Source organism: Nymphaea colorata, chromosome 10 (genome assembly GCF_008831285.2).
Source record: "Nymphaea colorata isolate Beijing-Zhang1983 chromosome 10, ASM883128v2, whole genome shotgun sequence".
Classification (NCBI taxonomy): domain Eukaryota; kingdom Viridiplantae; phylum Streptophyta; class Magnoliopsida; order Nymphaeales; family Nymphaeaceae; genus Nymphaea; species Nymphaea colorata.
In genome coordinates this window covers 8,562,173-8,634,261 of record NC_045147.1, presented here as the reverse complement: position 1 = coordinate 8,634,261, position 72,089 = coordinate 8,562,173, and the positions used below count along the sequence as shown (strand labels likewise).

The following is a 72,089-nucleotide window of genomic DNA, read 5'->3' as shown; positions in this document are numbered from 1 at the left end:
CTCAATAAAACTAGAGTATAGACCCGCTTCTACTCCTTTGGATGTTGGACACAAGCTCAATATTAGAGATGGAAAACCTCTCTGTGAAGAGGCCAAGGGAAGGTATCAACGTCTAATTGGAAAGTTGATCTATCTTACTCTCACTAGGTCTGGTATTACCTTTGCTGTGAATGTGATGAGTCAATTCATGCATACTCCAACGGATGCTCACTTGAAGGCTATTAACAGGATCTTGTGTTACTTGAAGCGGAATCCTGGCAAGGGACTCCTACATGGGAAACAAGGATTGTTCGAGATTGAGGTTATTTTGATGCAGACTGGGTAGGCTGTGTTGATACTAGAGGATCAACCGCAGGGTACTGTGTTTACCTGGGGAGAAATCTCATTGTATGGAGAAGCAAGAGACAAGATATTTGTTCCCGATCTAGTGCTGAGGTTGAATACAGAGCTATTGTTGTGGGAGTGTCAGAGTTACTGTGGCTGAAAGTATTGTTGATTGATATTGGAATAGAGATTGAAGGGCCAATGAAAATGTATTGTGATAACAAGTCAGTGGTCAACTTGGCAAACAACCCTGTGTTACATGACAGAACAAAGCATGTTGAGATTGACTGTCATTTCATCCGAGAGAGGATTAATGCTAAAGAATTAATTCTACCATACATGAAGTCTGAAGACCAAACTGCTGATGTTCTGACTAAAGCCTTACTTCTACTTTGTTTGAGAAAAATGTATCCAAGTTGGGCATGTTTGATATGTATGCCCAGCTTGAGGGGGAGTGTTGAAGTGTATTAGTGGATGGGTCTTCTGTCCGGGTTTGGGTCCAGACCCGGTCCAATATGTTATCCTGTTAAGTCTCTACTTAAGCCTATGTAATCCCTAATTTTGGTGTGTGAATGAATTCTTGAATGAGAGAGAACGTCTGGCTGCTAGTGGGAACCAGATTTCTCCTCCGTGGTTTTTTCCTCGTGTTGAGGGCTTCTGTAGAAACGAGCAACGGAGGAGGAAACAAAGATGCAACACAAGATATACGTGGAAAACCTCAGAAAGAGGTGAAAAACCACGGAGAAGCTCTAACCTAGGTGCAAAACCGCAACCCTAGGAGAGAGAAGATTATTTCACTTAATCACCAAAATTAAAATAAGTGGAGATTATAAGAGGGAGAGGTAGAGAACCCCGCCTAGGGTACCGAGCCAACCTCGGTATCCATGCCCATGGGACCGGGTCCATATCTGGACCCGCTTCCCTAATACAATATATTCTAACACTCCCCCTCAAGCTTAGCATACATGTCGAACATGGCAAGCTTGCTAACATTCTTTTCAAATTGAGATGTACATAAGGCTTTAGTTAAAACATCTGCAACTTGATCTTGAGACTTCATATAAGGCAGGATCAATTCCTTTGAATCTATGTGTTCCCGTATGAAATGGCGATCTACCTCCACATGTTTAGTTCTGTCATGAAGGACTAGATTATTGGCTAGGTTAATCGCAGACTTGTTGTCACAATACATCTTCATCTTCTCTTTCATTTTAACCCCAATATCTACTAGAAGAATCTTCAGCCATAACATCTCTGTAACCCCCATAGCAACTGCCCTGTATTCAGCCTCAGCACTGGATCTAGAACAGCCTCATCAATTTAAATCATAGGCTTTAGTGCTCGTGTTGTGCAAATGATATGCCCTTCATTTATCCTCAATACCATACAAACATCAGGATTCATTTGGCATTAATGTTGTTGAATCTTTGGAAGGGATGTCTTTAAAGTTCCAAAATATGAACATAAAGGAATCGTCCTCGACGTCTTAGAAATCAAAAAATATGAGCAAATATTGACCTAATAATTGATTACCCGACCTAGCTGCTACAAGTGTTCCATCGCTGTTCCCTGGTTCTTCGTCCATCTCAGTTGTATCACCTGCTGCTCCTGAACCTCGATGGGTTGAATCCTCATTTCTTTGCATGCTAGTACTTGTAGAGCATCCTGTCAAGGAAAAGATTTAGCAAACTGTGGACGATATTGAAGTATTTTAGCACCTTCAGGCACACATTCATAGATTTTAGGTGCTCGATCAAAACTAAAAGAACTAAAAGACAGGAATTGAATAACCAATTTTTTTGGAAGTGCTCAACTAAGTGCAACTGATCAGTGTGATTATCCACATTACGTTAAGTTGATTGGTTGGTTTAGTGTTGCATGACTGATTTTGCTCCTTAAGCCAAATCGCAGATCCCATGTGCAAATAATAGTCAGATGATCAATATATTTGCAGTCAACATTGTAGTATACGACCTTTCTGTCCAGTACCTTTAGAACGGACTGTGCCCCAGGTTCATTGAGATTAAGCAAACCATCAGCAACGGCAGCCAAGATCACAGCACAAAGCTTCGCAGAAGTGGCTAAAAGTTGCTCCAGTGCCATTTGTTTAAGTAATAATGTATAGATATGCACCCTTTGCAATTGTGTTTTGTCATCCCTGCCTCTGTAAGAAGGAAAAACGTTCATTAACAACCCAAATAATTGCAGCAACAAACTGAGAAAGAGAAACCATTCAACGAACTGAGAAAGACGTTGTACCTCATACAATTCACTGTGGGCAGCATGGGCCTTGCAACCATTCAGCAAGAAAATGACTTCAACGAAGCTGTTGTAACTTGTAAGCCAAAAGTGGTGCCTTACCTGCAAACATGCACAATCCCAAATTCATAATATATTAGCTTCCGCGATCATCAAAAAGCTTCTGCAGATTTATGTAATGATTGGAAGGAGCCAATGTAATGATGATCAGGAAGAACCCACTCTTTAGGAAGCTGCTGAAGAGGAAATCAGCTAGTGTTCGGATCTTCTCTGACTCATCAACCAGAGCGAAAAGAAATCGGTGAAAGAGAGCACCTCTCCATTTAACATAATCCCTCTGCATGGCGTTGTCAACCATGTCAGCAGAAAAGGATTTTAACATTTTAAAGCAACAATGACAGGGTCAGGACTTGAGAGAGCCTTTAGTCTTAGAAGACACTATCAACAAAAGAAATTGGGACATCTTTGCGTACCTACTAAGTTATTCCCTACACGCCTGTTTCTTGACGCACTGAGAAAGACGTTGTCCCTGGTGCAATTCACTGTGGGCAGCATGGGCCTTGCAACCATTCAGCAAGAAAATGACTTCAACGAAGCTGTTGTAACTTGTAAGCCAAAAGTGGTGCCTTAGCTGCAAACATGCACAATCCCAAATTCAGAATATATTAGCTTCCTCGATCATCAAAAGCTTCTGCAGATTTAAGTAATGATTGGAAGGAGCCAATGTAATGATGATCAGGAAGAACCCACTCTTTAGGAAGCTGCTGAAGAGGAAATCAGCTAGTGTTTGGATCTTCTCTGACTCATCAACCAGAGCGAGAAGAAATTGGTGAAAGAGGGCACCTCTCCGTTTAACATGATCCCTCTACATGGTGTTGTCAACAACGTCAGCAGAAAAGGATTTTAACATTTAAAAGCAACAATGACAGGGTCAGGACTTGAGAGAGCCTTTTGTCTTAGAAGACACTATCAAGAAAAGAAATTGAGACATCTTTGCATACCTACTAAGTTATTGCCTACATGCCTGTTTCTTGACGCACTGAGAAAGACGTTGTCCCTGGTGCAATTCACTGTGGGCAGCATGGGCCTTGCAACCATTCAGCAAGAAAATGACTTCAACGAAGCTGTTGTAAGCCAAAAGTGGTGCCTTAACTGCAAACATGCACAATCCCAAATTCAGAATATATTAGCTTCCGCGAACATCAAAAGCTTCTGCAGATTTATGTAATGATTGGAAGGAGCCAATGTAATGATGATCAGGAAGAACCCACTCAACCTTGATTTTACAGTAGAAAACAAGATCGAACACCATGCAATAGAGGAAAGTATAGCTTTTTGAAACATGAACAATTTTTTTTTCTTTGATGAAGTATATGAATGAAAACAACATGTTTCTCAAAGCAATTTTTTGTCCTTTTTCAATAAAAACAATAATCATAAATCAAAATTCTCCACAACAATAAAAAAATATAAAGATTTAAGCTAAATATGCTATGTATGATGTGTGAAACCAAAAAGCATGATCAGCAATAGTGGATGTTGGGAGTCTTCAAAGAAGTCTCAAGGGGTGGGGGGGGGGGATGGTCCCCGTATTATGAGACAGGGGAGATGAAAAAGATATAAATCATCACAATGTATTGCGTTTGAAAATGAGTGGATATGTTTGAGAGGCTTCATCCATTATGTGAACGGACTACCAGTTTGGTAATGAAAATGACAACATCCTTGAAGAACAAAAAGGGGTTGGGAGATCACCTAAGAAGCCGGAAAACATAACAAGAGATGTCAAGTTTTTTACTTTGAAATAGCTTATAAATCATCAATTTAAATCATAGGCTTTAGTGCTCGTGTTGTGCAAATGATATGCCCATCATTTATCCTCAATACCATACAAGCATCAGGATTCATTTGGCATTAATGTTGTTGAATCTCTGGAAGGGATGTCTTTAAAGTTCCAAAATATGAACATAAAGGAATCATCTTCGACGTCTTAGAAATAAAAAAATATGAGTAGATATTGACCTAATAATTGCACATCCACAAAAGATTGTCACGTTTAATTCCTATGAGTTCAGCATTCATGCTATTCATCTCTTGGCAGGCACCTCTTTTTTCTTTTTACTTTTTTGTAGCGGCTTTTTGCCTTTTTTTCATGCTTTTGATTTTTTTTTTTTTAGGTCGACCTTCACCTCTGAGGGAATACCCCACCACCCCAGAGAATACTACAGAGCTCCACCACTTTGGTGGTTATGTGTAGCTTTGTCATGTATCCAACCCGTTTCACCTTGCGGGTTTTCAATATGCCAAAAGTTCATAAGTCATCATCTTCGCAGCATAGACATAAATCATCTTTATGCCTACCCGGTACTCTCGATTACTGACCCAGAGGAACGACTACACAAGCCCCGAGCCCATCTCTCAACTCTCATTTTGCTACTGCTAAATCCTTGTATACGCTTGATCAGTAGAGTCAATAACCTTTCCTAGTTTTGACTTTCTCAGCTTTATAGAATTTTTTTCCTCACTGTTCATATCTAGGATTTTTCTAGACTTGCTCTTCTAGTGATTGACAACAAAAATTTGAAACATTTTCCTTTTACTTAGAGAGGAAATAAGAATAAAATAAAGAAATATCATTTGTGTGAGAAGACACTTTTAAAATTCTTTTAATCAAAATTAAAAATTTCATCTTTCAAAAAAAGTCCTTGACATCAAATGGTATGTTACCGAGAAGTAGGAACTCTCCTCTATCTAAAGAGGAGTATTTATCAAACTAGATGGGCCTGTTAGGTAGAGCAACGAACTTCATTAGCTCTCTAGTCAAAGTATGGTCTTCTAGACAAAAGGTTGGTTGATGGGTAATGAGTTCCCATAAATGTCATGTCACCAACTGGCTTCAAAAGGTGTGCAGTCAGCAAAATCAGCACGGTATAAGTCTCCATGCAAGGGCAGCAGCAACCATTCCTCAAGGCTTCAGTAATTTCACTAAATAGTTGGTGAACACCGTATTTATGAACCAACAAAAAGGTTGTTCTCACAATCAGCAAATAAAAGCCCAAACCAGAGCTCTGATACCATGAAAATGTAATTGATGACAGTCACATATATATAGTGAAACTCCATTAAAAGCACCAAGGCCATGTGATCAAAAAAATAGAGAATGAAAAATATTATTAAGTCCTACTAAAAGCTGTAGAAAACGACTTCCTCACAATGGCAAAAACAACAGCAGTATATACACAACGAAGAACTAAGGAATAAAAAAAAGAAAAAATAGAAGATAGAAGAGAACTAGCAGTTGGACTAGGTCTGATTGCTCCAAAAGGAGTCGTTGGGGCTAGCCAACTGAGCTGGAAAAATACAAAAATTAAAGTAAAAAAAGAATATAAAAATACATACTATCCCTATACACTAAATACATATTCATAAAACATCGCTATTGTGGTCGTTATAGGTGATTCATGAATAACATCCAAAAATAACTCCCAAAGTATCATCAAGGACTAAATTCGATCAAACAACGAAAATATCAAAAGAAACAAAAAACAATTCTGAAGTACGAACGGCAACAAAACGAACACAAATGCCATAAAGGAAAATAAGTATCTATTGGCAAGAACAGAACAGAAGACAGACAGAGAAAGAGAAAAAGATTAATGAAGAGAACGTTCACCATCTAACGGAGACAGACAAAAAATAAAACCCCTCCCGAAAGATCCCCGATGGTCAGTCAAATCACACTGTAACCCCACATAGAAAACAAGAAAAAATCCATCTTCACTAACATCAAAACCAGGAAAATATTATTTTCAAAAACCCAATCACAATACATAAGTTTCCGACTCAAATTCAATGACATCCCTAAACCGAACTCCATCCCCATAAGAAAGTCTGTTAAGACAAGTCTACTTCGAAGCACCACTCAATCGATTCCAAAAAATCCCCGTCAGGAGAAACGATAAAATTTTCAAAACAACAAGAACAAGGATGACGAGGAGGAGGAGGAGAGGATCTAGCAGTCTAGGATTACGAGCTGGTTACCTCCATTAACGAGACACTTGATTTCTATGTGGGGTTACAGTGTGATTTAACCAACGAGGATCTTTAATGTGGCGAGGGTGGATGAGGCTTCACTATCTGAATCAAAAGCCTGTCTTCTCCTCAAGGACTCCAACCCACTGGAGTTTCTTCCAGAGACTGCCTTGACCTTCCTTATGCTCATCGAATCCAGGCATGGGGTGGGCACCCCATTGCTGACATCCTTAAGTACGGTATTAGCAGATTGGCAGCTACATCAGCCACTGCAGATACCACCCTGCAAGCATCACCACTTCTCAAATGTCCACCAGCACTCCCAGATACAGCTGCAGCTGCAGCAGATTGGCGAGTGAGTGATCTTGGACCACTGCACATTACCCCTGAAACTGCCGACTTAGCCGTGGCTTCTTCATCCTTTTGAAATCGCATTCTGGACCAGGTTCTTCTTTGCTACCTCACTGATTACCCGACCTAGCTGCTACAAATGTTCCATCGCTGTTCCCTGGTTCTTCGTCCATCTCAGTTGTATCACCTGCTGCTCCTGAACCTCGATGGGTTGAATCCTCATTTCTTTGCATGCTAGTACTTGTAGAGCATCCTGTCAAGGAAAAGATTTAGCAAACTGTAGACGATATTGAAGTATTTTAGCACCTTCAGGCACACATTCATAGATTTTAGGTACTCGATCAAAACTGAAAGAACTAACAGACAGGAAGTGAATAACCAATTTTTTTGGAAGTGCTCAACTAAGTGCAACGGATCAGTGTGATCATCCACATTACGTTAAGTTGATTGGTTGGTTTCGTGTTGCATGACTGATTTTGCTCCTTAAGCCTAATCGCAGATCCCATGTGCAAATAATAGTCAGATGATCAATATATTTGCAGTCAACATTGTAGTATACGACCTTTCTGTCCAGTACCTTTAGAACGGACTGTGCCCCAGGTTCATTGAGATTAAGCAAACCATCAGCAACGGCAGCCAAGATCTCAGCACAAAGCTTCGCAGAAGTGGCTAAAAGTTCCTCCAGTGCCATTTGTTTAAGTAATAATGTATAGATATGCACCCTTTGCAATTGTGTTTTGTCATCCCTGCCTCTGTAAGAAGGAAAAACGTTCATTAACAACCCAAATAACTGCAGCAACGAACTGAGAAAGAGAAACCATTCAACGAACTGAGAAAGACGTTGTACCTCATGCAATTCACTGTGGGCAGCATGGGCCTTGCAACCATTCAGCAAGAAAATGACTTCAACGAAGCTGTTGTAACTTGTAAGCCAAAAGTGGTGCCTTAGCTGCAAACATGCACAATCCCAAATTCATAATATATTAGCTTCAGCGATCATCAAAAAGCTTCTGCAGATTTATGTAATGATTGGAAGGAGCCAATGTAATGATGATCAGGAAGAACCCACTCTTTAGGAAGCTGCTGAAGAGGAAATCAGCTAGTGTTCGGATCTTCTCTGACTCATCAACCAGAGCGAAAAGAAATCGGTGAAAGAGAGCACCTCTCCATTTAACATAATCCCTCTGCATGGCGTTGTCAACCATGTCAGCAGAAAAGGATTTTAACATTTTAAAGCAACAATGACAGGGTCAGGACTTGAGAGAGCCTTTAGTCTTAGAAGACACTATCAACAAAAGAAATTGGGACATCTTTGCGTACCTACTAAGTTATTCCCTACATGCCTGTTTCTTGACGCACTGAGAAAGACGTTGTCCCTGGTGCAATTCACTGTGGGCAGCATGGGCCTTGCAACCATTCAGTAAGAAAATGACTTCAACGAAGCTGTTGTAAGCCAAAAGTGGTGCCTTAGCTGCAAACATGCACAATCCCAAATTCATAATATATTAGCTTCAGCGATCATCAAAAAGCTTCTGCAGATTTATGTAATGATTGGAAGGAGCCAATGTAATGATGATCAGGAAGAACCCACTCTTTAGGAAGCTGCTGAAGAGGAAATCAGCTAGTGTTCGGATCTTCTCTGACTCATCAACCAGAGCGAAAAGAAATCGGTGAAAGAGAGCACCTCTCCATTTAACATAATCCCTCTGCATGGCGTTGTCAACCATGTCAGCAGAAAAGGATTTTAACATTTTAAAGCAACAATGACAGGGTCAGGACTTGAGAGAGCCTTTAGTCTTAGAAGACACTATCAACAAAAGAAATTGGGACATCTTTGCGTACCTACTAAGTTATTCCCTACATGCCTGTTTCTTGACGCACTGAGAAAGACGTTGTCCCTGGTGCAATTCACTGTGGGCAGCATGGGCCTTGCAACCATTCAGTAAGAAAATGACTTCAACGAAGCTGTTGTAAGCCAAAAGTGGTGCCTTAGCTGCAAACATGCACAATCCCAAATTCATAATATATTAGCTTCAGCGATCATCAAAAAGCTTCTGCAGATTTATGTAATGATTGGAAGGAGCCAATGTAATGATGATCAGGAAGAACCCACTCTTTAGGAAGCTGCTGAAGAGGAAATCAGCTAGTGTTCGGATCTTCTCTGACTCATCAACCAGAGCGAGAAGAAATCGGTGAAAGAGAGCACCTCTCCATTTAACATAATCCCTCTGCATGGCGTTGTCAACCATGTCAGCAGAAAAGGATTTTAACATTTTAAAGCAACAATGACAGGGTCAGGACTTGATTGAGCCTTTAGTCTTAGAAGACACTATCAACAAAAGAAATTGGGACATCTTTGCGTACCTACTAAGTTATTCCCTACATGCCTGTTTCTTGACGCACTGAGAAAGACGTTGTCCCTGGTGCAATTCACTGTGGGCAGCATGGGCCTTGCAACCATTCAGTAAGAAAATGACTTCAACGAAGCTGTTGTAAGCCAAAAGTGGTGCCTTAGCTGCAAACATGCACAATCCCAAATTCAGAATATATTAGCTTCCGCGATCATCAAAAGCTTCTGCAGATTTATGTAATGATTGGAAGGAGCCAATGTAATGATGATCAGGAAGAACCCACTCTTTAGGAAGCTGCTGAAGAGGAAATCAGCTAGTGTTCGGATCTTCTGTGACTCATCAACCAGAGCGAGAAGAAATCGGTGAAAGAGGGCAGCTCTCCATTTAACATGATCCCTCTGCATGGCGTTGTCAACCACGTCAGCAGAAAAGGATTTTAACATCTTAAAGCAACAATGACACGGTCAGGACTTGAGAGAGCCTTTTGTCTTAGAAGACACTATCAACAAAAGAAATTGAGACATCTTTGCATACCTACTAAGTTATTCCTTACATGCCTGTTTCTTGACGCACTGAGAAAGACGTTGTCCCTGGTGCACTTCTTTGTGGGCAGCATGGGTCTTGCAACCATTCAGCAAGAAAATGACTTCAACAAAGCTGTTGTAACTTGTAAGCCAAAAGTGGTGCCTTAGCTGCAAACATGCACAATCCCAAATTCAGAATATATTAGCTTCTGCGATCATCAAAAGCTTCTGCATATTTATGTAATGATTGGAAGGAGCCAATGTATTGATGATCAGGAAGAACCCACTCTTTAGGAAGCTGCTAAAGAGGAAATCAGCTAGTGTTCGGATCTTCTCTGACTCATCAACCAGAGCGAGAAGAAATCGGTGAAAGAGGGCACCTCTCCATTTAACATAATCCCTCTGCTTGGCATTGTCAACCATGTCAGCAGAAAAGGATGTTAACATTTTAAAGCAACAATGACTGGGTCAGGACTTGAGAGAGCCTTTAGTCTTTGAAGACACTATCAACAAAAGAAATTGAGACATCTTTGCGTACCTACTAAGTTATTCCATACACGCCTGTTTCTTGACCCACTGAGAAAGACGTTGTCCCTGGTGCAATTCACTGTGGGCAGCATGGGCCTTGCAACCATTCAGCAAGAAAATGACTTCAACGAAGCTGTTGTAACTTGTAAGCCAAAAGTGGTGCCTTAGCTGCAAACATGCACAATCCCAAATTCAGAATATATTAGCTTCCGCGATCATCAAAAGCTTCTGCAGATTTATGTAATGATTGGAAGGAGCCAATGTAATGATGATCAGGAAGAGCCCACTCTTTAGGAAGCTGCTGAAGAGGAAATCAGCTAGTGTTCGGATCTTCTCTGACTCATCAACCAGAGCGAGAAGAAATTGGTGAAAGAGGGCACCTCTCCGTTTAACATGATCCCTCTACATGGTGTTGTCAACAACGTCAGCAGAAAAGGATTTTAACCTTTAAAAGCAACAATGACAGGGTCAGGACTTGAGAGAGCCTTTTGTCTTAGAAGACACTATCAAGAAAAGAAATTGAGACATCTTTGCATACCTACTAAGTTATTCCTTACATGCCTGTTTCTTGACGCACTGAGAAAGACGTTGTCCCTGGTGCAATTCACTGTGGGCAGCATGGGTCTTGCAACCATTCAGCAAGAAAATGACTTCAATGAAGCTGTTGTAACTTGTACGCCAAAAGTGGTGCCTTAGTTGCAAACATGCACAATCCCAAATTCAGAATATATTAGCTTCCGCGATCATGAAAAGCTTCTGCAGATTTATGTAATGATTGGAAGGAGCCAATGTAATGATGATCAGGAAGAACCCACTCTTTAGGAAGCTGCTGAAGAGGAAATCAGCTAGTGTTCGGATCTTCTCTGACTCATCAACCAGAGCAAGAAGAAATTGGTGAAAGAGGGCACCTCTCCGTTTAACATGATCCCTCTCCATGGTGTTGTCAACAACGTCAGCAGAAAAGGATTTTAACATTTAAAAGCAACAATGACAGGGTCAGGACTTGAGAGAGCCTTTTGTCTTAGAAGACACTATCAGGAAAAGAAATTGAGACATCTTTGCATACCTACTAAGTTATTCCTTACATGCCTGTTTCTTGACGCACTGAGAAAGACGTTGTCCCTGGTGCAATTCACTGTGGGCAGCATGGGTCTTGCAACCATTCAGCAAGAAAATGACTTCAATGAAGCTGTTGTAACTTGTACGCCAAAAGTGGTGCCTTAGTTGCAAACATGCACAATCCCAAATTCAGAATATATTAGCTTCCGCGATCATCAAAAGCTTCTGCATATTTATGTAATGATTGGAAGGAGCAAATGTAATGATGATCAGGAAGAACCCACTCTTTAGGAAGCTGCTGAAGAGGAAATCAGCTAGTGTTCGGATCTTCTCTGACTCATCAACCAGAGCGAGAAGAAATCGGTGAAAGAGGGCACCTCTCCATTTAACATAATCCCTCTGCATGGCGTTGTCAACCATGTCAGCAGAAAAGGATGTTGACATTTTAAAGCAACAATGACAGGGTCAGGACTCGAGAGAGCCTTTAGTCTAAGAATACACTATCAACAAAAGAAATTGAGACATCTTTGCGTACCTACTAAGTTATTCCTTACATGCCTGTTTCTTGACGCACTGAGAAAGACGTTGTCCCTGGCGCAATTCACTGTGGGCAGCATGGGCCTTGCAACCATTCAGCAAGAAAATGACTTCAACGAAGCTGTTGTAAGCCAAAAGTGGTGCCTTAGCTGCAAACGTGCACAACCCAAATTCAGAATATATTAGCTTCCGTGATCATCAAAAGCTTCTGCAGATTTATGTAATGATTGGAAGGAGCCAATGTAATGATGATCAGGAAGAACCCACTCAACCTTGATTTTACAGTAGAAAACAAGATCAAACGCCATGCAATAGAGGAAAGTATAGCTTTTTGAAACATGAAGAACAATTTTTTTTTCTTTGATGGAGAATATGATTGAAAACAGTATGTTTCTCAAAGCAATTTTTTTTGTCCTTTTTCAAAAAAAAACAACAATCGTAAGTTGAAATTCTCCACAACTATCAAAAAATATAAAGATTTAAGCTAAATATGCTATGCATGATGTGTGAAACCATAAAGCTTGATCAGCAATAATGGATGTTTGGAGTTTTCAAAGAAGTCTCAAAGGGAGGGAATGGTCCCCGTATTATGAGACAGGGGAGATGAAAAAGATATAAATCATCACAATATATTGCGTTTGAAAATGAGTTGGATATGTTTGAGAGGCTTCATCCATTATGTGAACGGACTACCAGTTTGGTAACGAAAATGACAACATCCTTCAAGAACAAAAAGGGGTTGGGAGATCGCCTAAGAAGCCGGAAAACATAACAAGAGATGTCAAGTTTTTTACTTTGAAATAGCTTATAAATCATCAATTTAAATCATAGGCTTTAGTGCTCGTGTTGTGCAAATGATATGCCCTTCATTTATCCTCAATACCATACAAGCATCAGGATTCATTTGGCATTAATGTTGTTGAATCTCTAGAAGGGATGTCTTTAAAGTTCCAAAATATGAACAAAAAGGAATCATCCTCGACGTCTTATGATAAGATTAGAAAGAATAATCTTTGATTAACCTTGAAATCTGCCCTAACTCCTCTTTATATAGACTAGAGGAGAGAGAGAAGTTACAAGAGAAACATCTAAAGGAAAAGTTATTACAAAAGTACCCTCTTAAACCTAAAACTGAATATAAACACATCTTAACACTCCCCCTCAAGTTGGAGCGTATATGTCAAATAGGCTCAACTTGGAACAGCAGCTTTGGAATGGTCCCCTTGCAAGAGCCTTAGTAAAGATATCAGCCGTTTGCCCTGTAGTTGAAATGTGTGAGGTACTTACAAGCTCCTTTTGAATCATGTCTCTAGTATAGTGACAATCTACTTCAACATGCTTGGTTCTTTCATGAAAAGCCGGATTATTAGCAATAAACAGTGCAGCTTTGTTATCACATAACAGTTGCATAGGAAGAGGCACTTCGACAGTAAGATCCAACATCAGGGATCTAACCCACATAACTTCAGCAGTACCCTGAACCATAGCTCTATACTCAGATTCTGCACTTGATCTAGCAACCACAGTTTGCTTCTTACTCTTCCATGTAACCAAGTTGGATCCAATAAACACACAAAATCCAGTAGTGGATTTTCTGTCCAAGGGGCATCCTGCATAGTCGGCATCAACATACACAGATATAGTGAGTGAGGTACCATTCTAAAAGAAGAGTCCCGTTCCTGGTGAATTCTTTAGATACCTAAGAATCATCATAGCAGCATCCCAATGAACTTTCTTGGGCTTATCCATAAATTGACTCACTCTGCTAACAGCATAGGCAATGTCAGGTCGAGTAACAGTGATGTATAGGAGCTTCCCAACAATCCCTCTATACTATCTCGCATCAACATCTTCAGTATCATCATCATACAAGCGGGTATTGATATCCATAGGCGTGGATGCAGGCCGACACCCCAGCATCCCTGTCTCTTGCAAAACATCAGTAACGTATTTCCTCTGGCACATGATAAGGCCCTTTTGATTTCTGGCAAACTCAATACCAAGGAAATAACGTAGTTCACCAAGGTCCTTGGTGACAAAGTGTTGTCCAAGGACATCCTTGATGTTGGAAATCCCCTGATCATCATCCCCTGTAACAATGATATCATCAACATAGACAAGAACTATCACCGTACCTGTAGAAGTCTTCTTGACAAAGAGGGAATGGTCGGCCGAAGAACGTCTGAAGCCCTCATTCTCAATATTCTCTGACAATTTCTGAAACCAAGCTCGAGGACTCTGTTTCAGACCATAAATCGCCTTTCTCAATCTGCACACTTTCTGACACTCCCCCTCAGCAACAAACCCTGATGGTTGCTGCATATACACTTCTTCATGTAAGTCACCATAGAGAAAGGCATTTTTGACATCAAGCTGTGAGAGAGACCAATTCTTGCTGACAGCCACAGCAAGGAGAATCCGTAAAGAAGCATGTCGTGCCACAGGAGAGAAGGTATCATAATAATCAACCCCATAAGTTTGGGTATAGCCTTTTGCAACCAGACGAGCCTTATATCTGTCAATACTGCCATCTGCTCTGTATTTGATAGTAAAGACCCATCTGCAACCAACAATGGCTGCATCAGCTGAAGGAGTAACAAGTGTCCAGGTGCCTCTAGACTGAAGAGCATCCATCTCTTCTTGCATAGCTGCTGCCCATTTGGGATCAGAGAGAGCATCCATGGGATTCTGTGGAAGAGCAATAGCCGACAGCCCCTTGACAAACTGTCGGTACATAGGGGTGAGTCTATCCATGGATAAATGACCAGAGATAGGATGCAAAGTGCAACTGCGTTTGCCTTTCCTTTGAGCAATGGGCATATCAAGTTCATTAGGAGCAGGAACATGCTCGTGACATACTCCTATGTCATCATTACATAAAACATTGTCAGTTGAGTTTGTGTCAGGAATTACCTTGGGCGTGCTGGGTGAAGGCACAGGTGCACATTGAACAGGCGCAGCAGGCTTAGTACGACGTTGGTAGACAGCCCCAAAACGTGGATCAACTGGGTTTGGACAACTCATGAGAGGTAGAGGAAATTGGACTTCATCATTTAATTCAGGCGCCCTTAATTGAGTTCCATTTGGGGAGAAGAAAGAGGTTGATTCAAAAAATGTAACATCAGCACTCACATAATACCGACGAGTAGAAGGATCATAACATCGATATCCCTTTTGAGTGCGGGAATAACCAACAAAGATCGTTTTGATGGCCCGAGGAGACAACTTATCTCGCCCAGGACCAAGCAACTGAACAAAGGCAACACATCCAAAAACACGAGGTGGAACAGAAAACAAGTCTTTGTCAGGAAAGAGGACAGAGATAGGAATAAGGTCTCCCAACACAGATGACGGCATACGATTAATAAGATAGCATGCTGTGAGAACAGCATCGCCCCAGTAAGAATGGGGAACATGGCTATGTATGATAATGGTTCTGGCAACATCAAGAATATGACGGTGTTTCCGTTCAGCAACCCCATTTTGTTGGGAGGTATAGGCACAAGAAGTTTGGTGGATGATACCCTTATCCCTGAAAAATTGTTCCAAAGAGGAAGCACAGAACTCAAGAGCATTGTCAGAGCGCACAATTTTGACACAAGTATCAAACTGAGTCAGAATTTCATTGATAAAATTTTTGATTACATGACCCACTTCAGATTTATGCTTCATAAGAAAAACCCAACTAACACGACTATAGTCATCGACAGCAACAAGATAATATCGATGACCTTGAAGAGCAGGTGTACGACTCGGACCCCAAACATCAAAATGAAGTAACTCAAACACAGAATGGCTACTTCGACTGGGCCGTGGAGGAAAGGATGACCGATGGTGTTTGCCCAACTGACAAGACTCGCATTGAAAAGAAGACTTAGGAGACAGCTGAGGAAGAACATGCAGCAGTTTCTGAAACGGTAGATGTCCAAAACGTAAATGCCAAGTATAAGCCGAGGATGAGGACGACCCTGCAGAGGTAGACCCAGCAAAGGGAAAGGGATGCACTAGCCTGTAAAGACCTCCCTGTTCACGGCCACTGCCAATCACCCTGCCCGTCAGTATATCCTGAAACACAAGAGAAGAGGAGTCAAATATCGCACGACAGTTTAAATCTCTGGTAATCTGACTGATAGATAGTAGGCTATGTGGGAATTCTGGTGCATGAAGAACATGTTGCAATGGTAATGATGAAGTAAGTTGGACCTCTCCAAGTCCAACAACGGGAGAATATTTGCCATCTGCTAGAATAACCGAGCGACCAGGTGGAGTAGGGACATAAGAAGTAAACTGTGCCTTGTCTCCACAGAGATGTGTCGATGCACCCGAATCAATGAGCCAATCTGTAGTGTCAGAATACATACCAGATGAAGATGCACTGGCAGCAGTAGTGATAGTAGAGGTGGTCGGATCAGGAGCTTGTTGAGGTCTATCTCCAATCAAGTGTCTCAACTGAGAGATAATATCATCTGCACGTAACTCACTGGAGGAAACAGGATGCTGAGTCTTAGGCTGCTCTGGAGAATCAGTAAAAACAGTCTGATTGGCAACAGCTGGACGACCATGTTTCTGCCAACACTTATCCACAGTGTGACCAATGCGATGACAAAACTGACATACTGGGCGCGAAGGGGTATTGCCACGGCCACGGTATCCTCGTCCTCTGGCAAAGAGGGACCCACCTCTGCCACGAGTAGCAAGCATAGCAGAAGTGGTATCAAGAACAGTCGATGAAGGGATTGGAATTCTGCTTAGCCTACTATAAGCTTCATCAATAGGAGGAATCGAGGGACTAGTGAGCATCTGATTCTTTGCTGATTCATAAACAGAGTCTAATCCAGACAGAAATACTCCGACCATAAGCATATCTCTGTATGCCTTCTGTTGTTCACACTTACATGCAGGAAAGTAGCTGTTTAGTCTCTCAAACATGGACTTGAGACTAGAATAATAAGTATGTAGAGGGCGACCATCTTGGCGCATCTGATGAATATCATGATGAAGCTGCATAATTCTTGTTTCATTCCTTGCTTGTGAATAGGTGGCTGCAAGGGAATCCCACATATCCTTTGCACTTTCCTTATGCAGGACTTCATTGGCAATGTCTTGAGTAAGAGTACCAACAATCCATACCATAACCAACGAATTATCTTTAAACCAAGTAGTATATTTTCCTACCTTCTGTACGGGCTCGGGCTCCAATATAAGATGTTCCTTCTCATGAGCGATCAAGGTTCTTTTTACTTGCATGGCCCACATCTCGTAATTACCCCCATCCATTTTGGTGATAAAGCTGGAAAATGGGGAACTCTTCATCTCTCCCGACGACACAAAGGAAGAGGTATTAGCGCCGCTGCTAATTTCAGACATCGCTCAACACAATGGAGGAAACCGAGCCACGGAATAGGAAGTGCAGGCAAAAAGAAGACAATCACATATCGAAAGACAACATGCTGATCATGAAGCAGTTAACACAGGCAGCAATCCATAAGTCTGATCGGCTGGAAGAGGCAACAACAGAACTGAACGAAGACAGATTACCAGAGGCGACAGCGAAGACGCTGAGAGGAAAATCAGCGTGCAGAGCAGCGGTGGAGCAGAGGAGAGTGGTGGAGACAGCAGAGGCGATGCAGCGTGCAGCGGCGATTCAGCGGCAGCGGAGAAGCAACAGCGACGGACGGCGGCGGCGGGCGGAGGTGACAGCCACGGCGGGCAGCGGCGAAGATGACTGCAACAGCTGACGGAGGCGTCGGGCGGAGAAGACAGCAATGGGCGGAGGCGTCAGGCGGAGAGGTCAGCGACGGGCGGAGGCGTCGGGTGGAGAGGTCAGCGACGGGCGGAGGCGTCGGGCGGAGAGGTCAGGACAGCGACTGGCGGAGGCGTCGGGTGGACACGAGCGGGTGGAGGAAGCGCAGCGATGGGCGCGGTCAGGCGGCGGGCGGCGCCGCTCAATCGGCGCGCCAAGGAGGAGGAGACGGCTGCTGCTCTGATACCATGATAAGATTAGAAAGAATAATCTTTGATTAACCTCGAAATCTGCCCTAACTCCTCTTTATATAGACTAGAGGAGAGAGAGAAGTTACAAGAGAAACATCTAAAGGAAAAGTTATTACAAAAGTACCCTCTTAAACCTAAAACTGAATATAAACACATCTTAACATCTTAGAAATCAAAAAATATGAGCAGATATTGACCTAATAATTGCACATCCACAAAAGATTGTCACGTTTAATTCCTATGAGTTCAGCATTCATGCTATTCATCTCTTGGCAGACACCTTTTTTTCTTTTTATTTTTTTGTAGCAGCTTTTTGCCTTTTTTTCTTGCTTTTGATTTTTTTTTTTAGGCCGACCTTCACCTCTGAGGGAATACCTCACCACTCCAGAGGCTACTACAGAGCTCCACCACTTTGGTGGTTATGTGTAGCTTTGTCACGTATCCAACCCGTTTCACCTTGCGGGTTTTCAATATGCCAAAAGTTCATAAGTCATCATCTTCGCAGCATAGACATAAATCACCTTTATGCCTACCAGGTACTCTCGATTACTAACCCAGAGGAACGACTACACAAGCCCTGAGCCCATCTCTCAACTCTCATTTTGATACCTACCAAGATTTTAAATGACATTATGGCCTCTCTCTTAGGATATTTTCCTGCTAAATCCTTGTAGACGCTTGATCGGTAGAGTCAATAACCTTTCCTAGTTTTGACTTTCTCAGCTTCATAGAATTTTTCCTCACCGTTCATATCTAGGATTTTTCTAGACTTGCTCTTCTAGTGATTGACAACAAAAATTTGAAACATTTTCCTTTTACTCAGAGAGGAAATAAGAATAAAATAAAGAAATATCATTTGTGTGAGAAGACACTTTTAAAATTCTTTTAATCAAAATTAAAAATTTCATCTTTCAAAAAAAGTCCTTGACATCAAATGGTATGTTACCGAGAAGTAGGAACTCTCCTCTATCTAAAGAGGAGTATTTATCAAACTAGATGGGCCTGTTAGGTAGAGCAACGAACTTCATCAGCTCTCTAGTCAAAGTATGGTCTTCTAGACAAAAGGTTGGTTGATGGGTAATGAGTTCCCATAAATGTCATGTCACCAACTGGCTTCAAAAGGTGTGCCAGTCAGCAAAATCAGCACGGTATTAGTCTCCATGCAAGGGCAGCAGCAACCATTCCTCAAGGCTTCAGTAATTTCACTAAGTAGTTGGTGAACACCATATTTATGAACCAACAAAAAGGTTGTACTCACAATCAGCAAATCAAAGCCCAAACCAGAGCTCTGATACCATGAAAATGTGACTGACATCAGTCACATATATACAGTGAAACTCCATGAAAAGCACCGAGGCCATGTGACCAAAAAAATAGAGAATGAAAAATATTATTGAGTCCTACCAAAAGCTGTAGAAAACGACTTCCTCACAATGGCAAAAACAACAGCAGTACATACACAATGAAGAACTAAGGAATAAAAAAAGAAAAAATAGAAGATAGAAGAGAACTAGCAGTTGGACTAGGTCCGATTGCTCCAAAAGGAGTCGTTGGGGCTAGCCAACTGAGCTGGACTAGGTTTTGGATGATGCAGTTGAAGCCTCCTGTTTCGGTGGGGATTTCGAGTTAATGGCAGAAGAAGCCAACTTCTTCTGCTGCACAGCATCTGAATGTGAAGAACGATGTTTAACAGAACCGGATAACTTCTCAACTCTTACACCATCCTTGTTAACATCTGAATCCTTTGCCGACAGCCCCTGACCGAAATAAAGTTCTAAAGAAATTAAACAAGGAAAAATAAATTAAAAAAAAAAAAAATCAAGACAAACATGTGCAAACACAATCATGCACTTACATTCGGTAATGAGTTTGCATCTACTATAAGCAATTTGGAACCAAAAAAGTTGGCAAGTGCCTTTGCCAATGTCTCCGGATATATGTCTGAACCTAAAAGAGAAATGACAGCATATGGTAACAACATTTGTAGATAAAACTAACCTCCACTTAACACCCACAAATTTCCAAGAAGAGTGCCTGAAGGATCCGATAACAAAATTCTTGCACTAACAGTAGGAAGATCTGTGGTAAACTTGGCAAACTCCTTGTGCTTCAAATGTATGTAGATAGGACAAATCAACGCATTTTTTGTGTTTTCACTAAACAAAACAAGGATTTTCAAACTGTAGCTAAAAGTTTTGATAAATCAATACATATAAGCATATAATATTACTGCTTATCATAACAAGCAACTACAAGAAACGCTAAACATGTTTGCAAAATTAAGAAATATGATGCTACTTTCTCGAAAACATGGGCAAGATAATGTTCAATTGTTGCTATCCAGATAGATACGAAGTCTAGTATAGAATTGTACAATTTCATTAATATTTTGTCTTCAGCTTATAGTTTATAGTACAGTTTCCTTAGCTTTATCTCTACAGTACCAATTCGACCATAACTTTTTCTCTTCATCTCAAGCACCACACTCTAACATGCAAAATACAAACTTCCTTAACTTCCTAAATTTTGTAATTTCTGGTCCATTTTGATCATGCAAAAGAAACAATCTCATACAACTTTACTCCCTAGTACCCTCTTCAAGTAAAGTTGATATGTAAATACTAGATACCAAGGTGCAACCAGATGCCCAATTTGGGGAAGGATACTGGAGATTGATTCTGCCATGCTTTTTACAATGTTGGATCCATGAGAAAAATGTTCTTTTTCTTGTCCCTATTCTACTTCGATTATATATAAGCAATAACATTGTATGCAAGTAATTCTAGAGACTATATAATAGAGAGATTAGCTTGGCATATGGTGACTTAGACATAACAGATTCTCATCTCACATTTTGATAGACGAAATCTCAAAAGAATAAACCAATTATAATATGTAACAAAACAAGATATGGACATCTCACATCATGAGACAAAAGCTAGTCTAAAGTCACAAAAAACAAAGGAATTTTTGCAGAAACCGAATGGATAGAATATGATACCTCAAATAATAAGGGAAGTTGTCAAATGACACTTGAGTGTTTTGACCATCCAGAATTCCCTCGCGCATGTTGTCCTTAAAAGCTTGACATTTAGCAGACATTGGCAAAAGTGTTGATGAATCAGAATCCTTAAACATCTCCTTTCTATCTTCAAGTAATGGTTTGAAAAAGGACCCACTTGGATCAATGTCAGCTGTATCCTTCAGCATACGCATAAATTTTTTATGTGAAATGGACTTAAAGTTCCATCTGCCATTATCTGCATTCATACCACGATCAATGTTGCCAACATTAACATCTACTCTGGATGTTTGTTCAGCTGGTGCGGGTGCATTATCATCTAGTGGCACAACAGTTCTAGAATTTTGATCAGCACTGTCTTTCCTGGTGCAGGTATTGATATCAAGCACGGGAACAGAATCGTCTGGTACTTCAAAGGCAGTAGATAATGCTGGTCTCCCTATTGCTTGTTGGGCATCCTCATTGCTTTGGGAAGGTGGAGGAAGAAGTGACAGATCATTCCCAAGGTTTGATAGAGACGCCAATATTGATGCCCCTGCCACAGCAAGCAGATGGATCACGAGATCTTGCTTCAACTTGAACCTCATTTTAAAGGGGCACTGTGAGCCTCTGCAATACCGACAGAAGATGCAGCAGTAGGACTCTCAACTGTAAGCTGCTGGAAAATCTAGACGCATTTTAAGGAATACCATGAAGCAAGGATGCAAAGAATGCCTAAAAGCAATGTTGTAAAGGCTTATTGTAACGCATATCGGTCGAGATAACCTATACACCATATCATAAGTCATAACATACCATAGTGTATCATAAATTATTTTTTAACTCACCAAAAAAAAAACCAGAAAAAATTTCAGAAAATCATGAATATTTGTTCTATATAAAACACTCATCACACACATAAATGAACATACACGATTCATCATTCATAAGCCACAATATGGTAACAACACATTAAAAGATAAAAAAAAAAATCTCATAAAACAAACAGAAACTTATGGTAAACTTTAGAAAACAATAGAAATATATATAAACCTTGAAATTGAGAGATCGTATATCTTTTATATAAGAAAAAACACAAAAGACTTCTTTTTCCAAACATGAACGGGTTTCCCACGAGCAAATCTTCCTCTAAAATGACACTTTCTCCCTCAAATTGATGATTTATTTGGCAATTTCTCTCCAAAACCAGCAAAACTCTCTCCCAAAGCTCTCAAATGTGTCAGAAATGGAGGAGAAGAGGCAGTTTAAAAAAAAATCAATCAAAAGGTGCATCGTGCCCCTTTTTTAAAAATTGCACCGTATCATAAGACAAGGCAAGATATGGTCAAAACATATACGACACACATGAAAAATGTGTATGATATATATTCAGCCAAGTTGCCAACTTATATGATATGTATCATACGATACGCCTCCATATCATATAATGCAGCGGCCTAGAAGAAAGAACCTTAGAATTCAGCTACTTCAGAGCTAACTACATAAAATTATAATCCAGAGAACAGACTATTTTGTGCATACTGCATACACATGTATTTGTATCAATAAACAGATGTGTGGCGAAAAGAAAAACAAAATAAAATTTTGATAAGATATGCAAAATGTTCTGCCACTATGACTAGTTTGTTAGACAGAGACACATGTCCAGTACCAAGTTAATGATAGAGAGAGGCAGAGAGCACCATGAAGTCCCATAGAACCAAATCTTAAGTTTAGTAAGCAACAGTGTGTTCCAGTAGCAAGTAAAAGGTACATAAGAATGGTTGCCAGATGAACTAAACACCAGCTCATCCCCAGCCCGAAGGATGACATCTGAGTTCTTTTTGACAGGCTTTCCGTTGACTTCAAGGGATCCTTTAGCTCCTGCATTTTCCAATATACTGGTGCATCCTTCCTCTCGCTGTTCCCATCACCAATAATGAGTCCAGAGAGCACATGCCAGTCACAAGTTTCAGATAGTATTTGCAGAAAACAAGATAAATATATGCTATCTTGCAAACAATGTCACAAATAATTTTAAGATAAATTTTAAGATTACCTGTACAAACTTCAGTCGACAAAGAACTGAACTCACAGATGAATCCTTCAAGTACAAGTTGCAGCTACGACTTTGACCAACCGTGAAAACAGGACCATACATGAACAAATGAGGATTCTGAAAAAATAAAACTTGCAAAATCTCAGACTACATTAAAAAAGCAACATACAATTGACTAATACTTCCACCGTGTGTAATAAATCTGGAATTCTAATTTCTAAATCAACTTCTACAGCCCAAAAAGAAATGCGCACTGTAGAAGCGTCATAAAGAGGAGGGAATAAACAGACTGAGGCATAATTGATTTCCTAGCTTTTAAAGGAGCAATAACTTTAATCTAATACTGCAGACAAATGTCTCCAAATCTCACCTTCAGAATATGATATCACACAAAAGTTAGCCAAGTCCCTAAAATCTAGTTGTACTAGTTGGTTTGAATCAGTCAAAGTTGGTCAACTAAAACAAAAGAAAACAAAAAGAATGGAAACACAACATTAAAATGCCAAACGTAATAAAGACAAAATACCATTATGTATAAACACATGTTTTTCTGTTATTGTACATATATACATATACAAACACATATCGCGCAATGTTTTAAAACTCAGTGACTCGGGACTCGACTCGTCCATTTACGACTCGTGACTTAACGGGTCAACTTGATGACCCAGACCGAGTTTCAATCAATGTCAGACCATCAGAGGGGATTCTCTTTTCTGTTTTCTCTTTCTATTTTCCACAATATATATAATCAGTATTTTAGTACTAACTCAGTGGAGATTATCTTTTCTCTACATTTCTTCAGATTTCTGTTTAACTACCAGACTCACCATGTTGGCTCCTTAAACAAAAAACAAACAGCAATAGAAAATGTTATGTGCCAATATGCTGGATAACATCACATCTTAAGCATCAAGGTTATTTAAGAGAAGCAAAAAGGGCAATTTCATTTTGGATATATGGGAGAAAATATCTACCAGACGGACCAAGAAGCCCAACACTAATTAGAAGACTTGAAGTGCCAGCCACTAGGCCACTTGAAGATTGCTTAAATATGAAATAATGCAATAAAAGCAAGGGAATGGAGTTTAAACCATTATACATCAAAAATCCTAAAACCTTCCCACTAATGTGGCAACACTGTATGCATTATCCACTAGTACATCTCAATACTAATTTTGTAGGTGATTGAACTGTCTCAAGGCTCTCAACTCCCAACAGCTTGTGCAATTTACAACAATAAATTACCTTGAGAGCTTCTATGTATGAAGTAACTAACTGGTCAGAATTCGCATATTGAAAGCATTCTCCAACATACTCGGAACCAACCACAACAATAAGTCGCATCCAGTTGCCAGGCTTCCTCTGACATGCCAGGTTTCAACACAATAGGCTAATGAGGATGCTCTTTTCTACTCAAGTACCTTAGGTCCTTAACCTCATATAAATAACATAATTGATTGGGAAGATGTACACTACTAAGCGATAACATTCTTAGATTAACTATAAAAGACTGTCTCTGACACTGGTTTCTAATCATTCACTTGCCCTCATCCGTTTATATAATTGGCTGACCATGGAAAGATGCCATAAATGAACTTAAAATATATTCTTGACCACAAACTAATACAGCATTAGCAAAACACATCCAAACACAATGTCGACGTACATGGAGGCATAATGGAATTGACTTCATTTCTGTCATCTACCTACTCCTTACCATGACCTTATGCTGCCCTTCATTTGCAGGATATGTTGACTTGCGTCCTATTTGAGAGGTCTGTGAAAGGCCTGAACCAAGCTACACCACTTAGAGAACTCATTTTCATACACTGACGACACATGATAATCCTAGAGTTTACCTTCTACACTGTGAAATAGGACCAAACGACAAGGCAAATCTCAAACTCTTGAATCCAGTACAGAGAAAAAAATTATTAAGCTGATAACTGAGGAAACTGCTTCGCCTGAAACAGACATAGACTTCCAAATTTCCCGTCTAGAGCAACAGCATACAAGACTAACGATCTTCACGAGCATGACAGCGTAATTCAAATCAAGGAACCATACTTTATAAACACGGAAATCCCTGAAGGGACCTCAAGTCCATGTTAGTTAATGAATCAGAACAACATGCAACCGACACAGCCGATGCCTACAACTGAAATTTGACCAAATTGGGGCAGTAAAAACCTCCCTACACATGACCTACAGCCGAAGTCAGGAGAATCAACAAAACAATGTACTCGATCAGCAATGAGGAAGTGGATCGGGGAACATACCTGCGGATACTGTGATATAAGTCTTCCCCATGCAGTCAACAATTCCAAATTAGGCGTCCTTTTCTTCGACCTATTATTCCATGTCGATGGCAATGTCTTCAATTTCTCCACCTCCATCGGCGCAGAACCTACAAGCCCAGGGTAAGCAAAACGGAAAAAGATTAAGGAAAGCAGATTTTCACAATCATCGTTCTCCCCAAGTGGCACATGCAGAACTCGGGATACAAACCTAGTGAAGGAGGTGGCATCGCGACCGGTTTGTCGACGGAAGGCATCTGGATCGGAAGCTGGGGTTTCAGCCGGTGCCAAATCTTCCACAGAACCGGTCGCCGGATCAGAGGGGAGCTGGTATCGTGAAGACGACGACGCCAAATCCTTCGAGTTGAGCACATGGTCCCTGGGTGCTACGGGCACCTCTTTCGGATGGGAGTTCTCTGCCTGGTTCCCCCAATTCAAACCCCAAAGGAAAACAACCCCCCAAGAAAAACACAGAACCCAGACGTTGGGTTTCAGTAGACAACACAAGTATGGGTAAACAATAACGAACAAGATTTGGGAAGGTTTTGCTTCATTCGAATACCTTGAGACGCTTGCTGCTTGGCACCGGCGACGGCGTAGAAAGCTTCGCCGATGAAGAGGTGCGCCTGGTGGAAACCATGACTCCCTTCTCTGATCGTGTTCCCTTCTCTCCCCTTTCTCCAATCCTTCTCCCCCACTTTCCTCCTCTCTACGAGGACGAAAGTCGGTCGCTCTTCCTCTTTCTTGTCTTCCGGAAACGGCAAAGGGAGGAAAAAAGGGAAGACAACGAAGGGTCGGCTGCTATTTGTAAGCAACAAGAAGGAATACCATTTGATATTCAAAAATGACATTGATGAGTCCTAATCCAATATTACAAGTAATTAATACGGATGAGATGAGCGAGATTGAATCGGACGTGGAAATGTGAAAAAAAAAAAAAATCTTCGGCATGCCCTTGGACATGGTCGAGTTTCTTGGTTTTTCTTTTCCGTCGTTTTTCTTTTCCATCGGTTGAAAATGTTTCCTTAGTCGGTTCCTCTATGGAAAACCATTTAAAGGTTTCCTCCGTAATAAAATGTTCCCATTACAATTTGTTTTCTTGTGAAGGCTAGGCAGTATTTTTGTTGATTTCTTTTTTAAGGTTTGCTTAGGAAAGGGTTTGAAAAAGTCGTTAGCTTTTAACTTTTCTATCATTATTTTTTTTTTTTACATTGTCAGTGTCTTCTGATTCATGCTTGATGTCGAAGTTTAAAGCCCAACTCATCAGTGTTCTTGTGGATGTACAGTGGTTTTGGAAAAGCCGATTCATGTTGCACGAGAGTTTGATCTTGTACTTCAAAATCATGTTTTTATTGTAGGTTATGATTGTCAAATGTCTTGTTTTACCTAATCATAAATCATGGTACATTTTGGATGTACGTGAAGTTCATCCAACTCTTTGTAGGCACTGGGGCCAAATTAGAGCTCTATAGATGAGATTGTTGTCAAGCTTGAATGTTCCAATGAATGGACCAACATGTCGCTACTTAGTAATGACTTGTCTATTGGCCATGATTTTGGTCTCCCTAGAGTATTATGCATGCATTCTTTCTAGTTGGCGTGTGTTGTTGCATTTAAGTTTCAGTCGTATTGTATTATTTATTAACTATATATATTCTTGATAGGTTTGGAACACATTCTTGAGGTTCTTGGAGTTGCTGCAATAGAAGACCGTCTGCAGGTGATTCTCTTTTTCCTTCTCTGGGGGGTATTGTTTCGTGCGAGAGCTTTCCTTCTGGTTTTACTTAAGTAGATTGTCTTCATTTTCTTATGGATGCCATTGCAGGAAGGTGTTCCTGAAACAATCGATTTGCTTCGGAAGGCTGGAATCAACGTTTGGATGCTTACTGGTGATAAACAAAATACAGCCATTCAGATAGCGCTCTCTTGCAACCTAATGTCTCCTGGTTAGTCATGCTTCATTCTTCTTTTCTCACGAGCCCAGGTCACTTTGTTTGTGTAGAAACACGAACAAGAAGATGAAGAGAAACAACAATCACGATGTAACGTGGAAAACCCTCAACAAGAGGGAAAAAACCACGAATGAGGAGGAGCCGGTGCCCACTAGCCGCCAAACTCTCTCTCTCCTTAGTCTTTCATTTACTCATAAGGATTAGAGTTACATGACTTAAGTAGTGCCCAAAACGGGCTACAAGGCGGGTTGGGTATGGATCCGGACCCGAAACATACAATCTATCAACACTCCCCCTCAAGTTGGGCATACATATCAAACATGCCCAACTTGGATACATTCCTCTCAAATGAAGCTGAAGGAAGAGTTTTCGTCAGAACATCAGCAGTTTGGTCTTCAGACTTCATGTAAGGTAAGATCAACACTTTCGCATCAATTCTTTCCTGAATGAAGTGACGATCAATTTCAACATGTTTTTTTCTGTCGTGAAGAACAGGATTGTTGGCTAAGTTGATTGCAGACTTGTTATCACAGTACATCTTCATAGGTCCTTCAATCTCTATTCCAATGTCAGTCAACAATATCTTCAACCATAGTAACTCTGACACTCCCATAGCAACTGCCCTATATTCTGCCTCTGCACTGGATCTAGAGCAAACATCCTGTCTCTTGCTCCTCCATACAACAATGTTTCCTCCCAAGTAGACACAGTACCCTGTAGTAGATCGTCTGGTATCACCACAACCTGCCCAATCCGCATCAGAATAGCCCTCGATTTCCACAGTCTCTTGTTTCACATACAGGAGTCCCTTGCTAGGATTTTTCTTCAGGTAGCATAGCACTCTCTCCACAGCCTTCAGATGTGCATCAGTTGGTGCATGCATGAATTGGCTCAAAACATTCACCGCAAAGGTGATATTAGGTCTCATGAGGGTAAGATAAATTAGCTTCCCAACCAGACGTTGATATCTTCCCTTGTCTTCTTCACAGAGAGGCTCTCCATCTCTAAGACTCAACTTGTGCCCAGTGTCAAATGGGGTAGGAGTAGGTCTACATCCCAATTTACCAGTTTCTTCCAGCAGATCTAATGTGTATTTCCTTTGGTTTAGTACAAGACCAGTACTAGACCTAGCAACCTCCATACCAAGAAAATACCTTAGCTTGCCAAGATCTTTGAGATCGAATTCTGTAGCCAGTAACCCTTTTAGCTTGATAATCTCCTCCTCATCATCTCCTGTGACAATCATGTCATCAACGTAGACCAGCAGGAGAGTAACCCTGCTCTCCTTCTTCTTCACAAACAGAGTGTGATCTCCATTTCCTTGTTTGTATCCATGACGTATCATCACTCTTCTCAGTTGTTCGAACTACGCTCTGGGCGATTGCTTAAGGCCATATAAGGCCTTTTTCAGCTTACAACATTTTTCTGGTTCTTCATATCCTGGAGGCATATGCATATATACTTCTTTTTCGAGGTCACCATTGAGGAATGCATTCTTAACATCCAGTTGATACAACTTTCACTCCTTCATCACAGCTAAAGAGATAATGACTCTGACAGTCTCCAAATAATCAATCTCATATTTCTGACTAAACCCCTTGGCCACAAGACGAGCTTTGTATCTTTCAACACTCCCATCTGGTTTGTACTTGATGGTGTAGAACCACTTAGATCCAACCAAGTGAGCCGCCTTAGGAATCTTTACAACTTCCCATGTCATGTTTCTTCGCAAGGCTTCCATCTCTTCTTGCATTGCATAAGTCCACTTAGGATCACTCTGAGCCTCAACAACATTCTTGGGAATCATAGTCAAAGAAAGAGAAGATACAAAGCATTGGTAGTCCTTGCTCAGTCTAGAATATGAAACAAAGTTACCAATAGGATGTTGAGTACATGACCTGACACCCTTTCGCAGGGCGATGGGAAGCTCTTCACTAGCAGCAACAGTTTGAATCTCTTCTTCAACAGGTTGCTTCTGCGCACGACTTGGGTCATCCAGGGAAGGACTAATTGGATTGGGAGTAGAATTTTCACCACCTGTCATCTTATCTGTACAAACTCTTCGCCTAGAGTAAACTTGCCCAAATAGACGATTGCACTTATCTTCTGCCTCAGTGGAACACTCTCCATTTTTCTCCTGTTCATGCACCTCATTAGATGGACCATTTTTCTCCTGTTCATGCACCTCACTAGATGGACCAACAGAGTCACGCCTGTAGTCCAAAAAATTTGTAAACTGAATTTCCTGACTCGGAGAATACTCTTCCTGTGACATAGAGTACTCCACCTGAAGAGGATTCTCACCAAAATAGGAAACATGTTCAAGGAAAGTGACATCTTTGGTAACATAGGCCAGACCAGTGGAAGGGTCTCGACACTTGTACCCTTTTTGAGTGGGAGAATACCCTAAAAAAATGCCCTTAATGGATCTTGGATCAAGCTTTTGAATGTGATGACTATGATTGTGAATAAAGCAAACACAACCAAAAACTCTGAGTGGAAGAGAGAAAGGTTCACGACAACCCGGTAACAGAGAGTGAGGCGTCTTTCCATTCAACACACGACTAGGCAATCGGTTTATAAGATACGCACTAGTCAGCACAGCATCCCCCCAATACTTTTTTGGAACATGACGTTGAAAAAGAAGAGCTCGAGTTATATTCAATAACTGATGATTTTTTCGTTCAGCAACTCTATTTTGAGGAGGGGTATAACTATAGGAAGTCTCATGAACAATTCCCCTTTTTTGAAAGAAGCTATCAACAGACTGGCACATATACTCTCGAGCATTGTCAGATCGAAATGTCTAAACAGATGCTCCATATTGAGTTTCCACATAAGCAATGAAAGTCTCTATGACAGTAGGAACTTCACTATGGTCTTTCAGCAAGTAGACAATAGTGTTACGAGAATAATCATCTATAAAGGTGATAAAATATTGAAAACCATGACAAGAAGGAATCCCTGCAGGCCCCCACACATCAGAATGAATCATGGCAAATACCTCATTAGACCGATGGCTAGACAAAGGGTATGAAGCCCTAACATGTTTGGCCAGGTGACAGACATCACAAGACACCATAGTCATATCTAACCTGGAACATATATCAGGAAACAACTATCTAAGAAGGCCAAAAGGCAAGTGTCCAAGGCGCTCATGCCAACGTAGAAGCAACTGAAGGGAGTCCTCTCTATTCTTTGTAGCTTGGCTGATTGTCGTCATGAGAGGCTGAGCAGCACGCATAGGTAAACGATAGAACCCGTCAGAAGCTAGACCAATCCCAATCCTCTTCCCTGTCACCAAGTCCTGCATAACACAGCGATCAGCGGAAAATATAAGTTCGCAATTTAACTCCTTCGTGATCTTGCTAACCGACAAGAGATTCAAGGGAATATGAGGAACATGTAGAGCATTGTGGACTAAGAACTTGTTCAAAAGTGGGAGACTCCCTTTTCCAGCCATAGAGATAGATGAACCATCGGCAAGGGAAACACGATCCTTTCCTGATGAAAGCTTATACCCATGAAAGACCTTAGGATTGCCGGTCATGTGGTGAGTAGCGCCACTGTCAATGATCCACTCCCCCATACGACAATCCGCCATCACGTCTATAGATGAAGAAGCTACCATAATCACAGATAGTCCAACAGGAGGCACGAGCAGCGATACAACAAGAGAGACACCGGTGACAACGGAGAGCACCAACGGGCAGTAATATCCTTGGATAGAATCACAAGAACGAGAGAAAAATCAAGTTCTATCTAGAAAGGAACGATAAAGAGAGAGAGGTAATATCTTCACCGGATTCCCAATCAACCCCAAGAGTGAACGAAATGTCGATTGGGGGAAACGATCGTCGATGTCGCTCGACGGAAGCGGTTCCTTCTCTCTCTCGGTCTGCAATCTCCCACGGGTAGAGGTTGCGTCACACGTTCTCCTTGCTGGAATCAAGATTCAAGAGGCAAAACCCAGCAAGTATCAAGGTATAGAAGTGAATAGGAAATCAACTTCGAGATGAGGAAAGCCTTCACCCGTAAGACCAATTTAACCCCGGTCTTTTGTAAGGAAAGGGGGATGCGATCGCCGGAGCACCGGCGGACGTTGAGGCAATCCTCAAGTTACGCTCCTCTCCTCCTTTACGTCCTCTACCAAGTCACGGACCAGCCACCTCTTCTTGCACGGTGGGCGCCAAAAAAACAAGAAGATGGAATCAAAGATCAACCAAGCAATATATTGCAGGTAAGAGGCGGATGCACTTCACCGGATTTGCAAAAGACCCCTAGGAATTGACGTGAATAGGGGGAGGCAAGCCTAGGAAGCGCCTAAGCACGCATATCTTCCTTCTTCTCCAGGAAGCAAGACGACGGCGCAAAAAAGGCAGTGGTGCAAGGGACAACGGTGACGGCGACGGTTTACAACGCAAGAGCGACGCCGCAAGAGTGGCTGCGATGGCGATGGCGCAAAGGGTGACACAGGCGGCGGCGGCGGTGGTGGCAGCGGTGGCTGCTGCAGTGGTGGCGGTGGTAGCGGTGAGAGATATTAGGGTTGGAACTTCACAACCCCTAAAAATTTCCCAAACTCGTCGGCTCTGATACCATGTAGAAACATGAACAAGAAGAGGAAGAGAAACAACAATCACGATGTAACGTGGAAAACCCTCAACATGAGGGAAAAAACCACGAATGAGGAGGAGCCGGTGCCCACTAGCCGCCAGACTCTCTCTCTCCTTAGTCTTTCATTTACTCATAAGGATTAGGGTTACATGACTTAAGTAGTGCCCAAAACAGGCTACAAGGCGGGTTGGGTATGGATCCGGACCCGAAACATACAATCTATCAACAGTCTGATCAGCGCAGATTGTCACAAAGAGCGAGCTGAAATGTTTTCTCTTTTTGGCATTTGACAACTTTCGTAAAGAAAATTAATAATCTTTTACTATATAAGATCATAAACTTTCTTCTGTGTGCAAGCTGTATGTGGATGTGATCAAAATGTGGTCTTAGTTCTCTTTTCTTCCTTCATGCAAGATCTTCAGTATGTGGATGAAGGGAAGACGCCCTTGATCTTGTTTTGTGCTGCTGTTGGTGGAGACTCAGGCATGCATAGACGGTGTAGGCATATGTGAGAAAGCTAATTGGAAGATTGCTACCATCCAGATCTAATAGTATGGTTCCTTTTCATAAACTTGCTGATGTTGTTTCTGTTGGACCTGATCCTGCTTATTTCTTGCGCTTTCTATTACAAACTACTTAGTCATGCATAAGCTATCAAATGGTAGTAGAACTTATGTCAATTAGATCATGCAGAGCCAAAAGGACAACTTCTGTTAATAAATGGGAGGACAAAAGATGAAGTTGCAAGGAGCTTGGAAAGAGTGTTGCTTGCAATGCGAATAAGCACCTCAGAGCCTATGGTGCAAACTTTGTCACACAGCTTTTTTTTAACTTTAGTTGAGCTGCATGTAGGCCATATCAGCCAATTGTGCCTCATAAAATAAGCTATCGGTTTTATGTCTGCATTTCTTTTGTTGTAGGTTTTGAGGAGTGCTTTCAAAAAGATGCACATCTATGTTCATCAGAAGTACGATTATTTGTACGAATGGAATGAGTAGTATATACCATGTTGCATGGATACTTATGTTACATTGGTATGGATACGAGTGCCCGGTGTGGGTGTGATTGTTCAATTGAGTGTTTATTTCTGTTTTTTGACGTGGTAATTTCATTTGTTTTTACTGGAGAACATTGAACTTTTATGTGTAAGATCGTTTTTGAAGTAGACTAGGAATTGTAGCTATTGTCCTATGTTTCTGGTAGAATTTTCACCAAATTAAAAATCGTTTTTAAATATAAAAACGACCTTCAAGTTTGTGCTGAAGTTTGCTAAGAACAAGGATCTTTCTTTGTAGAAACACAAGTAGGTTGCGATTGTATGATTGACCTATATCCAACTCAAGCGGCAAATTAGAGAGGCTGCTAACATGTAATAGTCCAAGTAAGGTGGATATATATCTATGATTTCTTTAGTCGTGTAGCTATGAGGAGATGGTCGGAATTACAGGCAAGTCTGTTGGTAGTCCAGGGTCTGCGACAAAGAGGTCATTTTTGCTATAATCTACTAGTTTCTGACTGAAAGCCTGAAGCTGGTTTTTGCTGGGTAATGCCGTCATGGCATTGGCTTTAGTTTCTGTTTTCATTGTCAACCAATACTTCTTTCAAATTTTCATGATTTCCAAGTGCAATACTATGTTATGAGGATTTTTTATCAAAGGTTTTTTATGGCTTAATTGGTTATGTTCTTTCTTTACACCTTCCCCTTCCTGAGTTTTTACTAAAACCTGAATTAAGAGATGCACTTTCATTCTAATTTGAGTGCCTTTTATGTGGTTGTCCAACCATTACATGGTTGGATTTATTGAGTTTCAATTTCATCCGTACTTCAAACATACACTAGATGAAGTTTAAATTGTTTTACAGCCACACAAAATCTTGGGCTAAAAGCATGGACAAAAAAGCACAAAGTCACACACACACTTCTGTCTGGAAACATTCCTCTTTCATTTTCAAGTCTTATGGGAGCTAATGATGTGCATTATCTAATCCAGAACCAAGATACATTAAACTAAATAACTTGGGACCTATGTTTTTAGGAGCTCCATGGTGAAGTCAAGTCAGGCTCCATGAATGTCAAAGTGGTGAGGAAGGGAGAACTCAAGCTTTATGTTGGACAACCACTAGAGGAAGTTGAGAGAAAATTGCGTTCCCTCTAGACCAACTCTCCAAGATGTAGAAAAGGAAACAGGGAGAAGAAATCAAACATGTTAATATTTCTTTGTGTTTCCTTGTGGTGGTGTAATTTTAGTTATTGACAAAGCACAATCATGGAGAGAAGAAGAATCTGAAAAAAAGCAGAAAGATGGTGATACGTTTATCCATTTCATGGTCAATCTATATGGGGCCTATATAAAAGAACAATCATGTCGTCAAGTGCTTTTGCCATCGTAGCTTTTCATAGCTATGTCAACATAGTCTACTTGTGCAAGGTTTCAATACTCTTACCTCTTATTCATCCCTTATAGATTTAGAATATCAGAATGTAATTCTTTCAGATAGTTCATAGCTCTTTTTGTATGTCCAGGAAAGAAAAGGATGTAGCATGGTTGTAATTGAGATTCTTAATGAGGGTCCTCAAAATCCCTAGGTTTGAGGCGATTTACATCATATTTATTTGTAAGCTATCAATTTTGAGAAAATAAGATCCATCATTCAGTTTCTTTGAAGCCACAAAACATGCAAAATTGTTTTTATGACACGGGAATCCCACTAACCTTCATGCCGACATGATCTGGAAGTTAGTACATCAGGTTGTTATCTCATTATCTGTTTTGTAGCTTGTAAGATTTGGGCCTGAATAGGTACTGGGATTTCCGTCTGGAGGTTCTTCTGCATACTGCAGCTGGTAAAGTATACTAGTTATGGACTGGAAGGGAAATTGTCCCTTACCTGCAACTGGTAAAGTATACTAGTTATGGACTGGAAGGGAAATTGTCCCTTACCTGCAACTGGTAAAGTGTACTAGTTATGGACTGGAAGGGAAATTGTCCCTTACCTGCAACTGCAAGATCTTATCTGGTCACCTCTAAATTTGGAATTTCTTTTCTTCTTTGGTTTGTTGTTTGTTTTCACGTTTTTCACGTGAAAGGTTTGGATAACAAGGAACTCTACAAGGACCAGACTACTTAGTGGACCAGCCTATGGGGAGTAAGCCTCAGTGAGTTTGGACCACTGTGCTTATGAGAATGCAGAAGATTTCAAGGGCCCGGAGTATCGTTGGGACTTGAACTTTAGGTTTTTTTTTACCTCACTACCTTTCTTAACTCCTTACTTTCTGCCAGTTTAGAACACGTTGTTCGTATTGGATATCAATCTGCAGAAGGTGCATCAAGTCTATCAATTTTATGATCTTATTCATATTAATACGGTTTGAGATTGGTCGGCAGTGGGTAGAACTGAGATAAGCTTCAGTTTCAGCGTTCATCAGTTTTGCTCCGTACAAGTTTTTAGTGGACGTAAGCTCAAGGTTACTCTATCCAGATGAAGCAGATGCCCAGTAAAAATTATGAGCACAGATCAACTTGAACTAGTATATATGAGAAACATGATTTTGGGGATCTAAGAACTGATTTCCCGATCTATTTCTCAATAAGATGTGGCCTGCTAGAGGCTACATTGTGTTTCTCTTTCCCCTAATTTGCGGTATGCTTATTCTTGCCAGTAAAAAACTATAATGTTAAGCTCAACGCTTGTTCGTACGTCAGGATCACATAGTTCCCTAGTTAAAACTTAAAACAAGGCAGAGAAAAGTGGACATTCACTTTTGTCTTAATTATTCCACTGTTTACTCCATCGTAACTGATGCAGCATGTACATTTGTGTCGCATGCCAAAGCAGTTGGCTTTCAATATGTCAAAGGACTTCTCAGTTGTGAGGTGGTGGCCACAACAGTAAACCTTCAAAGATCTTCCTTCTGCAGTTCGTCCATCTACGTCGACGAGTCACCCGCCATGGATGGATGCCTTGCTTTAGATGACATGGAATCTGGGCAGTAGTCTCAAAGCTAGTGATACATATTGAATCTAGTTGCAATGAATGTTTGTAAGGCTCGATTACTGGTGGTTGGCTGCCTCTCATCTACATGAAGAAATGGCAGCCGGGACGCATTGAGCTGATTGCTGCCTTATTTGATCAAATTGTTCATGTGAGGCAGATTCTTGGTGCTGTAAATATACTACTGTAATGGCACTGGATGAAAAATTAAAATGGTTGTTAGGTTATGAGCATCTGAACATGATTCATAAGCTTGAACGTAGGGCACATCTGATCTTTATCAAGGAGTCTCAGATCTCTGGGCTTTGAATTGTGAGTATGAGAGTTGGTATATGGTGGAAGCTCGACGTGTGTTTACTTCACAGATCAAGCACGTTCGTTGGCTTGATGTGATAGGAGTCCCTCATTGTCATAGAAGAAAAGGGGAAATGAAAAGGGCATTCATATTGTTTAGGAGATGAAATGTTGGTAGGAAGAATATTGTTCGAACCCTTTGGTGCAAAATGTTAATGCACGAAATCTGTTGCAGAAAGCCCTGTAACACCCTTCACCCTTAAAAGTTTAAACATGATATATATATATTAGACCATCTCTCATGCTTTCCTATATACTTCTCGTGCTATCAGCGTGTGAAATCTGTATTTTCTAAGTGAAGGTCAGCTTCGACCATCTGCAGAGAAATAAGAACAATGGTCATGGAAAAGAGGTGAGGCATAGAGAAATTTTAAATTTTTAAGCATAAATTTGCAGCATCGTTAAATTCATTTAAACAGTTGAAAAAATTCAAAACCCAATTTCTAAAATTCAAACGCTGGTGAAAGATAGTTTACTTTTTATAACATAAATTTCCAGGGATTTAAACGGGTTAGTTTCAATAAGTACTTTAAAAAATCATAGCGGGATGAATTGGTACTAACAGAAAACCAGGAAAAAAAATCAAAATCCTAGAATCGTATCCAGGCTCAATTACATCCTTATTCATGAGATTGTCCAAATAATAACTTGGACTGACAATCGTCAGTTATGAGCTTTAAATTTTAAAATTCTCTAAGCAGTTCTTTTGAGTTGGGATCTGGACAATTTAAAATAGTCAAGTTTTTAACTTATAATTTGACAGTGACAACCAATGTTCAAAATCACAGAGACGATGAACGGCAGTGCCTCATTAAGAAACATTAAGGAGGAAGTTTTTTTACGGTGGGCAGGGTGGGTTCTTTTGGTACGAGCTCTCTGGAGGTAGAGGATAATGCCGGGAAGTTGGGATCAATAGAGACCAAAGTGGCTGGTGGCACCAGGGTAATTGCAGAACTTGGTCGTGAATAAGTCACCCCGAACTAGTTCACAGGGGCCAAATGATTCCGAAATTATAAACAAGCAAGAGCTGGATGCTGATGATGGATCAATTGCTACAGGTGACAACAGTGACGATTTGAATTTCGTCAGGGAGTTAGAGAATTTCGTGAAGTTCTCCAGAAACTCTGACGTCAGATTTGCTGAGAACGGGTCTACCGCATCTCACATCATTGAGGCAGCAGATAGTGAAGAAGAAGAATAATATGGTGATGATGATAAAGTGTTGTTTGATTCAGCTACCCTGACGGCTCTGTTGAAGGCCGCGAGCAATGTTAATGCCAGATCCACCTCTCAAAACCCTGCCGGTTTGGGATCATCAGTTCCGGCATTAGGTCTGTCTGCACCTCGCAGAATTAGTAGTGCGGGTAATTTTGCTTCTTCAGCCACGAGAGAATCAGAAACAGAGAACATGGATGATGAAGAGAAGAAGCTTCATGACAAGATAAACATGATCAGGATGAATTTTTTGCGCCTTGTCTACAGATTAGGACAGTCACTCGACGAGTCGGCTGTTGCTCAGGTTCTTTACAGGTTAGCTCTTGCTGAAGGAACGAGGAAAGACTCTTCAGCCTAGACACCGCTTTCCAAACTGCAAAAAAGCTAGAAGAAGATGGCAAAGAGGAGATCGATTTCTCCTGCACTATTTTGGTCATTGGAAGGACTGGAGTTGGCAAGAGTGCAACCATCAATTCTATATTTGGTGAAGACAAAGTTCCAACCGATGCCTTTCGGCCAGCTACAAGTATGGTGCGAGTGACCACTGGCATTGTGGATGGTGTGAAACTTCGAGTGATTGATACTCCAGGATTAAGACCTTCAGTTATGGAACAGCGTACCAACAGGAAATTTCTTTCGTCGGTGAAGAAATTCATGAAGAAATTCCCACCAGATATTATCTTTTATGTCGATCGGATGGACACCTGTTCACGTGACACCAATAATCTTCCATTGTTAGAGTCGATCACCTCTAACCTTGGGACATCCATATGGTTCAATGTCACCGTGGCTCTCACTCATGCATCTTCTGCAGCACCAGAAGGTCCCAGCGGCTCTCCACTTCCTTATGAAACATTGGTTTCACATAGGTCGCAAGCCATTCAGAATTCCACCCGGCAGGCAGCTGGAGATATGCGTCTCATGAATCAGGTGGTGCTTGTTGAGAACCACCCATCATGCAGACGGAATCAACGCGGCCACCAGGTGCTGCCCAATGGGCAGAGTTGGCAGCCGCGGTTGCTCCTGTTATGCTACTCTTCTAAGATATTAACAGAAGTAAATTCTCTACTGAGACCGCAAGATCCTGCCATCACAAAACTCTTGTTCGGTGGTCATCGTTATCGTTCAGTACCGGTTCCATTTCTGCTGTCCTCATTGTTGCAGTCAAGATCCCATCCTAGTCTTGCCTCTGCAGATCATGAGGAACCGTACTTTGAGATGGAGGAAGAGTTGCCTGAAGCTGATACTGACGAAGAAGAATATGATCAGCTTCCACCATTCAAACCTTTGGGAAAATCTCAGATAGCTAAGCTGAGCAAGGAACAGAGGAAGGCCTATTTCCAGGAGTATGACTATCGAGTGAAACTGTTCCAGAAGAAGCAATTGAAGGAGGAATTGAGCCAGAGGAGAGAAGACGAGAAGCTCTCTGGTTCGTGCCCAAGAAGTAGATCAGATGAATCTGATCCCGAGAATGGGGACCCCCCTCTATTCAAGTCCCATTTCCCGACATGCTATTGCCATCTACATTTGATGGGGATAAGCTACTTATGCTAACAAAATTATATATTTGCATGTATTTGATTGTATATGTGTGTATGTATGTATGTATATAGTTATCTGGTTCTGTTAGTGGGATTTTACTTCCATCGTACCCAAAAAAAATTTTTTGGGAACTAATATTAATATGGCAAGCCAATAGAAAGGAACAAGCATAAACATCTGCAATTATGAATACCTGTAGCGAAACCAAACACAAATACTTTAAAGACAAATTTGCCTGGTAACAAGTAACTAAAGTGTGAAAGCTATTTTTGTAACAGCAGACATAGACAAACCTCTGTGATTGTCCGTGTGTCTGGCCACCTGATGCATCAACATTTCCGTTGCCAATTGAAACAGCAAGTCCTCCAAACCCTTTCAGTTTTTTCACCAAGCCTTGATCCTTACTGTTGGATGATTTACTAGGTGTTTCTGTGCTAGCACCCTGTATTGAAACAATGATAAGATGGCATATTTAGATACTCAATTATCTAAGCTTCAAGCAGTAAATTTAATTTGAAGCCATGTTATTGGTTGATAATTCACCAAGTTACCCAATCAAGGTCCACCTTAGAACACTGACCTGGTGTAACTCGGTTCAGGTTATCCGTTATTACAGTCACAGAAGTTTCGAGACGGTAAAGCCTCACAACTTCTAATTTCCACCTGATTTCCCAGATTGCCTAAGTTCTAGACAACCTTATCATTCAGTAAACCATGCAACAAATCTTCGAAAGATTTAAGGAGGCTTATTGAATCAGGTTAAATACCATAGCTTCATTTGTTGCAGGTGTTGAAACAACATGGCCATGTGGATGTGCACCCTGTAAAAATTAACAGTCCAATATGTTAATCTAATATCTATGGAACAGATTCAATCATCAGAATACTCACTGTACTTTTCTCCTTTGATTGCCTTTAAATTGGTAAAAACAATGTTCCTAAATACATGGGAAGAAAAAAGTGCTAATGCTAGTGTTAGAAAGTAACCAGGACTCACCAGAGCCATTGAAGGATGATGAGCATACATCCCTCCATGAGAATACAGTGCCGCATATGCTGGTGATCCATAAGGTGGGAGAAGAGGCTACAAGGGAAAATGCAAATACATCAGCAAGCTCAGCTGCTAATTCAACCAAGGATATTGTCCAAACAAATTAGGTGGGAAAAAAATATCACCATGTATGTGCCAATTAGTTCACCACACATTAATGGCCTTGAAAAACATTAAAAACGAAATGCTTAATCCATTAAATGTCACCACTATCATCTTTATTTTATAGAAATAAGAATGTGATCTGCATGATGAACTTTGTACGAGTTAATTGTGAAATGGTTGATATCATCTTTATTGTCTTCGGGCAAATGCATGTGGTCCTTTACTAGTGGACAGAGCCACATTCTCATGCATCCTAGCTACATGGTATTTTAGCGGAGATATTCTTGCTGATAAGTCTTTGTTTACAATACTTATAAAAATGATTTTCAATTTTCATTTCCCTCACCAATGTGGACCATTGCCGTGTGGGTCACTTGAAATCATGTCTTGAGAAAAACAATATAAATGTATGGTAAAAGGATGAGGTTTTATGCCTTTCATGGTAGAAATGGGAAACCCATCTTTCTTCAACTGTAGTTCGCTACTTCACTTGTACATCTAGTTTGAAATTGAAGTTTTCTTCCTTAACATAGCGAGATCTCCCTCACAGCTCATAGAAAAATTGAGAGGGAGCTTTTAAAGTTTAAACAAAAACTGGGGGTCAGATCCCCCTCTTTTCATGCCTTTCTCATGTCATGGGATGTGAGACGTATTACATTGTATTGTCATGCCTTGTATCATACTATACAGTAAGATATGGTGCATTACACTCTTCTAAGGTGCAAGATGTGTCCAAGTAAAAAGTTAAGATATGTATCGTACAATTTTCATGATATTGGACAAAACCAAATGAAAGGAGGAATCCCCCTTTTCTCAATAGGAATATGAAAGAGTAAAAGGGTTTACATGCAAGAAGAAGAATGAGATAAGAAGATCCCTGATTTTGAAATATAACAGTTTTGATGCAGCGCAGCAGCAGTCTTGTATGAGGGATTGAGCCTTTCTTTTTCTTTATGTTCTTCTTTTCTTAATGAGGGGACAGTACTTAAGAATTTCTCTGCTGACACCCTAAGGCAACATGAGGGCTGATGACATCCCTTAAGGTTATCTCAGGGCAATCTCAAGGGTGGATCTTCATAACCTAAAACAATCACAAGCAACACATTGAAAAAGAAGACACGAAGGATCCATAGAATCGTGAAAAATAAAACTCTAGATCTGATGTTAGATGGAGGAATAATTTCAGATCTGTAGACATACTTACATTTGCAGATATACAGGAATATTAGATCTGGCATCTGGCTTAATATTTCCATGCCTGACACTGGAGATAAAATCCACAAAATTGAAATGAAGGCAAAAAACCTGTAGATCCAATGACAGCTGCGGGTCAGAAATAGATTTCAGAGGGAAACAGTGGAAAAGGGTAATATCATGATGTTCAGGAAAAGGAAAAATAAAAAAATCAGGCACGTTAGGGTTGAGGACCAACAATATTCCTACTGCGGATTTTCTGAAGAACGGAAACAGAGAAGAAAACATGTTTGAAAGGAGAAAAGAACCTTTGAGTAAGGAAGAAGATTAAAGAAGGAACCCTTGACTGCATTTTTGGTTGCAGATCTCCTTGGACATACCTTTCCAAAAATCTACAGCTTGTTAACCTGCCTCTGATACCATGAAAGATTTTGTTATTGCTGTAGTTTTACAATACAGAGGAGAAGAAAAGAAGAGAGAACACAAGAGGGATGCTGCAAGGTCACTTCTGTCAGAAATAAGTCGTGCCATAATTCTCATTCAAATATGTTCAGCTAACAGAAAATATGTTGAAATGCAGTACATAAGGATGTGTGGATCTGGATGGCATGTGGCTATGAATTTAGACTGGATCCAGTTAGATCAAAGTCAATGGCATCTGCTTAACACCAGCACTTCTGATTGACACTAAAGAACTGTATAAAAGAAATAATGCTGATAGGGTCTACCTTTTATCTCTAAAATCTAAATGCTGCTTTCTATTTTGCATCTCATGTTTGATACAACAAAAAGGATCCATCATTTTTTTTTCTTCCTGAGAACAGTAGGAAAGCTGACCTTTCTCAACTCTGGTTTCTTCCTGTATGAAGTTTAAAAATCAAGAGCATTTCTGACAAAGGAATAAACAGTATGATACCTATAGCCCGCTTATTTTGTGATATTTGAGTCACTGAAGTCAATTCCAGTAACAAAGAATGCTTACACTGAACTTGGGATCTCACTTTTGGCTTCCTAGTCTCCATAAATTTTCACTCGCAGGTATACATATGTATACATGTGCAACATCTTCTTTTTATTAATTATCTTCGTTCTTTAGCCTTCATTTTCAATTTTTAGAGCTATGGTATGTATATCATCACTTTTTTCTTTTTTCAGTTTTCCAGGGCTTCATTAGTAACCTGCTTTATGGCTATTTGTGTTAAAAATATGTGCACAGCATCAATTAGTTTTTTTAGTTCTCCAAGGGGCTTTGTTAGTAACCTCGTTCATGGCTGTTACAAATATGGGCTTACACACACACACACACAAGCTAAGTGTCACGTGTTTCTTGGTTCATGTATAATTGTGTGTGTGTGTGTAAGTGTATTTTGTATGTAGTTTTGGTCAGTGTATCTTCATGTTTTATAATTTGTTATTCTTCGTTTCTGTACTTCCATTGGTTTTGTCAAAATTGGATTTTCACCAGAGCTTTGACCAGCTCCAATGGCTCCGTTTAGAGCTTAGAGACATTGAAAGTAGTTCAACAGCTAGTTCAGGGCTGCTTTGTTGTATGTTTTGAGGGATGAATTCCTCATACGTTTCATGTTTTTTGTAAGCATACTTGGGGAACATCATCAATTTATATGTTTTGAGTGGGTCCTTGTTTAGCTTGCCTTGATTCTTTGTATTAGAATCCTTCATTTGGGGCTGTTTTGGGCCTCTACATTGCAAGCATTTTATCAAGTTGGTCCTTGGAAATTCTGATTTCAAGGTCGTATGACAGATCACTAGATGAATTTATAATGTCTTCCATGGAATATAAACATGAAAGGTAGATGTTTGTACAGTGCACAGCTTGCTTGTTTTGTTCTCGTGTTCATTCACTTGCTGGATTTCTTGATTTATTTAGAGGTTCCGCTTGTGAGAATACTATCCTATTACTTCTTTATTGTGCTTGTTAGACAAAATGCTGTTTTTATGGATATTTCATTGAAATTTCTCACAAGCAACTCATAAATGATAAATTTCTTGGTGTTCCACAGCGTTTTATCACCTGTTCTAAACATGCCAATTTCAGAGTCAAAGCGGCAGAGGGTATTGGTTGCATCCTGCATTCTCTATTCAGAGGTTAGTTTAGTTTTCTACTTGTTCTGGTTTCCAACCCCCAAGTATAAATACTGTTCCCTCTTTGAAATTTGTAATTAAGGTCTAATATACATACATCTAATAAGCATGCGAAATTCATTTACTAGCTTTAGAGAAGGTAAAAAAGGATCCTTCTTTTTTCCTTTCATGGAGGAAAAGTTAGTCTTGTTTCTACTTATGTAAGCACACATGGTGTCTGAATGTTTAAACTCTTCTAATGGCTCGTACTGCCTCAATCCTTATTTCCTGTTCAGCATGTTCTTCATAAGAAAAAAAAATGTGCATTAGCCAAAGTATCCAGATCATCATGCTCGTGAACTTTCTAAATGCTGTTCTAGTCCATGTAAAACGATATTCAATTTTTTACTTTTGACAAATGTTTTACTTATTGTGTCCCGTTTTTGAAAGCTTTATTTGAGAATGCTTGGTTTATCAAGTCTTTAAGTTTCTTGCTTATGCTGTTGAAAACAAAAATAAAATGTCGAGATATTTTTGATATTTTTCTCCTTTGCATCTGAAGCTTCAGTTCCATAATTTCCATGTTGCTTTCAAGAGATTTGTGATGAAGGCAGAGGTAGAAAGACTTAAGGGAGATCTCTATACAGAATAGGGAATCCAATCTCTGCTTTCTCGGATCAGGATGTGGTGCAGCAGCATCATTCTCCATGGTGGGACAAATCCCTCTTACTTATAAGATATATTAGGGCACTAGGGCCTAGAATGCCCTTAAGAGGGCTGGATAATGAATCCATATTATCAAAGCAAATAGTATTATAAATATGTGGTGATAGTCTCCCTCAATTGAGCCTTGCCTTTGAACCATGCTGGACTTGTCCTCAAGGAACCAAAGCTTCCTTCGTTAGTCCTTTCCCAAATATGTTATCAATGTGATTCTTTGTGCCAACATATCTTGCTTCTTCTTCTTGGTCTTCAATAGTTTGTCTGATAAAATGCTAATCTGTTTTAATGTGTTTTATTCTACCATGTAATAAAATCTTAATGGCACTTCGGTTAACTGGCTTCAGCAAAATTTCTCCAAGTGCAACCAAAAGATGTTCGAATCCAAGTTTTTTAGATGTAGCTAACACTGTAGCTCTAAATTATGCTTTTGCACCTGATCTAGCAATAACACTCTTTTTTGCTGCTCCACTTGACAAGGTTCTCTCTAACAAAGAAAAAATATCTAGATATTAATTTCCTTTCATCTAGATCTCCAGCCCAACCCACATCTGAATATGCCAACAATATCAACATGTCTAGTTCGAGTTTGTTCTCTCCTAAATGAGGCCATTGCCTACAGTGCCCTTTAAGTGTCTTAACATTCTTCTAGCCTTGGTTCATGTACAAACTGAGATGCTTGATTAACTGCATACACCAAGGTTATAAAGATTCATTAAATTGAATTGAAACCAGAATTGGTTGACTAAAAAAATGTACTTTGTTTGAAAAATTTAAACATTCAGGATAAAATGAAAGAAAATGTAAAAGCTTACACTTTAGAAAAATAAAAAAATAATAAAGAAAGTAAAACACAATAAAAATGATCATTGAGGTATGGTCAATCCTTTAGTGATCAGATGGGCTAAGCTACTCAATAAGCAAGTTTATGTTCAATTGGTGAAGCGATCATGTGAAGTACTTTGGTGTTCTCAAACTAGAAAGTGAACGAAGATCACAAAACTTTCTTCTGTGTGCAAGTTGTATGTGGATGTGATCAGAATGTGGTCTTAGTTCTCTTTTCTTCCTTCATGCAAGATCTTCAGTATGTGGATGAAGGGAAGACGCCCTTGATCTTGTTTTGTGCTGCTGTTGGTGGAGACTCAGGCCTGCACAGATGGTGTAGGCATACGTGAGGAAGCTAATAGGAAGACTGCTAGCATCCAGATCTAATATTATGGTTCCTTTTGATAAACTTGCTAATGTTGTTTCTGTTGGACCTGATCCTGCTTATTTCTTGCGCTTTTTATTACAAACTACTTAATCATGCATAAGCTATTAAATGGTAGTAGAACTTATGTTAGTTAGATCATGCAGGGCCAAAAGGACAACTTCTATTAATAAATGGGAGGACAAAAGATGAAGTTGCAAGGAGCTTCGAAAGGGTGTTGCTTGCAATGCGAATAAGCACCTCAGAGCCTAAGGTGCAAACTTTGTCACACAGTTTTCTTTTTAACTTTAGTTGAGCTGCATGTAGGCCATATCAGCCAATTGTGCCTCATAAAATAAGCTATCGGTTTTATGTATGCATTTCTTTTGCTGCAGGTTTTGAGGAGTGCTTTCAAAAAGATGCACATCTATGTTCATCAGAAGTACAGTTATTCGTATGAATGGAATGAGTAGTATATACCATGTTGCATGGATACTTAAGTTACATCGGTATGGATACGAGTGCCCGGTGTGGGTGTGATTGTTCAATTGAGTGTTTATTTCTGTTTTTTGACGTGCTAATATCATTTGTTTTTACTGGAGAACATTGAACTTTTATTTGTAGGATCACTTTTGAAGTAGACTAGGAATTGTAGTTGTTGTCCTGTGTTTCTGGTAGAATTTTCACCAAATTAAAAATCGTTTTTAAATATAAAAACGACCTTCAAAAATTTTTGTTTTTTTTTCTTGTATCTAAAACTTCTTTGGCATAAGTAAAATGGCCACCAGTTTTCAGTTGGACCAAATAGGTTAGATTTGCAACATTATTTAGTAGTCTTCATTTTTTTTAGAATTTTGGATCTTTAGTCATTAAACTCACATGACATTGGTGGAAAGGTTTGCTTTGTTGTTCTCTTTTTTTTTTTTGAGTGAAATTTTATATTTTATAGTTGGTAAGGGTTCAACTTAGTAAATATGGGTTCATTTCTTTGTTTTTAGGACGTGTTTATGTTCTTATAAACTGTTTTATTTTTTTTGCTTGAATTCTTGATTTATTTAGCATAAGGTGCAAGGAAGGAGTGATTAGATAGGTGGGGATAGAGTAGAATAGGTGATTTGTATTTGATTTTTGAATTCGATAGTTCGATTTTTGAATTGGATAGTTTGATCTTCCCTACTTCTATAGGAGAGCATATGAAGTTCTTCTTCTACCCAACAAATCAGTCTGGTTTCATAAAAACTCCTTTTTTGGTAGAAGAGAGTTCCTACTTCCAAGTGATATGCCATTTGATGTCAAGTACTTTTTTGGAAGAGAAAATTTTTTATTGTACATAAAAACATTTTAAAAGTGTCTTGTCATGTAATGATATGCCTTCGTTTTGTTCTTACTACCTGCCCAAGCAAAATGAAATTTTCAACTTTTTTTTGTTGTCAATTATTAGAAGAGGAAATTTGGAAAAATCCTATGAAGTTTTGAAAGTCAAGACTAGGAGATGCTATTGACTCTAGTAATCAAGTGTCTGTAAGGGTTTAGCAGGAAAATATCCTAAGAGAGAAGCCATAATGCCTTATAAAATATTGACAGGTAGCAAAGTAAGAGTTGAGAGATGGGCTCGGGGCTTGTGTAGTTGTTCCTCTGGGTTAATAATCAAGAGTACCGGGTAGGCATATAGGTGATTTATGTCTATGCCGCGAAGATAATGACTTACGAACTTTTGGCATGTTGAAAACCCGCAAGGTGAAACGGGTTGATATATGACAAAACTACACCTGACCACCAAAGCGATGGAGCTTCGTAGTAGCCTTTGGGGTGGTGAGGTATTCCCTCAAAGGTGAAGGTCGGCCTGAAAAAGAAAATCAAAAGCAAGAAAAAATGAAAAGGAAAAAAACCAAATGTAGAAAAAAAAAGGAAGAAAAAGAAGCAAAACCAAGAAAAACAAAAAAGGTGCCTGTCAAGAGATAAATGGCATGAAGGCTGAACTCGAAGGAATTGAAATGCGACAATCTTTCATGGATGTGCGATCCTTGGGTCAATATCTGCTCTTTCTTTTTGATTTCCTAAGACGTTGAGGATGATTACTTTATGTTCATTTTTTTTGAAAATTTAAAGGCTTCCATTCTAGAGATTCAACAACATTGATGCGAAATGAATCCCGATGCTTGTACGGTATTGAGGGTAAATGAAAGACATATCATTTGCACAACACGAGCACTTTCTGCTTATGATTTAAATTGATGATCTATAAACTATTTAAAAGTAAACACTTGACATCTCTTTTGTAATGTTTCCTGACTTCATGGGCATATGAGGAACTCCTAGCCCCTCTCTGTTTTTGAAAAATGTTGTCCTTTTTTATTACCAAACCGCTAGTCCATTCATATAATAGATGAAACCCCTCAAACATATTCCACTCATGCTGAGTGTAATGAAATGTTCCCATCACAATTTGTTTTGTCTATAGCTACTAAGAAAAGTTATTCCAACTTGAGGTTAAAAATACCTTTTTGCATAAAAAGTTTACACGAGCACCCATCTAGGGTATAATCATAATCCCACGAAGGTGTGTAAGATACAAAATTCACATGCAAAGTTGGTGTAGGCACCCCAAATTTTTGTAAGTCAAAATGACCATTCTACCCCTTATAAATGGGATTTTGAGCTAGTTTTTAAAAGAATTTCAAATATATGGGCCATGAATTAAACCAGAGAAAATCATACATCCTAGGTATCTGACGGAAGACCCAGAGCACCCAATGTTATTGATAGAAAAAAAATCCATTTTACCCCAAATCATCCCATTTTGCCTCATTTTTCACTAATTTTCTAGAACAATTATTGAAATCTTGAGAATTGTTTTGCTCAAAGTTAATTAGGGTTATTTTTGTAAGTTATTAATCATCTTCATAACAAGTTTACTAGCTTATATTTGGTGAGAAATGACAAATTTTCCTAAACTTTCCACCATTTCTCACCATGAAAATACTTGCAAATCTGATAAGACCCATGATGGGTCTCTCTAGTGTCATTAAATTATTTTTAGCTCCATTTTCAGCTTTCAAGGTCAAATTCTAGTGTTAGAGCAACTGTTTCTGAGAAATTGGGTCACATTTTCTCATTTTTGCATGCCTAGTCACTATTTTTGCTTGATTTTATGAGTATATCTGAATTGAGCAGTCAGTGCTGAAACTGACTATTTTTCTCTTCAGTTCATGCAATTCTACCTCAAATTCAGCACAATTGAAGTTTTTCAATCATTCTTAGTGTGTCCATGTTAGGACATTGTCACTAGTGATTTTTGGAACTATTGTTTTAGAGATCTGGAATGCCAATTTCCAGTTTGAGCACATAGATGGATTTAGTGTCACTTGAGCATAATATTAGTATGTTCATTCCCCAAAGACAAGGCCAAAATATCTGTTTCCATTTTACCATTGACATTTCCACTTACATGACCAATTTTAACTTGATCTATCTTCAAAAATGTAATTTTTCAAGGGCAAATTGAAGAATTTTTCAGTTAAACTTGGCATGCCCCGTAAACTGAACCCATTCCATGTCCCAATATGGTCAGACTGCCTACCTATCCTCATAGAGCTCAATTTTGTGACAAAAGAAAAATTGTCATTTGCACATATGTGCATTATTTCTGTATAGACCTAAGTTTGGAGTTACATGAACCAAGCTTAGGGTATTATTGTACCAGATCTGAACCTAATAAGGCTCATCAAGGGTTTAAGCTGGCCTGGAGTTAAGCTCAACTCGGTTTAAACCCAGTTGAAGTTGTTTGTTCAGAACTAGCCCTAGTTTAACCTTAGGGCAGTCAGACCTACATTCAGCTGGGTCTAGATCTAGATCAAACCCATGTACAACATATTTTCATTGAGTCTGAATGCACCTAACCCAAATCAAGCTAGGTCCAGGGTCCATGCCTATTCCAAATCTTCTATTCAAATTCTGATCCAGATTTCATATCTGTGATCAACATATGCATATCCATATTCATTATTTGAGATTTCATGATTCAAATCTTCCTATCATATCCAGATCTAAATTCTAGAACTTTTTTTTGATTTGGATCTAGATCTAGTTCTCAATATCAAATCCAGATCAACGATCCACATGTGTGCATTTATGTACATTTAATGGACCTTCAATTTCTCATTCTGCACCATATATCTAATAAAAAAGAAAGACAAAAAACTATGTAGATTTCTGAGCTCAACAAGTTGGTGATGGCAGAATTTGAATCGGTGTTCATTTGGAGTGAGAATAATTTTTTTTATAGAATATCAATCATAAGATATGGCTTGATGTGTGCTTTCTCCACTCTATATTTGTGTTTCATTAGTCCTCCATGCCACATGTCAACCAAAAACTTATTTCTTGAATCAATCAACACTTCTTGGGGGAATGTATTGCCTTTCATTGAACTAAATTCTGGTTAAAATTGAGTGTGATTCGAGTAAGTCTATCTCAAAATTATTGTTTTGGCATAAAGTTTCGTGTCCCATATGTTTCCTATCTTAAAAGATTTTTCCAATCTACTGCTTTTGATTGTCTCATGTATAGAAAATCTCCCTACCAAATTTAGAACCAATACAACATAGTTAATATAGTTTTTGATGTCATCATAGTTACCCACATGATTACGTTGTCTTGTTTTTCAAACATGGCCAAATTTTCATATTTCATCTTGTTAGCCCAGGTTCAATCCAATTTTATTGTTTAATGTTCATTTCTCTTGTGTTTTAAACAAAGTTATGGTTTTGTAATGTACCCTAACTCTAACCTAAGGTGTTTAGGCTTGCAAATCTTAATTTATGTGTTAGTTTATATTGTTGTTATTGTTACTATTATGTTTGATTTTCATATTATAATTATGCTGATTTGATTTCTAATTCACATTTATTCACTAATGAATTTGAGCTAGCTCCACACATGCCTCGAAACAATAGTTCTTGCAGGTATATTCATGATCTAGCTTGGCTCTTACGTAGGTTCAGTTTTCAAAATAATGCACATTATAATTAGATGTACTATGTTCTGCAATGTTTGATGTGCATTCATATAGTTTGCTTTTGCTTTGCTTCATACATTCAATTTCAAATTGTGGGCCTAGAATTATGTCCATGTAAGAATCACGTTAGGTTATCAATGATATGCATGCAATAGTAGTCGTTGCATGGATACACGTTTTCAAAGCCATACTATTGAACTACACAATGTCAAAATCAAATCTGTTTCAAACCCATTTTCCAAAACCCTAGGTTTAGACATGATTGAAATCTAAACCCTAGATTTAATTTACCTAAAACCACACTAGGTTCACTCAATGCCCTAGTCAAGGCTTGACACCAAGCCCATTACAATGATTCCAAACCTCTCCCATATTGGAACTTAGCTAAATACTAATCCTAACATGCTCGATGTAAAGTCACCTCCTTTGGCATAATGTACGTTTAGCCCTGAACCTAGGATGGATCCAAATCTCATGAATTGGATTTTAGTTCTTTGATTTTGAAGTTGTATCTAACTAAATTTGGATTTAAAAAATTAGATCTTAATTTAGATTTTACCTTTGGAGTATCAGAACTAGATTTCATGCAATTGGGATCAAGATTTTGATCTTACATAGAATTGGATTCCAATTTGGATTTTTGATATTATATCTAGAACTTTGGATCCTAGATCCTAAGAATTGGATCATAATTTCAAACCTTATTGGTTCAAATCCTAAGTTGAATTTTGGGTTTCAGATCTCTAGATTATTTAGATTAAGATATTAGATTTTATAAATCTAGACTTCAGAATTGAAGTGTTAACACCTCAAAGTTTTCCACATCAAAATTGAAGCAATGTGAAAATTTCTCAAAAGAATTGTGAAATTTTGCAATTTCAAAGCCAATTTCAAACCTAAACGTAATTTGGGTTCGAATTATGAATTTAACTTGTGACACAAATCCCAATGCAAGATTACGAGTTCAAAATATGTCCAAATTAGGATTTGAAATCCAAATCCAATTTCAAATGTCATTTGAAATCCAAATCCAATTGCAAAATTCAAATTTTGACTTAGATCCAAAAATTGGATCTAATTCGGTCTAGAATGTTATGTGGGACCCACGTGTGGGCCCCACCTAACCCGTGTGGTCAAGAGCCCCCCAAGGTCACTCCCCCCATTTAAAAAAATAAATAAATAAATAAATGTTTTCTCCCAATTAAATGAAAAAATCATTTTCAAGGAGAAATGAATGATATCATAACTAAAAACTTAGGAAAAGAGAAACATTTATGCATATCTCTCTTCTTTAACTAGGTCATCTTTAAAGAGTTTTCAATCTTCGAAAAGCAATAACTATGCTGGTCAAACCCACTTAATTCAAGTAGGTTCAACCCTAGTGCACCCAAATCTTAGCTAGGCTCAGTCAACATGAGCTCAGCTTGGCCAAAAAGTAGGTCTGTCTCACGATCCAATTAATGGACAAAAATAGACTTTGACCGAACCAAACCCACTTTGACTAAACTCAGTCAAAGTACAATTTAGCTCAACTAAGAGCTTTCTTGGCTCAAATTTATCGAATTACCTCAAACAAAGTCAAACTACTCACAAATGAGCTTTGACTTAAATCAATTGGTTGAAATTGACCAATCTGGACAATTTTGCCCTTCTATGGTCAAATTGAACTTACAGAGCCCAAATTGGTTTATGAAAGGAAAATAAACATTTGGATTTGTCAAATGCATAAATCAAATACCAAATTAAAATTCAATTTTTCAAACAAAAATTTGATTCAGTTGAAATCCGTCTTCAATCAAACTATGGATGAAAATACCCTTTTCGAGCCAAATTTGACAAAATTTTCAAATTTTATTCAAATTTAAATTGGATTATCATAATTCAATGGCATTTGGAACTTAAAAACTAGGTTTTAACCGAACAAGCTCGATTTCAAAAAAAAGAAGAAGCACAAAATAAGGCAAAACCCTATGCAAGGGCATTTTCATCCAAAATTTTAGTCAAAGTTGGTCAGCTAGGTCTGAACCAAGGTTGACCACACCTAGCCCAGCCCACCTAGCTCGTGAAAATGGGCTAAGAATGATTAAATAGAGCCATTAAAACTCATTTAATCCATTTTTCATCCCTAAGCCTTGATTAATCTTCCAAGGCAAATTAAAGAAGGTGGTTGATCCCACCTCCTCCTCTATATAAACCTCCCCTTGACCACCAAAAGGGGGGGGGGGGGGGACAAAATTTTGAGGTATTCCATCAAGTGCTACAGCCAAAGAGCTAGGAGGGAGAAGCCAATGAAGAGAGGAGAGATTTGTCCAAGTACTCTTCCCTCTTTTCTCTTACTTTCTTCTTCATTTTCTTTTATTCTCTCCATTGATTTTGCTAAGTTAGGGTGCTTAAGTGAACCCTTACTTAGGATTTTCGTGGTGAGAAGCCTTCTTTCCTAATACAAATTCCAGCAAGCAAGCTATTCTACTTCTAGCTTTGCTAAGCTCGAATCCAAGCTTGGATTCTTGCTTAGGATTGCTTGATTTAGAAAACAAGTGAAGGCGAAGATCAAGTATCAAGACCGACCGCAAGGTAGGTGATTTTAACCATTTCTCATCTATTTTGGCTTATCATTAGTTCATTTTAATTCTAGTAATTCGTGGGAGGGTTTATTTTCATTTGTTTCATGACTGAGAATGATGTCCAGCTAAGAGAAACCTACAATTAAATGTATATGTTAATGCATCATGCATGCATACGTTGGTTTTTCTTAAAGATAAACCCATGTATCAAATTTTGAAAAGGGCCCCAAGGCCACGTCCCTTTCAAAATAACCAGCTTAAAGTCATTTTGAACTTCCCACCATGAGAGAATATCACGGTGAGAGAATGATATTGCTGCAATATATATATGACGAAAAAGCCTATTAAGGATGGATGCATTCTCATGAATGTAATCTACCTTTGCATGGCGAAATTAAGGATGAACTAGCTTGAGCATTCATTTATCCCTTTCTATTTAAAGTTATTTTGTTTCATATTTTATTTAATTGATCAAGGGTAGTAGGGGAGATTTGGAACAAGTTTTCAATCTTCCCACGTAAAAGAACCCAGCCATGAATCTTCATGATTTGTGAGTTATGTGGTCCCTTCATGAAATTTCATTTTGAAGAGTAAAGTATGTATATGTATATATTTTTATATGTATACATATGCGTGTTCAATCTCTTGTTAAAAATTCCTTTCCTCTTTTAAAATCAGATTGGAACACGTTTCCAAACTGGTTTTAAGAAGATGGTTCATTTTGATTTTCATAGTACCAAGTTATGAAATCATTTTCATTACATTTTAAAATTTGCTTAACTTCAGCAATCCATACGTAAGATGTATGTATGTTGTTGAAATCAGACCATGTTTTATAAGAATTGGTTTAAGAATGTCAAATTTTACATATTTGAAATGCCAACTATCCTAGATCCATCCAAAGAAGTTGATGATTTCATGAGTACGAAATCTGAAATTTGATCAAGGACTTCTCATTTTTATCTAAGAAACAAGCTCTTTATTGGAATCAATGTCCACAATTTTCAGCTATCTAAATCAACATAAGGTCTGATTTTTTTTAGCTATCTTAAGACAAAAGTAGATGTCATCCACATCTCCCATCTATTTCAAAAAAAAAATTGATTTTGACATCATTTGTGTATTTTTCATCATTTTGACAGTTTTATGACAAGTCTCAAGCTTATGAACTACATCTCTAATTCATATGCTTAATCATATAATAAGCATATTTAGAGAAAAATCCTACATGTTAATTAAAATCAATCTCTATGTGTAGATCGTATGATGTGCAATTACAATATGGACCTTAAGAAATTATGAGAGAGTGAAGAATGCATGTTTCATATGAATGAACTTTGAGAGATTATGAGAGAGTGAAGAATGCATATTTCATATGAATGAAGCTTGAGAGATTATGAGAGAGAGAAGAATGAATGTTCCATAGTTTCCCTTCTCCTTTTATGCATTCACTTTCACTCAAAATCAATGGCACCACATGCACATTCTCAAGAAGTTAAGTGATTCAAATTTGAGTTGCAAAAAGTGACCAAGTCATGTTGCAACAAAAATTTGTAAACTTCTCTCAACTTCAAAAGAAAACACAAGCAATGCATTCATGATCTTGGCTAAAGTATATTTGAAAAACAACACATTTTCTAACAATTTGGAACATATGTTTCATCAAAAGAATGAATTCTACCTAACCAAATCACACGATTTTTGAGAAAGGGGTGGGGTGCAAACATGAAGTTATATATTCATCTTGGTTGACCTTGGATCCAAAACCTCAATGTGGTATCTTCACATTCAAATTACTAGATTGGATCATAAAGTACATGTTTTGGTTGTTTTGAATAAGATACTGAACTTGAATTTGGATCTCAATGATTTAAATTTCATATCATAGATCTTTTAGGTCCATATCCCAAAACTCAAGAAGCCAGATCTCCACACTGCTTGGGCCTATTTTGCATGCATTTATGTTAGATCTATGAACCGTTGCATAAATCAATGATGACATGAATTATGAACAACATCTCTGGGTTCTAAATATATTTTTCTTTAGTTTATCAACTCTAGTTTATGATGATCTACTTAGATATTCTAAATCTCATATTCTTGAAATTTAGGGTATGTTAGGATCATTATGACAATCATAACTTAGAATTTGAAATACTAAGTTTAGTCCTTGATCTGATTATTCCTGGTGATGGCCAGATCTTGTACCAATAGGTCGGGTCCTATCTCTCATAATTTTCTACAAGAAATAAAGAGGAAAAGTACAATTTCTTTGATATTTTCCCATGGTCATATGCAAAGTTGTTAAATTTTGCATGTACACACCTGGTTTTAAAAGCTAAGTCAAGTCCTTCTCGAGATCAGCCTTAAGCAGTCTCTAAATGATTACATTTTGTTAATCATTTTGCATTGTTCAAGTTTTTATGATCTTGTTAGTCTATGGGGATTATATAGTTATGACAAGTGACAATGAATAGATGATCTGGAGTGTGAAGAAAATTTTGCATGGCACACATTATTTTGGCATTGAAGTAGCTCATTCAAACAAAGACATTGTTCTATGTTAGAGGAAGTAAACTATGGATGTCTTCAAAGATATAGAGTTGATCAAAGTTAATGCTATGGATATGCCACTTGAAGCAAGTGACAAATTGTGGAAAGAAGATGGTAACCTATAAGTAATGTTGGCAGGTACCAATGTCTAGGGGAAAGCTAATATATTTAACTATTACTCACTGCAACTTAGCCTATGTTGTCAGTGTTATTTCGTGCAGCAACCGAAGTGTGCCCACATGGAAGCTGCCTATAGAATCCTAAGATAGTTAAAAGGGAGCCTTAGCCTTGGTATACTTATGGCAAGAAACAAAATATATTGTTGGATACATGAGTGTGGACTGAGCAAAAGATATAGAAGGTCAATCATTGATTGTGTATGTTTGTCAGACAGAGCTCAGTCACATGGAGTGAGTAAGAAACATGCATTTTTCACCTGGTCCAATGTAGAAGCATTGTGTATAACCATATCAACAAATACATGTGAGCATATTTGGATAAAGTATTACTTATATGACATGGGAATCAAGGTGAATCAACAGATAAAACTCAAATGTGAAAATACAATACTAGTATGTATCAGTGCAAATCCTATCTATCAAGAAAGAACCAATAATATAAAAAGTAGATTGTCACTTCATTCAAGAGAAAATCTAAAAGAAGGACATCCAGACTAATCATGGCAGAATTGATGATTAACTTGCTAATGTTCTCACTAAGCCTTTGCATCACGACAAGCATAAAATGATGGTTGACAGGTTGGGAAAGATAAGTATCTATGCTCAATCCTGAGGGAGAGCATGCTATGATTCATCCCAGTTCGCAACTTCTTTCAAGAGATCTTTCTACTGAATTAGGATATAACAATTTTTGGAAACTTGTTCGTTGCTCATGTTCATTCCTTTTGTGTATATTCATCCTCTTGTCTATGCCTTGTCTTTTTGTCTAATCTAAATGTGGTTTATTTTATTCTTGCTTATGAAAAGCAAGATAAAACAAAAACTCTTCAACCTCCATGGATGTAGGGTTCATGTCGAAACATAACCCTACTGTGGCTTTTTTGTGTCTCTGATTCATTTGTTTGCATTTCCATATTTTTGAGTCTGTGCAACACACTAGTTAATTATGGTATATGAAACTTCATTTTCTGGCAATTACTGATATACAAAAGAATACTCATGGCAGCTACTCAAACAACACATCAACCATAAATATATGCAGTGAAGCTAAGATTAAAGCTTCAAATAGTTTAGCATGTGGACAAATAATTTTAAGTAGACCTGCAGTTCTCCTTGGGGTTCCCAGTTAGTGAAATGCACAACATAACATATGTAGGTAATTTCCTTGAAATTTATATTGTGATTTAGTTATGTGAAGATATGAGATAATGAGACAAAAGGGCACCAATTTTTGAAAATTCATCCTAGGAAGCTAATTTGTTCATAAGCATAGAAACAAGATGTCTCTTGTTATGGCATTATTAGTTGGTGTTAGTTCTATGTTGCAGTGCAAGAATCATGAATATTCAATAAGGGAACAATTAGCTTTAGGCCCTTCTTAGTGTTGCAAAACTGCATCATTATGGAGTCAAGGTTTTTCTGGAGTCAATGTTTGTATGAAATGAATGCTTTTCAAACACTATCATTAGAACAATGTGGCGAAAGCACTAGGTAAACACACATAGGACTCAATACTAAGAGCCGCACGGTGATGGATAATAGATCTTGATATGATAAGTTGTGAATTGTAACTATAGTGTTTAGATTTTCACATGGAGATCTCTCTAGGCTTTGAAATTCACATATGTATGCCAAAAAATAAAAATGTTAGCATTTAGAAAATCCAAATTCTCACATGGAAGATATGCTCAATTCATGATCTTCAGAGTTTTGAATCATAACAATCAAAAAAGCAAGAAAAGGATAGTATATTATAAAGTCATGCCTGCCACTCTGCAATACTTTGTTTCTTTTGGTGATATTTCTTGGATCAAAATTCTAGTAACTATTTTTGTTTGCCCAACTTGCGCTTCATATGAGTCTTAGTTTTGTTCTCAAGTTTGATTATATTTACGCAAGGCACACTTAAGACTCCACCCAAGGAACAAAATGGATACAAATGGTCCAAGGCATTTATTTCAAATGTCAATATGGTGGCAACAAAATCAATGAGAAATTGAAGTATAGTTCAAATAATGTTAAACATAAATGCTTTCATGAACATATTGTCTCCTTACAAGTTTGCACAACAATTACACACGCCAATAATAATTTCCTCTAGTAAGTACCGAAATAATTTCTTTTAATAAGCCACACTAGAGTCAAGGCCTTTTAAAGCATCAAGTGGGAATATCTCAAAAATAAAGTATTTCGTACTCATCCAAGTTTACAAGGACTTCACTCATCAATAGAATGTATCATGTTGCACCATTATTTTTTAGCAACCCATGAGAGACAAAGAGAGAGAGAGAGAGAGAGAGAGAGAGAGAGAAAACTGCACCATTTCAGTACACACAAAGGGGGGGATAAAGAACCTTTGAGATTTTGCTGGTGATCCATATGTGACAAACCCACACACAATGAATGTGTGCGAGATAGTATGAACCTATTAATCTACAAAGAAAATATAAAAAACATAGAGAGAGTGAGAACATTGAACACTTTTATTTCAAGCAAAGATATAGTGAGAGTGATTGTGGGAGACATCATGCTGCAATAGAAGACATAATTCATACATAGACAATGAAATGTTTGAAAGTTTCAACGTGGGTTTAAAAGGAGATACCTTCAAATGCAAAGAGAGAAAACCAACATTTTTCTTGCTATGGCCTCAAGATATAGAAACGTATATAGGTACCTAAAAGTTTCTTTTGAGTGTTTGAGTTCGTTTTCAGAATTGTCCACAAAATTGTGTGCATGTTGTAAGGACAACACTTTTTTGAATTCACACATTAGGGTTATTGATGAATGATTCACTAACTGAAGAAGCAAGGGATGCTATTTGTTTTGCTAAAGCTCACACTTGTAATGCAAACAGGTCGCAAATGCATCAGCCACTACAAATATATCAAGAAAGAATGCTTGGTGATTATGGTCGAAATGTGAGCTATTTTGGAAAGAAGCATACTATGATGCAAAATTCTATCGTTCTATATCTTTTTGGTATTCATTTTAAATTCAAGACCAAAATGGATAGCCCATAATGTTAAATAGAGTTCACGAATTGTAACTCCATGTGAAAGCTGCCCAATTCTAATTGTGAACAAATACCACTTGAAGAAGTATTTTCCTTGAAAGAAAACATGTTCAATCAATTTCTATAAAAGCCAAATCTACGTAGAAACATGCTCCTATCCCTTGAGTTCAAATTCTATCAGGCTATGCTTCAAGAGTCTTGCAATAGGTAAACTATTCATGGTCAGCTAAATAATATTTCTACTTTGTCTAAACATGAATACTTCATGCATAAGTATATGCATAGATGTCTAATTTTCACATGACTGAATAAAACCTTCATTGAGCATGATAACTCATAAGAGAGAAAGAAAGAGAGGAAACATTTAGGTTAATTTGAGATTAAAAGACATAGTTTCCTTGCACTTTTATTTTGTCATTGAGATGGGTAAAAAATTTCCTCCGATGTTCCCTTTCTTATGATCACTAGATTGCAACATACATTTATATTCGAGTGGGATAGTTGACAACCTTGATAAGTAAGAACCAAGTCTTTCTCATCGCTACCACAAAATGGTTCATGGCTACCTAAATTGTCCCTTTTTTTTTCATAGGTAATGGAAATTTTTTTATATTTTACTGTAAAATGAGAAACATATACGCTCGCCTATGTTAAATTACATAGGATAACCTCAAGAAATGTAAGCCACTCTGTCGATATGAGGTATGACCATTCTAGGAGCCTTTGAGGGGTAATCAGATGAAGAACGAAATCATGTTGCTCTAATCTCTAGACAACTGAATGTCATCCTGAACCTAAAAGCAATAAAGGCAAATATGCCATAGTTTTCAAACAAAGTTTTAGTTAAAATATAAGTTGACCATAAGAAATTTAGGGTTTATGAACAAGAGAAACATTCAGATAGGCCTTGTTCAGTCTCTTAATCATCATTTGTCAACACAAACGTTCTAACCCATATAATGTGTGCTCCTACAGCATGAATGATCAAGACTTCGTTTCCTAAGGTTGAAACGGGAAGCAGGATCAGAAAGTTAGGGTTCAGGGTCAGCCACTTGATTTGAAAGTTGAAAGTGACTCTAGAGTTTGAACTTGAGATTTTGACTTAGGATTGAGTCTTTAAATTAAATATGATTTAAATTCAAGACCCAGGGTGTTTGGATGTTGAAAGTTCATATCTTAAGTTGGTTGATGGATTAAGATTAATGGATTTTTTAATCTAGGAATTTGAATGACGGAGTAATGGCCTTATACATAGGGTTTTGTGGTGTTATGTAAATTCCAGTTTTAGGAATTACGGTTTTGAAATGGGAACTCATGGTTGAGGTATCTAATACTTAGCCTTGGTTTGAGCATTAAAGTAAAGTTGATGCCTAAGGTTTTACATTTAATATGATTAGGGTTTTGAGGAGCTAGGGCAACTAAATATTAGGGTTTCTTGATTGATGTCTCTAATGCTAGGTCTTGTGTAATGAATCAGAATGGGGTCATGACCCAGGGGTTTAGATTTTTAAAGTCTTAATGCTTGGGAATTATTGTCGTAGTCTCAAGCATCATATCTTAATTTGGTAATAAAGTAAGATTTAAACTATGTTTAAGCTTAGAATAGGTCAATCTAAAGTTTGGGTCATCCTGATCAGGGATGTTCCTAGGGGATTTTGAAACCGAGGGTTATTGGAAAATGTATGTTTTGAAGTCATTTTGAAATCATGGGTATTTTAAAGTATGCTCAATTAAAGGTTCAATGAAATTTGGGTCTTTTGTATGTCGATACTGGAAAAAAATAAGCTACTTAACCGGTTTCATAACTTTTGACTAGGTGTGCAACATGCACTATACAAGTAGACCATGTGTGCATAATTGAAATTGTGCAAATGCATGCATAATGAGCTAAGCAATATCATGATACAAAATAAAATTGCTTAAGCAAGTAACCTAAAGTTGAAGCAAAATATAGACTTGAAATAACCGAAGGAAGACAGACATGTCCAGCCTCCACGCCTATCTAAACATTCATAAAATAAAGCTAAATCAGGAAGTAAACTACAAGATTCACATGGTAGAAAGAAAATAAACTAAACCTAGGCAATAAAAAGCTAGCAAGCTAGACTAGTCATCAAGCGAAAATTAACGAAGCCAAAATGAGAGAACAAAAACAAACTAATGCTTAGGCGAAATAAAAGAAACTAACTCAAGCATGAAGAAAATGAAAAGAAATTTCTTAAGGAAACAAAAAGAAAGAAAGAAAGAAAACTAAGAAAAGAAAAGGGAAAAAAGTACATGACATGCCATGGACTCCTAGAGATTCAAACCTTGATTAGACTGGGACTTAGGGTAAAAGAAGTCTGAGTTGGAGTAGATTTCGCTTACTGCTAATGTGAACTGAGCCAAAAAATTTGACCTCTGGGCTTTTTGAACCAATAAAAATTACAAATAACTGCCCAACAAATAGGCAAATAACGATCAACTGCCTAACTACACCACAAAAAGACACTGATCTGTTCTAACAAATTCACAAAGAGGTGTGTTTCTTTAAGAAGTAGTTTTAAAATAAAAAATGACTAAAACACCCCCTGTTTTCCAACTTTTTAAAAATTTAGAAAATAAAAAATAAAAAGAATGAGAAAACTCTCACCAAAGGGCAAGGGCCAGGTTGCTAGCCATCGCCGTCCAGCGATGGTCAGGTGAATTGGGGCCCTCCCTGCTGGACTGGCAAGGTCCCTCGACCCGCAGCCTCACTAGGGTCGAGCAACCTTTCTAGTGATGGTTGAATGGCCATGCATTATATCATTTGGACCTTCAGTGGTTTAGTAAGGGTCAAGTGTCCGGTGTGGACTTCAGTGAAGGTTAAGATGGCCCTCATCGAACTGGTGAGATTCTTCTCAATCCTCAGTGAAAATGCGAGGTTCGTCTCTATCCTCATGGAGAATGTAGGGTCAGGATGACCCTCACTGTTTCATCGCTGATTGTCTCGACCTTCACTTTCTAATACAGGTGGCCTTCCCTCATTTGTCCATAAAGTGGTGTAGAAACAGCCAGGTTTAGACGACCCCTACAAAAATAGCCAGGGTCGACTACCCTTGCTAGAAACATTGGGGGAAACCCTCATGTAGTGAGGGCCTCAGTTGGATCCTAATTGCAGGGCCTTCATCGGATGTAGGTGGCCAGCAAATATGGACTTTGCCAAATGGTTGTTTACCTTTTTTAAAAATTCTCGTGTATTGTATCCATTGAGCAAAGATATTCATTTTGAGATTTTTTTTTAATGTGAGACACCTCCGTATGACTTTGTTGCAAAAGGTGGTGACTATTTGAGGTCCTCAAAAGTTAGACACCTATTTGTTGCTTTCCCAATGAACCCATAAGTCCTCAAAGGTCAGACACCTACTTGTTGCTTTCCCAATGAACCCATAAGCATGTTATATGGTAGAAACACACTCCAAGCTCAAATGTAGTGCATATGTATAATAACTGGCCCCAAGCAAAGAGGTGGGAGAAACAAAACAGTGTCATTAATTAACTAGCTCCAACAATCGCTGCACGTGGAAATACATATTGTGCATAGCAAGTTGATTAGCTAAACACATAACCATGTACATCTATGCAAACTCTCCCACACCTTATTGGGTAATGATGGTGCACATCTGGAAGGTGTGCACGATACAAAGGACCATGGTGTAGCTTACAAACATTACAAATGAGTAACTGGGAATGGTAACCCAGTAGTATCTCCTGTCTGAGGTGCCGAGCTCAGCATAGTTGCTGCAGTAGTGAAGACCCATACTCTAGTGTCATGCGATGGAAACTAGCTCCCCTTTGGTAGCCCGGAGGAGGAGCTTGGGGAATCACCCTTGCATATCAACAAAACATAATATAACCCTATTCCCCACAGTGCCACTCAACTCCCTTTACAAAGGGGTAGATTGGCTTCAGTCCGTAATCATCATTATTGGTAATGCTCGAATTTTCCTAGTCATAGGTCGTTGCCTACCACACTTTGATACTCAAGATGAATAACACACAATAATCAGTCAAAACATACAAGGCACATATTTCAAAAAAGCATCAGAACGTGGTCAAGTCATCATGCAAGAAACATGCCAAGTCAATCAAGTAGAGTATAATGCATTTAATCTCATTGTAATGAATACAATCCAATTCATTAAGTAAAATGCAGTTGAGTTTGTTTTCATTATTGTCACCTAAATATACAAGCCCAATGCTAGAGCCTGACTGTGTGCTCATTTCATATAACATTTTTCATCCAAAGTCTGTGCCCAGCCCAATGCAAGGCAACATATAACATTTTTCATTGTAGTTTGCTAGTTTAACATCTCTAATAAACTTCAATGGTTGCACTTACAACTAGAGTACATTCACAATACTCATCTCACAAGTCAGATTGCATGTGAGGCAATAGTGCAGAAATTTTTAGTGTAGTTCCACATACATAATTGTTTAGTACACAATAAAAATGTGCTTAAGCTTTTGCATAGGTGTTTATAGTATAATAGTAACATTGGTTAACACACATACAAACATAAATGACATCAATTAGGAGATGTACAAGTTATGCAAAGGGAGACTACCAATCGTTAAGTATTCATGTATTTCTTTCCTTTGTTAGGCTTAACCTTGCAACTAGGAGACAAATTATGTTTAATGGTATAGGAGACACCCAGAAGGACCCACCCAAGTCTTAGAACCTAAAACTTGCAACCAGGGTAGAATTTGATGATTTGCAAGTTCTAGCCCATCTCTTCTACTATCTTTTGCCATGAATAACCTTAAAGTTGTGCGTATATCATTTCTATAATATGATGTCTCACACCCGAACAGGTCATAATACAATTTGTAATGCAGGGGTAAGATAGGGTTTATTGAATCATGGGTTCTAAAAATTACACCCCCAACTTTTTGATGTAAACTAAGATGGGTGCACTAAATTTATGCTAGGTAGTCTAAACCTTAACTCACCTAGTTGCACCGTAGTTTAGGGCATGAGTTAGGTTTTTGGACGTGTGAGGTCTTCTAAATATAAACTGCCCAAATTCAAACATGAATTCAATGAATTAGGGGTCAGACAAGGTGGGTTCCAAATTCTAACGACAGAAGCCATAGCCTATCATCATTCTTATTCAAATTTAAATTTAAGCTATCCATGTTTAACATGAGATAAGGCCGCTAAATTTTACAGTAGTTCCCTCCATGTCCCAGCCCAATTATGCTTTTGCCATAATCTCTCTAGATATTTCCACCATGTCCCCTAGACCGCTGTGCTTTTACTAAGGTTACATATTTAAATTTGTTCCCAAACTAGAACAGGAGCTGGCCAAGTCTAATCATTCTACCAAGCCTTGGCTGTTAGACAAGTACAATCATATGATAGAGAATGAACATATTAAAGTTAGAAATTGAAAATCATTTATAAAGGTGTAATGGATAACAAAAATAGATGCACCTCTGAGTGCTAAAACGACTCCTTTATTTGCAGCTTCCCAAAAGAACCTCAAAGGTGTAGTTAAAAATCATTTACATCTCTTTGAATTGAAAAATAACAAAGAATTAAAAAATATAGAAAAGCTACACATGAAATAATGGGTTAGTGGAACAAAGATATGTATGCAAGACAAGGCAAACTTGTTGACTTGGAACTGTCATGGGATAGATATTTCGTTCATGCACATTGCTTCCCTCGTTATCTTCTTACAACTATATGTAAGGATAGACATGAAAATAAGATGACATGAACTAACCAGGTGGAGATTCCAATGACCCTAAAGCCTTGTAAAACTTGACCCCAAAATGATGGGAATTAGCATGAAATGTGATAGAAAGTAGAAACCTCCTAGATACAGGTAACATCCTTTGACAAGTAATGACATTAATATTGCATCTAGATACCAAAAAAGAATTATTGATATGGAAAGGCATATCATGTTATGAAAATAGAGCATGACATGGACTGACTTTGGGAAAATGATTAGGAAGTACCTGGAATGACCATAAAACTTCATGGTACTTGATATAAACCTTCTAAACACTTGTGGAAGACAATCCAAAGTGGAAGTTCATACAAATCTATCCTAATATAAAAGTTAAGGTTTGGACCAAACTGTCATCAATTATTTTATGCAAAAACAGAAAACAGATCTATGTTTTAACTGCCAATTTGGGGACTATGAAAGGGTATGCCCAGCAAGTTTGGTTTGGCCTAAAACTTGGGTATGAATGTTCTCTTCATATCAGATAAAGAACTTCAAGTGAAAGGTTTGAAGAATTTGTTCCAAAACAAAAAAGTAATCCACACCCAGTCTACGACACAGTTCAAATTGTGGTAAAAAAAAAAACACCTTAGCCTTGACAAGTGGCCTACTTGGGGACTTAAGAAAACATGGTTAACAAAGTGGATTTTCCATGAAATTTGACTGAGGCTTCGTTTTTATAAGAGAAACAGTTCCAAGGTATAGTTTGGGGAAACTAATCCTAAACCAAGATCTATAATGTGACTAAAATGGAGCACAAAAAATTGTCCATGTGTAGAAGAAGTAGAGAAGGCATGAGTGGACACAAATTTGGAAGACAAAAAAAAGCCTACTAGACGAGTTCAGTTGACTGGAACATCAAAGGAATAACATCAATTTATAGATTGGAAATATTCGCTCAAAATTGGGCAATACTAGATAAACAATCCACACCAAAATCTGTATTACTAAGTCGAACAGCAAACAAGAACCAATGGTATTTAAAACAAAGATGACAACACCCTAAGTGAATAGATTGAAGGAGCAAAGTTGGTTATGATGAAACAACACAACTCATAAAGATAGCTATGAGTCTGTACGACTAGACTACCAAACTGTAAAGGCAAGTGCATAATTCTAGCACTTCACTCAGGTGGCTGCACAATTCAAAAAATTAAAGGTTGCATGTCAGTGAATGTGTTCACCAACAAACTTTTTATTGACGATTGGGCAATAAAATTTTCATCGAGAATTTTACTATCTTTACCGATATTTTTTGGCCGTCGATGATAGATGTAATTTTTGTAGTGATATTTGCATTAAAGGTTGCATATCTGTGATAAACTGTGAAAAATTTGAATTCAAAATATTGTTGTAACTGAAACATTATCTTGTACATTTGCTATATAATTAATTATCTCTGAGAATGTAAGGTAATCTCAGAGTTTCCGATTTTCTCATGTGACTCTCTATGGTATTAGAGCTTGTCGCTCTAACAGCCTGTTTGGTTGGAGGGAAAGGGAGGGATTGAGCAATCCCTCCTTTGTTTGGTTGGTTAATTAGAAATGAGAGAAAGGGAGGGAAATGAAGAAAGTGTGTTTGGCTGCGAGAGGAGGGAAAAGAAAGGAAAGGAAAGGGAGAGATTGTGTAGTGTAAATCCAATCCCTCTCAAATCAGACGGATTGAGAAAGAAAGGAAATGAAGGGAAGAGGAAGAGTCTTTTTATTCCCACACTACCCCTCCCATTCCTTTTCATGTCTTCAACAAGGAAGGAAGAGGGAGGCCTCCTCCCCTGCGCAAGAAGACTCTTCCTCACATCTGCTGCTTCTTCTCCAGGAGTGAAGGGACACTTTCCTCTCTCTTCAACAAGCAAGGAACAGGGCTCACATCTGAAACAAGGTGCATCTCTCTCTCTCTCGTCTTCTTCTTCTTCTTCTTCTTTTTCATTCTTGTTTTTTCTACTTTTTGTCACCCCTGTTATCAAAAAGAGAACCAAGGCAGACGATGTGATGATGGTATATGATTCATGGTAAGGATCATGGCGATAACCATGGTATACATTTGGTATGGGGTTTGTCATAAGGCTTGTGATGGAGTCGTATGCAACTATGGTCCATGAACAGCGTACCTGTATGATTTTACTGTGTACATTTGGTATGGTATTTGTCGTAAGGCTTGTGATGGAGTCGTATGCAACTATGGTCCATGAACAGTGTACCTATATGATTTTACTCATGTTAAGCCCCCTTATGATGGCCATGGTATGCATCGTCAAGCCCCCTTATGATGTGGACTTGTAGCGATGGAGCCATTAAAATTTGTGGCTGCATGGTATCTTATGTTGAAGTTCATGATAATGAACATGGAATGCATTTGGTATGGTGTTTCATGGAAGGGCTTATGATGCACTCATGGATGGCTGTATGATGTTCATGGCAAGGTTCATGATGATGACCATGGGTATGCATTTGGTGTGGTGTTCTTGTTAAGGGACCCTTGAAACTTGTTGTTGATCTTCTTGATTAGTGGTTCTGTTTTTAAAATTTAGTCGAATGTTAGGATTGATTTACATTTCTTTGAGTTAATAAGGTTGAACGATCATTCAAAATAAAAAAGTTCCATAAGTCGGTCAATAAATTCATGAAAATTGTGGGTGATTAGAATTTAGCTGGTATATTGATTTTGTGAGTAGTAGAGCATTGACTTGAAAAGAAATAGCATCATAGAATTTCATCTCAAACCTCTTGCAGCTTGTAGGCAGAACTCAAACCACTGGTGAACCTCAAACATGTCCACCAATTTGCTCAGTAGCCAAGCCAGTGACTGTTAGGGGTATTATTGTAAAGTATTATAAATTTTACCTTTTCCTTTCCTTTATGTAGTCCAAACAAACATGATTTTAGTCTTTCCTTTCCTTTCATTTTCTTTCTATCCAAACAATATAATCACCTCTTTTCTTTCCTTTTCATTCCATTCATTTCCCTTCCATTTCTCTTCCCTTCCCTTTCATTTCCCTCCCTTTCCCTCCCTTCCTTTGCCTCCCTTTCCCTCCAACCAAACAGGGCATAAGGGCTTTCCTTTAATCATTGTCTTCAGTCCTTGTCAATTGTTTCCATGGCTTCTTGTACATTGTCTTCAACTGACATGCAATTGGTTGCCTTTGCAACCGTTGTCATGTTCAAGTTGAATGAGGAAAGTTATCTGCTATGGAAGCATCAATTGCAGCATGTGATTTCGTATCAGGACCTTCTTTCCCATGCCGATGCTTCTGAAAAGGCTCGCAAGCAATTCCTTGTTAATGACAGGGGAGAAGAAAGCCTTAATGTTGTATATATCCAACATGGAGGACGTTAGACCATCTTGCTCTAAGTTCGATCCAAGCCACCGTCTCAGAGCCTATGTTGAGTCAAATCCTGCACATCTCCACTGCTAGAGAGGAATGGGAGTTTTTGAACACACCTATGGATCCCAGTCACCTCTTAGCATAATGTTGTTGAAGAAAGATCTCAGCTTCCTCAAAAAGGGAGAGATGAATATGTTGAGTTATCTAGAGAAGATTAAGTAAGTTGCAGATACTTTACGTTCAGTTGGAAAAAATAGCCGATAAAGAATGGACTCAAGTTGCTCTCAATGGACTACAGGTAGAACACGGGAGCTTCATAGCCACCCTGATGGCAAACACGGCTACTGAAGTCCCATCTTTTCCAGACCTTCATAATCTACTTATCAACCAAGAATGGCATTGGGAGATGCTCAATCCAAAAATTATTGTGCATAATGAAAATGCTAAGTGGCATTAATTCAATGCATTCAGAGGTCGGGTTTGAGGCTGAGGGCCTTATCATGGCTAAGTCGAAGACAAGGTCGTGCCAGTGGAGGTGATCAAGAGCAAGGCAATAATAATCACAGTAAATTTCAACGAAAATCTGTTGTTATTTGTCAATATTGTGAAAAAAGGACATGTGGTCAGGATGTGTTGGGATATATCTGAAGCTCCTGCGGCTGTGAATGTCCAAGATGAGGGCAGGAGTTGGTATCCTGACGCGGGCACAAGCCATACAACCAACAAGATTGTTCGATCAGATCAGCACACGGAAAATAAGTCGGCATATCATGGTACGTACTATATTTTAGTAGGAGATGAAAACTCTTATCGATTTCTCATGTTGGAAATGAGACTTTACAGATCCATATTCAAAGTGCCATTCGGTGGCTCAGTCATCAAAAAGTTCGGCAATTGCAATCGTATTTCAATAAGTGACAGCTCATGTATGTGAACATTGTCAAGCAGGGAAGATACACAAGATTACATTCTCAAACTCTGATTTTCATGCATTCAATCCATTAGAGATGATTCAGAGTGAGGTGTGGGGGCCATCCCCAGCCACAAGAAGAGAAGGATATAGTTTTTTTAGTTGAAAAAAATCTGATGTTTATGAAAACTTTTTCGCTTTGAATCTATCGTTAATAAGAGGCTTGGCTTCAATGTTAAATTTTTCTAGTTTGACAACGGTGGTGAATTCTGCGGGAATATGTTTGATCAACATTTACTTGGCAATGGACTTTTTCATTCGCTATTCATGTCCCTCACACGCCAGAACAAAATGGGCTTGCTGAACACAAGTACCGTCATGTTGTCGAAACTACCCTCGATGTGATGCATGATGCCAATATTCGCAAGGGGCTGATGCATTCCAGGCTACTTACATCATAAATTGGCTCCAGTAATCCAAATTACCAAAATCTATGATGGCTTATGGATATTTATTTGGACAAGAACCAGATTTGTCTCATTATTGGATATTCGGATCTGTATGCTGTCATTGCTTGCTTCTTATAATCAACATAAGCTCCAGCCAAAGAGCAAGTGATGCTTTTATTGGTTATGGGATTTGCCATAAAGGCTATATACGTTGTGATTCTTCCTCAATACATGCCTACATATCAAGCACGTGGTTTTTAATGAAGATGAGAAATTTTTTGGTATCGATGAGCAGCATGGATCCATGGTGTTTCATGTGGATCTTTAGGGACCCATTAATCTGGGCGTCAGCCTGTAATCCTTGTCATAATCATAGAAATCACTAGAGCATGCACATGGTACTGAAATTAGCTTAGACCCACCAATCTTTAATGAACATGAAAATTCAAACCTGAAACTAGTCTAGATGACCATTCCCATGACGACAAGCGCCAGATGAACCTTGTAACCATCCCAAAATTTTCAAGATAATATTTAGCACTCAATTCTGGCCCACTTACCCTCTAATTTCATTGTCGACTCTACCTTACGACTCATCTGAATCTAATATTGAACTTTGAACCCATGCCAAACCTCAATCTAGGCTTGTTTCATATTTCAGAACCAATTCCAGTTCTAGATTCAGATCTAAATCCAATCTGTAGATCCAAAACGGATCCATAGGTCCAAATATAAATCCAATCCCAGTCTTAAATCCAAAAACGGATCCCTACATCCAGATCCAGTTACAAATGCGAGATTTAGAGCTAAAACTAAATCTTTCATCCATATGTGGATTCAAATACAAAGTTTCAGATCCAAAATTGATCCTTAAATCCACACCTGGATCCAATTCTAAGCCTCAGATCTGAAATCATACCCTGAATCCAAATTCAAAGTTTCAGATTCAAAATGAAAACCTTAGATCCAGATCTGGATCCAAATCTAAGCCATAGGTCCAAAATCAATCCCAGATCCAGGGATAAAATCAGGGCCTCAGATCTGAAATCATACCCTATATCGAAAAACATGGTCCAAAACTCATACTTAGACTGGAGAATGAAATTCAAGCCCAAACAGATATTAGATCCAAAAAATCACCTTTTGGATCCAAATTAAATGAAAAAACCAAAATCTTTAGTTGAACCAAAAGTTCATATTCAAATGTCTGAAATCAAGTCCAAAAATCAATTCCCAGCATCATTCGAAACCCCAGGCACGTGCGCGAGTTCCCCCTTGCTTTTCAACTCATCTATGCTTTATAAAACCAAGAACTCGATATAAAATCCATATTTCAAACTTAAATGCATATACAATCCATGATCCAATCCTTCAACAATGATCTGAGCCCTTCCCCGTTCAAGAAAATTTGACCCGGATCGAAAAGGAACCCATAATCAACAAAAATAAAGCCGGACCTATTGTGTAAAAAGATAATTTTACTGTTAAAAATATATTTATTATGATTAACTTTTGAATTTTTTAGGAGAGACCCATGTGGGACCCACCTGGGATGGTAGGAGCAAAGACGACCCTTATGGCCTGGAAATGAGCCAACTAGGGGCCGTTTGTCCCCCAGGCGCACTACTGAGCACACTGGTCAAGAGCACGGCGCTGCGGTGCGCTCTTTCCAAGAGCACACGGCAGTGCCGAGTGTGCTGGGCTCTGCCACGTGCAGCATGCAGGGCACTGCCTGACATGCAGTGCCAAGCAGTGCACAGCACAGAGCTCGCCGGCAAACCCTACCGTGGCCCTTTTGGTAAAAACTAGCCCCAACAGGCCCCTTTTACTCTTCTTAGTGGTCTGTAGGTTTGGTGTTTTGAAGGACTAAAAGGTCAATTCTGTCAAGTCAAATTATATAAAATAAAAAAAGTAAAATTTGAAAAAATTTCAAGAAATTTTGATAAAATTAAAAAATTTGAAATTTGAAATTTGACTCCATTCCTATCTATATATACCCCTAGATCTTCATCCCTGGGTATGTGCCAACTCTTAGAGAATCCCTTGAGCCCTTCAACTAGAGTTTTTTAGTATTCTTAGCTCTCTTTCTTCCTCTCTCTCTCTCTCTCTCTCTCTCTCTCAACTTTAGTTTTCTATCTTCAACTTTGGGTTTTTTCTTCTTCTCCAACCTTTATCTTCAAGGAGCACAAATGAGAGCACATGGGAGGCCCTTGGAGAGCTTCGTAAACACGTCGAAGTTCTCATTTTGGATGCTTCATTTTTCGGTTGAAGTGAAGGAGTCATTTTTTCTTCGACTACACTACCTTGACGTATGTAGTTTCTTTTCTTCTGTCTATTTTCTTAATTTTTTCCTCATAGCCATACAATAGAGCTCTTGAAATCTCTTATTCAGAGCTAAGAGCTACCCTTAAGTGCACAAGGAGCATGAGCAAGGTGAAACTAAGTTCTCATTTCTTTTGTCAACCTGGATAGGCACGATATGTGTTTCCTTTTTTCTACATTCTATTGCATGTATGTCTTGGTTATATGTTTATGAAATAGATATGCATGCATGGATAGTTGATTTTTCGATTAGTAGATGAATTAATGACAAGAGCTTGGAAAAAGATTTTCTCTCTTTTACATTGATTTTTGAGGTTGGGGTTTATTGAACCCAGGAAAAACCTACAAATGTACATGTTGATCTGCATTTCCATATCATTTCTATACTTAGTTTTGACTACATCTTTAATTACTTTATAATTTTCATTCTCTTGATAAACCACTTAATGATCATCCTTACTAGTCCTAAAAGAATAATTTGCCTTTAAAGGAGTGTCTCTTTAGGGTTGGAGCACAAGGGGAGTCTTGTTTGTTGATAAGTGTTTTCTTCTTCATAGTTTAGTCGCTCTCTTATACCAACAGTAGGGGGGACATATTTTCTTGCAATAGTTAAGAGTTAATGAAATATTTTCCATCTATGTCTATATAGATATAGATATACACTC

General features: G+C 38.7%; 4 protein-coding genes across 4 annotated transcripts; 1 reads left to right on the top strand and 3 right to left on the bottom strand.

Moving 5' to 3' along the window:
- Positions 1-15,793: 15,793 nt before the first annotated feature.
- LOC126410466 (uncharacterized) lies at positions 15,794-17,241 on the bottom strand. Its single transcript, XM_050080219.1, has 2 exons — positions 16,327-17,241; positions 15,794-16,030 (listed from the first exon to the last, which is right to left on the bottom strand). The coding sequence occupies exons 1-2, from the start codon at positions 17,219-17,221 to the stop codon at positions 15,993-15,995; spliced, it is 933 nt and encodes a 310-aa protein (XP_049936176.1). The 5' UTR covers positions 17,222-17,241; the 3' UTR covers positions 15,794-15,992.
- Positions 17,242-19,952: 2,711 nt separating this feature from the next.
- Positions 19,953-22,832, bottom strand: LOC126410442 (uncharacterized). The gene is made up of 4 exons (XM_050079996.1): positions 22,735-22,832; positions 21,232-21,648; positions 20,961-21,042; positions 19,953-20,115 (listed from the first exon to the last, which is right to left on the bottom strand). The coding sequence occupies exons 2-4, from the start codon at positions 21,566-21,568 to the stop codon at positions 19,953-19,955; spliced, it is 582 nt and encodes a 193-aa protein (XP_049935953.1). The 5' UTR covers positions 21,569-21,648; positions 22,735-22,832.
- Positions 22,833-37,433: 14,601 nt separating this feature from the next.
- LOC116262237 (translocase of chloroplast 159, chloroplastic-like) lies at positions 37,434-39,162 on the top strand (the record flags this gene model as incomplete). Its single annotated transcript, XM_050079991.1, is given in 4 exon segments — positions 37,434-37,785; positions 37,788-38,927; positions 38,930-39,020; positions 39,147-39,162. Coding segments are annotated over 4 exon segments (1,599 nt in total), but the record flags the coding sequence as incomplete, so codon positions are not given.
- Positions 39,163-39,172: 10 nt separating this feature from the next.
- LOC116262235 (G-box-binding factor 3-like) lies at positions 39,173-40,206 on the bottom strand. Its single transcript, XM_050079990.1, has 4 exons — positions 39,987-40,206; positions 39,757-39,810; positions 39,283-39,431; positions 39,173-39,182 (listed from the first exon to the last, which is right to left on the bottom strand). The coding sequence occupies exons 1-4, from the start codon at positions 40,014-40,016 to the stop codon at positions 39,173-39,175; spliced, it is 243 nt and encodes an 80-aa protein (XP_049935947.1). The 5' UTR covers positions 40,017-40,206.
- Positions 40,207-72,089: the final 31,883 nt, after the last annotated feature.

Bases quoted from the DNA above. Each gene is read 5' to 3' on its own strand.
- LOC126410466 (XM_050080219.1), bottom strand. From the start codon at position 17,221: ATGTGGGCCATGCAAGTAAAAAGAACCTTGATCGCTCATGAGAAGGAA. The intron at 16,031-16,326 runs GTATGTATTCTG...CTTGTGTTTCAG, and splicing joins TGCCAGTGCATCTTCATCTG to GATATACTGACGGGCAGGGT.
- LOC126410442 (XM_050079996.1), bottom strand. From the start codon at position 21,568: ATGAGGTTCAAGTTGAAGCAAGATCTCGTGATCCATCTGCTTGCTGTG. The intron at 21,043-21,231 runs GTATGAATGCAG...CTAAATGTCAAG, and splicing joins TGTTGGCAACATTGATCGTG to CTTTTAAGGACAACATGCGC. The intron at 20,116-20,960 runs GTATCATATTCT...TGTTTTGTTTAG, and splicing joins AACTTCCCTTATTATTTGAG to TGAAAACACAAAAAATGCGT.
- LOC116262235 (XM_050079990.1), bottom strand. From the start codon at position 40,016: ATGTATGCTCATCATCCTTCAATGGCTCTG. The intron at 39,811-39,986 runs GTGAGTCCTGGT...TAATTTTTACAG, and splicing joins ATCATCCTTCAATGGCTCTG to GGTGCACATCCACATGGCCA. The intron at 39,432-39,756 runs GTATTTAACCTG...GTTTCAATACAG, and splicing joins CTGCAACAAATGAAGCTATG to GGTGCTAGCACAGAAACACC.